The 72089-nt window shown below is 36.1% G+C and overlaps 1 protein-coding gene across 1 annotated transcript; it reads right to left on the bottom strand.

Moving 5' to 3' along the window:
- Positions 1-36324: 36324 nt before the first annotated feature.
- Positions 36325-66332, bottom strand: Tbx18 (T-box transcription factor 18). Its single transcript, XM_046431947.2, has 8 exons — positions 65592-66332; positions 64303-64507; positions 62034-62135; positions 58496-58667; positions 50597-50764; positions 47580-47644; positions 41211-41305; positions 36325-39248 (listed from the first exon to the last, which is right to left on the bottom strand). The coding sequence occupies exons 1-8, from the start codon at positions 65896-65898 to the stop codon at positions 38524-38526; spliced, it is 1839 nt and encodes a 612-aa protein (XP_046287903.1). The 5' UTR covers positions 65899-66332; the 3' UTR covers positions 36325-38523.
- Between the last annotated feature and the right edge of the window lie 5757 nt (positions 66333-72089).

The raw sequence follows: 72089 nt of genomic DNA, 5'->3' as shown, positions 1-72089 counted from the left end.
TTCTTTTTAAAATCTAGCCGATTGTTGCAAATTGACTGCAGGAATAGTTTTGGGAGGAGCAAACTTCTCCAGAACATAAGTAAACTCATATTTTAATTCCTGTATTCAACAAATACTTATAAGACACTAAAAAAACACAAGATTCTAGAACTTAAAGAACAATTTCAGTGGTAACAAAGTTTTAAAAGATTAAAGAGTATATTATAGACTGGTGTGACAAAGGATTCAAGTTAAACTGTGAAACACCTAGCATGTAACATTCAGTTATTGAATTAAAAAATGTTACAATATAATTAATGTTTGCTCTGTGTGCACATTTATCAGCACCTTGATTAAATCCATATGTATTACAACAAGATTCCAGTTCCTGAGAGAAGAATTTAGCCTAACATATGTCTCACAAAGATCAATTGTCTGATTGTGTTAAAGTGCTGACAATTTGTTGGGCCAGTTTGAGTAACTATTGCTAAAGATAGTGGCCCTCAACAACAACAAAAAAAAAAGTAAAGGAAGAAAAATACATGTTCTGATGAACAATTTAATACAGGATGAACATTATTCATTTTTTCTTGGATACTACTCAACTTCACCACTCCTCAGGGAAGGAAAAACTAAATTTCATTTTATTTTGCAACAGCGTAATCTAAAACACTGTAACCTGTGAATTGAAATGCCTCCCTTAAAACCTGTTGAAAACTATGCCTTTGCTGACTACTTCAAAACAGTTGCAAATGCATAGTCTATAATTTAGGGCCTGAGCAAATTAAAACTATTTCCTGGCCTGCCCAAGGCCACAGAAGTTGCTGTAATAGACTCTAGAGCTAGGTTGCAAGGGAACTAGTGGATGCATGAAAGTCTTTAAAATAGTCATTGTCTTTTATTTGTGTCTATATCACTCATGGAGACTGAATGAGCCAAGAGCCCATGGGTAGTAAGTACTTCATCTCTTAATGAAAATACAAACGCTTTGTTCAGAAATGCTTTTCTCTCTTCGGACCCAACTCTGGTCTTGAAATAAAGTCACTGATGTACATACATCCTGTATAACTTACCTCCTGACTTAGGAAATACTATGGCTACACCAGAAATCTACTGTCCAAGCTGTCAACTTCAACACCCTCTGGCAAACCCACCCATTACAAACAGCTCAAGGTATCAAAAAGATTTAAATCCATATCAATCCATTCAGGATTTGTTATTTTTTATTCAAAGACTATTAAGCATACACCAGGTACCAAGTCCTTTGCTCTGTTCTTGGGATTCAATGAAGTTAATAATTGCATTCAAACAGCTTCCAGTTTAGTGGCCTACAGCTTACCATTTATTCTTTCTTTTTCCCTATCATTTACTCTTGCTGAGTTGATGAATGCTGTCTTCAGATCCTTCCAGATCTGCCCTATGAATCACACCTTATAAGTGATAATTTTCTTAGCTTCCAAAGGATACATAAAAATAAAGCCTTTCAACAATGGGAGAAGCTTGCTCTGGGGAAAGATTTCATTCATCCCATTCTATGTCTCCCTTTCTCTCTAGAACAAGAAAGAAGGAGGAGGTGTAAGGAAGGAAGCCTGTTGACACCTAAGTAGGCAATGACAGGGAAAACTACTCTCGTCAAGGGGTACAGAAAGGCTTGTTTTATTTGTTTTCCCAAGGCACAGTGATCTCGCTTTCAGACAAATTGCTTTCAGTACAACACTCAGGAATTTGTAATGTTAATTCCTATGCTCTATCTTTTAATTTCATTAAATACATTTAGGAGAGGTGAAAAAAAAACTTTAATAGTTATTTTTAGGAATTGCACATTGGTCTCTCAACTTCCTCTGGAACTTCCTTCTGCATATTATGCTTCCTATTCATTACTTAATATTTTTGTTTCTTCTAACAAAACAGAAAAGAAACTTGATTAGCAGAGCAAAGAAACTCTTACAAAAGGGCCAAACAACCCAGGAACTTGACTTTGGAAACTCCCATATCTTTTGCCTACCCTGGGCCTGAAGTTAACTATCATTTTGGCCCAATTACCTAGGCAGTGAATAAGGACTGAAGAAATCAGGGTTGGCAAGAAAAAAATGTCTCTCCTCCGAAGTTTCCCACTGTATGCTCAGTAAAGACGGGATATTTGAAGTAAAGGCGTAATTGACCTGTCAGAAACATTTTGATTTTGCTTAAATACCAGGATAACTGACAACCACTTTTCCCACAACTGAGAAGAATCTCCTAACATGAGAGGCACTTGAAGACGTGTTAAGATTTTCGTAGCTATTAACACATTCCTAAGAAAAATACTGCTGGAGACACAAGAAAGCCAAGGATAACAATCTTCTCTTTCCAATGAAAACGTTTAGTCTGTTTGATTAAAGGAAGATGAATGAAGGGGCAAGGGCAAAATCACCTCACATTCTGTGCTACAGTTTGGTTTGCCTTGAGACTAAATTGCCTGGCTTAGGAAAAATGCAGCCTGTCTTGAAGTCCCTGCATTCCTGGAAGGCGATCTCAACAGGCTCTGAAGGGCCTCATTCTCTGGCAACTTTGTTCAGGGGCAGGCAAGAAAAAGAAGGCAGGACAGAGCCACATGTATAGTCTGTGTGTCCTTCCCATGACTCCTATTCCAAGAGATTCAAACAGAGGTATAAATCACCCCAAGAGAAGAACAAAACCCTCTGTATCAGGAGACCTGAGTCCTACTCCTGGTTCTGAAATAACTGTGACTTTGGCCAATTCATTTTGTGTCTCTGAACTTCAGTTTTCACTTTCAGTAAATAAGGAAGATGGTTTAAAACTTTTTTTTTCAAATTGTGAGTGGTATCCACTAGTAAAAAGTAAAGTCCATTTAATGTGTCAAAATAGATAATTTTTAGAAAGATAGGACATGCAATGACACTGTAGAAAATGATACTGAATCATATACTGTTTCTCTGAGACCTTAAAAACTTTTTAAATTTTTCTTGAAAAATGAAATTATGCCATTTGCAGAAAAATGGATGGAACTTGAGATCGTTATGTTAAGCAAAATAAACCCAACTCAGAAGGTCAAGGATCAATGTTTTCCTCTTATATGTAGAAGCTACAGAGAAAAAAGGGGGAAAAAAATTGGGGGGTGATCACAGAAAAGCAAAAAGTGATCAGTAGAATAGAGGAAGGGGACGAGGGTAGGAAGAGAGGAAGGAGGGGGAAGTGCTGAGGTAGGATATTGGTCTAATAAAATTATTACATTGTATGCATATATTAATATTAAACAGCAAATCCCATCATTGTGTGCAACTATAATGCACCAATAAAAAAATCTAGAAATGACCTTTAATTTACACATAATAATGGTACATATATATGGGATACAGTGTGATATTTCCATACATGTAATATATAACATATAGTATATTATATACTGGGCACTACTTTATATACTCTGTATATAATATATAATAATCATAGTAATTGGCATCCATTACCTCAAACATCTATCATTTATTTGTGTTAGAAACATTCAAATCTTCTTTGTAGTTATTTTTAAATATACCTTTGAATGGGGTCAACCACAGTTTCCCTACTCTGCTATAAAACATTTGATGTTACTCATGAGACTTGTTTCAGTTATTTGGGTATATGCGTATTTCTATAGGTGTACAAGTGTATGCTGTGAAATATAATCTTGTTTTTTGAATTTAAAAACAGAAGTATGGTAATCTCTGGGTTAAATAATGTCTTAAGCTTTCTCTGGTTTTAGTCATCTGGATTTTGATAAAATATATGGACACCATCTTAGTCAATCTATACTGTAGTAACACAAGTACAACTGATAGCCTTTAACCTTAGAGATTCCCATTTTCAGAGGAGCATCTTGGATACCTTGGGCTGTTTGCCTGATGCACAGAAGGACAAGGGGATGAGTTATAGTCTAGTGACCACCAGGAATATTCCTTGGGGAATATGCCACCATATTGTGAAAGTAGCTGTTTATGGAACAGAGCTTGTGGCTCAAACACACTTGAAATAAGAATATAATCTTAAGAAATCATTAAAATTCCTAGTTGCTTCACTGTCTAATTCCTTTTATACAGCACTGTTTAATTCCTTGTATGCCGCACTATGCCCAGGACAACATGAATACTAAATAGGTATTTATTAAAGCCTTATAGGCTTTTGCTTGCCTGAGGGAATCCTCTATGTCAGTGACTTGGTCATTTCTCCCTCCTAATGAATTCAGGATATGAACAAGTCCACTAGCCAGAATTTAGTCATTACAGCCCCAATTTAACACTGGGAGGCTTAAAATGAGCATGGATATTTAGTGAGTATTAACATTCTCTGCTAACATGATCACTCTCTCCTTTACTTTATTAGCTTGGCTTTCAGAACATAACACTCTTTTGATTCTCCTTCCATCTCAGTGGTTTATCTTTTAGATATCCTTTATAATTCCTTTTTCCATGAGTATGAATTTGTAGATAGTATATAGCTCAATTTTTAATGTATATTATTATCATCGTCATCACATTAATTGTACAAATTAATGTTCCATGTGACATTTCCATACATGAATATATTGAGCTTTGATCATGTCCACCCTCCCTTCTACCTGCTTCTTTTCCTACTTCCCCCAACACCCTCTAAATCCCTAATCATCCTCCTTCTATTTTCAGGTCATCTTTCTTTGTTTGTTTCCACATATAACAGAAAAAAATATAATACTTGCCTGTGTCCAGATTATTTTCTTAATATGATTCCCAGTTTCATCCATTTTCCTGAAGAGGACAGAATTTCATTCTTCTTTATGGCAGATACTTCATTGGATATTTTCTTTACCCAGTCATCTGTTGACAAGCACCAAGGCTGATTCCATATCTTGGCTACTGTGTGTGAATAGTGCCAAAATAAACATGAACATGCTGACTTCATTTCCTTTGGCTAAATACACAGGAGTGGTATAGCTGGATTATATGGTAGTACCATTTTTAGTTTTTTGAGGAACTTCCGTACTATTTTATACAGTGGCTGTACTAATTTATATCTCCACTGGTAGTGAATAAGTGATCCTTTTTTCACTACAAACTCATCAGCATGTGTTATTTTATTTATTTATTTAGATAATGGCCATTCTAACTGGGGTGAGATGGAATCTCATGTAGTTTTCATTTATATTTCCTAATGACTAATGTTATGGTTTACATGTGGGGTCCCCCCAAATGTTCACACATGAGACAATGCAAGAAGGTTCAGAGGAGAAATGATTGGGTTGTGAGAGCCTTAACTAAATCAGTGAAATAATCTCCTGATAGAGATTAACTGAGTGGTAACTCAAGTGGTAGGGTGTGGCTGGAGTAGGTGGGAATCAGTGGGGGTGTGATTTTGGGGTATATATTTGTATTTGGCAAGTGGAGACCTTTCTCTCTGTGCTTTCTGAACATCATGTGTGCCTCTTCCCTCCTTCACATTCTTCCACTATGATGTTCTGCCTCACCTCAAGCCCAGAGCCTTCTATGGACTAAGACCTCTGAAACCAGGAGCCACCGAATAAACGTTTTCTTCTCTACAATTGTTCTGGTCAGATCCTTTAGTCACAACAGTGAAAAAGCTGACTAAAACAACTAAAGATATTGAACATTTTTTCACACATTTTTTGGCCATTCATACTTACTCTTTTGTGAAGTAGCTATTCAGATTCATTTATTAATTGAGGGTTTTTGTTGTTAGTTAGTTATATGTTTATATTAATCCTCAGTTAGATGAATAGCTATAAAATTTTCTCCCAGTCCATAAACATGGAAGATCTTCCCACCTACTCCTGCCTTCTTCAATTTCTTTCCTCAGTATTTTGTAATTTTCATTATAGAGGTTTTTATATCATTAGGTTTATTCCCAGGTATCTGTGTGTGTGTGTGTGTGTGTGTGTGTGTATGTGTTGTGAATGGAATTGCTTTCCTGATTTCTCAGCAAATTCATTATTGACATGTATAAAAGACACTGTTTTGTATATTGATTTTGTATATTAATACTTACTGCATTTGTCATTTCTAAGCCTTTCAGTGGAGTCTTCAGGATTTTCTATGTATAGAATCATATAATCTGCAAATAGGATAATTTGACTTCCTCCTTTCCTAATTATATGCTTTTTTTTTTCTTTTGCCTGATTACACTAGCTAACATTTCTAGTACTAACATTGAATAGGAGTGGTGAGAGTGGACACCTGATCTTAGAGAAAATTATTTCAGTTTTTCATCATTCAGTATAATGTTGAATGTGAGTTTTTCATATATTACCTTTCTAGGTTGAGGTATGATCCTTCCATATATCTTATTTATTCAAGACTTTTATCATGAAGGGGATGTTGAATTTTACCTTTGGTAAAATGTAAAAACTTCTATAATGAAAATTACAAAGTACTGAGGAAAGAAATTAAAGAAGACAGTAGTAGGTGGGAAGATCTTCCATGTTTATGGATTGGGAGAAAATTTTACAGCTATTCATCTAAGATTAATATAAATATATAACTTTAAACTTTGCATCTATTGAGATGATCACATAATTTTTATCCTTTATTTATGTGCTATATACATTTGCTTATTGCATATATTAAACTGATGAGGGCCACAACCAAGTTAAGATGGCGCCTGGCAGTATACTAGGAGGAGCGGTTTCTGAAGTAACGCCAGCGAGCCATTAAGATGATGGAGATTCCTTAATGACTGACTGCTGTGTCTAGATTATGTCAATTAAGTTAAGCTGTGTGTAATTATTAAGATGATGAGGATTCCTTAATGACTAATTGATGTATCTAGATGATAATGGAAACTAGCTGTGTATAATGAGTTAGGTATAAATACTCCTGCTGTCCTACAATAAAGCGGCTCCCGCTGTATCAACTTTCACAAGTTGCTTGTTACCCCCCCCCCCCCGCCCCCGTTACTTTGCCCAGCCAGACTGCGGCATTAAACTATTTTTGCATCCCTGGAATAAAACCAATTTGATCATGGTGTATGATCTTGTTAATATGCTATTGAATTCTATTTGCAAAAGTTTGTTAAGAATTTTTTCGCATTTATATTCATCAGGAATATTGGTCTCTGTATTTGTGTGTGTGCATGTATGTCCTTGTTATGTTTTGGTTGCAGGGTAACACTGACTTCATAGAATTACCTTGAAAGGGCTCCTTCCCTTTCTATTTTATGGAATAGTTTGATGTTATGTAAAATTCAGTAGTTAATTCTTTCAGTAGTGAATTCATTCAATCTTATGCTGTTTTTTGTTGGGATACTTATTTTCTACTGCTTCAATTTCATTATTTGTTTTGATCTATTTAGTTTTTTTTTAATATCTTCTTGGTTTAACTTTGGTAGGGCATATGCATTCAGAAATTTGTTCATTTCTTCTGAATGTTCCAATCGTTGACACAAAAATTTTCTAAATATTTCCTGATAAGCCTTTGAATTTCAGTAGTAATGTTTCCTTTTTCACCTTTAATTTCATTTGTTTGGATGTTCTCTTATTTTTTTTTCCTTTGTTCTTTTATGTGTATTGGATGGGGGTACTGGGAACTAAACCTAAGGGTGCTTAAATGCAGCACTACACCCCACCCCACCCCCTTTTTTAAAGTATTTGTTTGTTTGTTTGTTTAAGACAAAATCTCACTAAATTGCCCAGGCTGGCCTTGAATTTGTGATCCTCCTGCCTCAGCCTCCTGAGTCACAAGTGTGGGCCACTGTACTCAATTACTCTCTTGTCTCTCTCTTTTGGTTAGTTTAGCTAAAAATTTGACAATTTTATTTATCGTTTTAAAAAAACAATTCTTAGGTTTCATTGATACCTCATATTATTATTTTAATCTCTATTTTATTTATTTCTGCTCTGGTCTTTATTATGTTTCTTTCCTTCTACTGTTTTGGGGTCTTGTTTGTTCTTGTTTTTCCAAGACCTTGAGATGCATCATTAACTTATTTATTTGAGGTATCTGTATTTTTTAAGTGTAGGTTCTCATTGCTACATACATAGAGTTTCCTCTTAGTAATGCTTTCCTCTATCCCACAGATTTTGGTATGATGTGTTTTCATTTGATTGAAGGAATTTTTAAATTTCCCCTTTTGACTTTTTTTATGACCTACTGTTTGTTCAGTAGTGTGTTTGTTGTTCTATATTCATATGCTTGGATAATTTCTGCAGTTTCTTTTGCTATTGATTTTGAGTTTCACTCCATTGTGATCCAAAAAAGGGAAAAAAACTTTCATTTTTTTTTTTAATTCCTTAAGACTTACTTTGCAGCCTACATGGTTTATTTTGGGGAAAGTTCCATATGCTGATGAAAAGACAGTATATTCTACAGCTCTTGGATGGAAAATTCTGTAGATGTTTGTAAGTCCATTTGATCAATAGTATAGTTTAACTCTGTTTCTTTGTTGAAGTTTTGATGAGCTTGTCTATCTATTGGTGAGTGAGGTAGTAAAGTCACCCACTATAATTGTATGAGGTCCTGTATCTCCCTTTATGTCTAATAGTGATTATTTTATGAAACTGAGTGCTCTGGTGTTTGATGTATATATATTTATATTCATATTTTCTTGCTGTATTATTCCCTTTATCTTTTTAAAAATATTTTTTAGTTGTTGATAGACCTTTATTTTATTTATTTATATGTGGTGCTGAGAATCAAACCCAGTGCCTCACACATGCCAGGCAAGTGCACTACCACTGAGTCATAGCCCCAGCATATGACATTTATCTTGTCAGCTGATTTTGTCTTAAAGTCTGTTTTGCTGAATATAAGTATAGCTACTCCTGCTTACTTTTGGACTCAACTTGCCTGAAATATATTCTTCCATCCTTTTACTATCAGTCTGTGTATATTTTTGCAGGTAAAGTGAGGTGAGGTTTCTTACAGGCAGCATATTGTTAGGTCTTGTTTTTTCAATTCTTTTGGCCAATCTATGTTTTTTAATTGGAGAATTAATACTATTTATATTCAGTTATTGTTTAAATATTTGTGCTTATTTCTGTCGTTTTATTTTTCTGGTTGTTTTGAATATTGTATGTACATTTATTTCTTCCTCTCTACTTATCTTTGAAGTTTGATGATTTACTGTATTAATAATACTTTATTCTTTTGTATTTCTTATTTCATGTCTACTCTTCTAGTGGGCTTTATTCTTTCATGTGCTCTTACGATTGCACCTTTATCTTTTTTCCTATTTGGGGTGTAGGATTTTATTAAGCATCTTCTGTAATGCTGGTCTAGTATTCATGAGTTCCCTTTGTTTATACTTACCTTGGAAGGTCTTCACTGCTTCTTAAATTCTGAAGGATAACCTTGCTGGATATAGAAATATTTTATTGATGATTATTTTCTCTTAGGATTTGAAACACATTATTCAGTCCCCTCCTAGTCTTTAGTGTTTCTTTTAAGAAACTTCTGGTTAGTCTAATGGGTTTGCTTTAAATGTGACTTGGCAATTCTCTCTTGTAGCTTCTAATATTCTTTCTTTTTTCTGTATTGTGCTATAAAATGTCAAGGATAGATTCTTTTCTGGTCATGTCTATTTGAAATCCTAAATGTTTCCTGTACCTGGATATGCATGTCTTCCCCAAGATTTAAGAAATTTTTGGCTATTAATTCACTGAAAACATTTTCTATGCTCTTAACATATAGCTCCAGTGAGCTACATGCAGAAGTTTGATCTTTTAATTGTGTCTTGGAGATTTTCTGTTCTCTTTGTTCTTTCTTACCTTCTTCCTTTTAGATTTTTGAATATAATGTTATGGTAGAGTTTTCTTCAAGTTTTCATAATCTCTCTTGAGTTCAACTTAGTCTGTTGCTGAGACTTTCAACTGAGTTTTATTTAATTTTTTATATGATTTATTAAACTTCTCATTTTCAAGATTTCTGTTTGGTTCTTTTTCAAGATCTCTGTTTATGGGCGTGTTCATGCATATCCTGCATTGTCTTCTTCAATTTATTCAACTGTTTATTTGTATTCTATTGAATTTCACTAAACTTTAAAAAGAACATTATTCTTTTAATTTTTAATTTATTTGTCCAGTATTTCATCCACTTCACAATGTTTGGAATCTTATACTAAGTGACATATTACCTAGTTTTTACACATTTCTTCTGTTTCTGTGTTAAGGTTTGTGCATCTGTTTGCAGTAACGTCTTTTCCACTTTCAAGTGGTGTCTGTCTCAGTTTGTGAATTTCTTCTGCCAATGTGAATTGGTGTATCAGTTTTTCATGTAATGGTAACTTCATTTCCAATTGATTCCATAGTGTAATCTCACTGTAGCTTCTTTAGTTGTGATCTGTGTATTTGGGCACACAGTATACCATATCAGAGTCAGACCCACTGTCTGTACAAATCTTGTAAGAGTGGAGACACTCTGGTACTTCCAGCACCTGTGGTGTAGGCATGAAGGTATGTGTGATATGTATGCCCTCTGTGTTTAGTCCTAATGTGGGGGTGGTAACACACATTAGGAATTGGGGATTTACACAGGCTGTTGATAGTAGCCTTGAAAAGTTACTTGAAAGCAATTTTGATGCTAGTTGTATCAATGGGCCTTAAACACTTATCCTCTGATTGGAGACAAGCAAAGGTCTATATGCATCATGTGGAGAGGTAGAAACTGAAATCACAGATCCCCTTTTGTGGAACTTTCAGTCAGTTTTATCAATTCTACTTGTCAGACCAAGTGCAGCTACAAATGAAGTAGAGGACCACATATGTGAGCTGATAGCAATCAATTCAGGATGTCTGCCCAGGAACTGTCCCCAGAGCTATACCTGCCTGAAGGCAGGTTGACATCTGAAAGCTTAAGCCCCCCACTTTAAGTGGAGGTGTCCACCAGAGTTTTAATGGAACTGTTGTGGCCAGAGTTGGGCTTAATTCCCCTCAGCTTAGCTGAGGGAGTAAACCAGAGGCTATGCAACTGCTCAGTATGTACAAGGTCCTGAGCTCAATCCCTAGAACTGGAAAAAATAAAAGAGAAATAATAATAATAATAATAATAATAATAATAATAATAATAAATATTTTTAAAAAGAGAATGAAAGTAAAATAAAAATAGAAATTAAAAAAGTGAGAAAGAATCAAATTTTAAAAATTTCAGTGAAATAAAATACAACAAAATAAATGAAAAAAAATAATACAAGGAATAATAATAATAATAATAATAGAATAGCTAAAGTGCTCAGAAACATAGCAAGAGGACTGGGTTTGTGTCTCAGTGGTAGAACACTTACCTAGCATGTGTGAAGCACTGAGTTCTATCCCCAGCACCACATGAAAATAAATTTTAAAAAATAAAGGTATTGTGTCTATTTACAACTAATAATTAAATTAAATTAAAAGGGAACACAAGCAAGAGTGGGTGATTGTAGACTACATCCAGCTAATATTGTCTCCAGGTCTTCTAAGGTCAGAATCTATTAGGTATGTGGGGTAAGGGGAGTGGTTTGGGGGCACAATGAGATGTGGCTGCAGCTTGTTGAAAATCCTCTCAACTCTCATCAAACCAGTCAAGACAGAATTCAGGCTGTAACAGCATTTCTTACCGAGCAGGTGAAGGTGGAACATTGACTATTTAAGGGGTATATTCTCTCCAGAACTTATTAGTCTGTGCAACCAGGGGTTGTGGCAGTTACACACATCTGTTTTATTTCTATCCTGTGGAGGAGCAAACTAGTATTAGATACCTCTATTCCACCATCTTCACAACTTTCACAAAGTCCAATTTTGTAACCCATTCATTTATACTTATTGTGATCATTAAAACATTGGAAGATATTTATTATCCTACTTTTGGTTTACAATTATCTCACATTTTTTGTTATCTTTATTCTTTTCCTTCTCTTGATAGTTTTCACTTGGACTATTTGTTAATTTTTTTTGCATGTTCCATTTTTCTTTCTCTAAAACATTGGGATTTATATACATTAGTCAGTGGTGTGCTGCTGCTGGTTTGTAGCAGCTTATGAGAGTCAATTGTTCATATTTCTTCCTAACTTCAATTTCAGGAACTTCACATGGTGGCTTGGAATTGCTTATGATAGGAATATTTACTTGACAGAAACTGTCAATTGCCAAATAAGTGGTTTGTTTTCAGTGAACCAAACGATACCACATTTACTAACTCCTCACTGACCCTATTTCTATTCTTTTAGTGGTTATGCTTAAAATTTTGCTATGCATATGTAAATTAACATCTAAAATTAATAATATCTTGAGCTGCTTTTGAACAATACAAAATCTTGGACTAACTAGCCTTCTCCCACTAAATTTATACTATAGTTATCCAATATTTTGACCCTTTTATAACATGTTTATCATTTTAATGCTATTATTTCTTCTAGTATCTTAATCATCCATCTGAAATCAATCTTCTTTCTGTTGAAATGTAACCTTCTGAGTTACTTTGAAGTAATTCCTTGATAGTATATACTTTTGAATTTTTGTTTATCTATAAAAAGACTTTATTTTTACCTGCATTCTTAAATATGGAGAAAAGAAAAGGCAGAATTATGGTTTGGTAGTTGTTATTAATCAGAATTTTAAAAACTTTATTCCAGTATTCTGGTTCCCATTGTTGGTTTTGAGAACACTTCTATGATTCTCTTAGTCCTGTGTAGGTGATCTGCCCTTTCTCTGGCTGCTTCCTGCATTTGCTCATTGTCTTAGTGTTCCCAAATTTTATTATGATGCATTTAGGGTGGGTTTATTTTCTTTATCCTGCTTCAGCTCTTGTGTTCCTTGGAAATATATAATCATAATTTTTAGTAATTTCGTAAAATTCACCATAATTTTGCAATAAATTACCTCTCCTCCATTCTATTTCCATATTCTGTACCTCTCAAACTTGCTAATATATCACTGTCTCTGCTGTATTCTAGATAGATTGATCAGATACTTCTTCCAGTTCACTTATTCTTCATTTGTGTTTAATATGTTATTTTTTACCCATTCATTGAGGAATTTTTTTAAAAAATTACAACACATTTTGTATTTATTTCTAGAAGTTTGGTTTTTAAAATTTTTATTTTTACTTTTTGTTGTTTGTTCCATGCTCATCTCTATAGTTGTGTTCTTAATTTAATTAAATGTTTCAAATTTAGGAGTTCATGGGAATTTCAAATATGTTTTCTTTTTCTTTCTAGTGACTATCCTTCATAGTAGTCTAACTATCCCTGTGTTGGTAATCTTTGCATGTGAACTCACATCTGGACATATTCTGTGAAGGTCTACAGTCTTACCTCAGGGAAATATTCTTATAGAGAAAGTTTGCCTCTTCCCCAAGTTTGCCTCTACCACTGCTAGTGATGAATGGGTACCTATAACCCAGAACTACTTCAGTCTTCTTAAAGAGTTTAATCTCAGAACTAGAGACCCAGACTCAACCTTTTCTCACTGCTATTCCAGGGTTTAGTGTCATCATAACATTGTTTTTATAGTAACACAACTGCAAAACTGCAGAAGTTCATCCTTTCATGGTACCTGCAGGATCTGGTAAACTATCTACTGCTCTGACACCTCTCCTGTTGTTTTGGCCTCCACTTCTGTAGTGTTGATCTTAGCCAGTCATGCTCATATCAACCCCACTGAAGCTATTGGTTGCCCTGAATTAATGCCAGTGATACTCAGGCCATGTCCCAGGAAAGGCAAAAGAAAAAAGAAAAAGAAAAAGCAGCCCACTAATCAAAATGCATTAAACTGGACAAAGAATAACTTCCTTTGCACTAAATATTCTTCCACCTCTACTCCATCCTTAACTGTCATCTACCTCGAAAGTACCAAACTATCTTTTAAAACTCCACTTAAACATCACATCTAGTAGGCCTAGATAACATGTCATACTTGAACCTTTTCTTTCTGCAACAGGATTTAGGACTGACTCCCTCCTTACATCGAACTGATTTTTCTTTTCTTTTTTTCTTTCTGATTCTTGGATATGGAAAAAAAATACCTAAAGAATGACAAATTTTAAAAAAAGGTTCTGTTCAATAAAATTGCCACTACATTAAAAAGTAGTAATTGGGAATATGCATTTTAGACCAACTCATTATCTCAAGGAATATGTACTAATTTATTTTCTTTCTTTCCTTTTTATTTTTTTTTCTGCTGTGGTTAAGTTAGGAAGACTGTTGTATTTCTTTCCTGAGCTTTATTGATGCATAATTGACAAATAGAAATTGCATACACTTAAGTTGGTAACTTTACATACTTGTGGCCTGTGAAGTGATCATCACAATCAAGCTAGTTCACATATAATTTATTTTCAACCAAATTGGTTTTGGCCAAATTATCACCGCCTCCTTTATGAACCCACAAGATCCCACATTCTTCATATATTTTTTATCATTGCCTCTTAAAATTCTCCTTTCTGTACTTATTTTCTAGACTGTTAAGTTATAAATGTGCCACTAGCCCCAACACACAATAGAACAATAATGCCTATTACCTATATTCATTTAATATATTATTTATATTCATTTAATATTTAATGAATATAATTCATTCTGAATTTTCTCTTTCTAAATATGCTAACTTCTATGTTTATAAGCAACTAATTGTTACGTGTTGCACATAATACTTTATTGTTTTTTAGAAATGTAAGTGAACATGTTAATGTCAGTTTATTGGTTGTATATTTGCTGTAAAAATGATGATCATGGAATCCAAAATCATGGTCATTTCCATGGATCAGAGTTTTTACTGATCAAGGAATCTATAGGGGAAAGTTGATTTTTATTTCACTCACATCTGCCCTCCCTGAGATCACATTCCACTTAATTATTTATTACAAAAATATGAAAGCCTCCCCAACTACTGGAACTTGGTGAAATGAACCTAAGAGGGACTTGTCTAGTGACTCCCAAAAGATCAAAATTAATCCTGAGGTACAGAATCTACCATATTTCACTTGTTTGCCAAATCTTCCTTCATTCCTTCCTTCATCTTCCTACCCAGCATTCTTTTTAATTTTTTGAAAACCGGGGATTGAACTCAGGGGCAATCAACCCCCGAGCCACATCCTCAGCCCCACTTTGTATTTTATTTAGAGACAGGGTCTCACTGAGTTGCTCAGCACCTCACTTTTTTTTTTTTTTGAGAGGAGGAAGAAGAAATTGCAATGTTTTTAATGTACTTCAATAAATACTTTATAATGTATTTCAATAAACATTTACTCAATTGAATACCAATCATCGTTCATGCTGATTTTGTTGATCTAATTCATGAAATGATTCAATTTTACATTTTATTAAAAACTGAACCTAATAAGTAAGAATCTCCAAATATTGTCTATCATATCCAAAACTGATACTTGGATTTCTGATTCTGCAAAAACTGTATATTTGATGTTAACATCTTAATAAGCATGGCTAGTGACTAAGTTTAGGTATATTTCTTTAAAGCATTTTTAAAAGTTTCTAGACTGAAATGTCAAAATCATTTAAGAGAAGAAACTAAATTTCATTATTATTTATCCCATTTTAAAATAAAAAGCGTTCCACTAAATTTGGTGTCAAAATTGAAACAATCTTAGGTTGCATAACCAATTTAGCAACAATGACAGAACATTCACATCCAAATTCATTTGACACATATCTACCAAAGGTCTTTTAATTCACTGATTTTCTATTTTGATATACAGAATTACTGTATACAAAATAGTTCTGTATATCAGTACTAGTGTGCTTCCCCACTGTAGTATATTGTACACAGCTAGTAAGAAAATAAATGAGATAGATCTGGTGCAAAATAATGAACTTGTTACCTTTTGTAGGGATTCACAACTCCAATTAGTGGGAAGAAGTGGGGAAGGTGGGAAGGTCACCTATCAGATTGATCTATGCACTCTTTTATTCTATAATATACCTTCTGGACTCCAAGAAAGTATGACCATGGGCATGTAAGAAATATTTCTGACTTTTTTTTTTATCTCCCTCTCCCATAGTTTGAGAACTACCCATCTTTAGAATCTAAGCTATCCCAGGTATTAAGTGTAATCCGTATTATAAGGGCCCAAATGAAAATTGATAGGCAAATGAATACTCCTTTTAAAATGAAGAAGATACAATGGTTTCGTATATAATGGTTTGAGTTCTATATTCTGTATATTTGGTATAATTGGTAGATTATTAGTATAATCTACCAAATAGCTTACAAAATTTCACCAGCATTTTCTTATGTCTAATACCACCCAAATTTCTTCAGCATATATAACCTGTACTTAATGTAGTGATGGTGTGATTTCAGATTGATTATATGCCAGCTTGGTAAACAATGTTTTATATGTATGAGAAGATTTAACCTCACAACTCTCTGTGAAATAGAAGATATTATTATCCTCCTTTTACAGATTAGGGAACTGAATCTTAAAAGAACTATGGGTCCACATAATGTTTTACCCTTACAAAGTATAAGAACCTAGACTTGCAAATTTGACACAGTTCTTATAAGGAGATCATATAGAAACCAAATGAGTTTTTCTGTGCCTATGAAATAAAAACAAAACTGTTTCAGAATGTCAGATAAAAAACATGTTAATTCAGGGCATGTAAGAAAATCAAAACTCATGTGAATTAAGTCCTATGGACTATCAACTTTCCTTGATTTTACTTCTTATAGAATAGGAAATCTGGGAGAAGTCATATAAAGTTAAAAACAAAGTTCCTACCACCTGTTGAAATTAAGTATTATATATGTTTTCATTATCAGAGCTCTTTCAGTATGAGTCTTAATTAATTCCTCTCAGTTTCCCCTCATGAGTAATGAATTGGGATATTCAACCCCCACATCCCAATTTAAATTATTTCTCTTCATAAAGAAAAGAAATTTACAAGACATGTGCTATGATTTGAGTCTGCCCAGCAGCTGTCTATGGGCTAAACATGTGATTTCCTTGCTAATTTCCTCTTGTTAGTATTTTTATTGCATCAGTAGTAGTTTTGTTGTATAATGCAAGTACAATTAGCATAATTTTAAATATATTTTAGTATTTTCAGGGATGTATCACTCTATTCCCATTCTGATGGATAATACCTTCCCCATAATGGAAAAACTGTTTCATGGTAGTTTTGTGTGAGAGAAAAGAGACAGAATAAGGATGGTTAGGAACAACTCTGATATATTCAAATTATAGATAGTATGTATGAGGATTTATAATGAATTTTCACACTGGCCAAAATTTATATTCAAGATGAGGAATATTGAAAGAAGAAATATTTATAGATCTTAATTGTAGATGGAGCATGACAGAAGGAGGAAGGACAAATACTCTTTAAACAAGACAAAAAGGAATGGAAAAACATTTCTAGCCCAACAATATTTGTGGGGTGTTGGGCTTGAGAAGCAGATTTCTGATGGATTGGCATTTAGGTCAGCCAGACAATCAACAAGGGGTAGTCTGGGGAGACCATTTCACCGTTTGTTCTACTGCAGGCAAAACCATGTTGATGTAAATGTACCTCCTGGTTTCCAATTGTTCTCACTCAGCAATGAGGCATGAAGCCTGGGAAACCACAGATACTTGGATAGAAGAAGGCATTTTATTTCCCCTTTCAGGGCTAGAGAGTGGAAAACACATAAGGGCACTCAATTTTGGTCATGTGAGTTCTCACAGGCCTATAGCCTCCTTCCTCTGAGCTTCAAGCTCATTAACTTGATCCGTACATAATTTGATTATCAAAAAGTGCTCCCTGACATACATACCATAGGCCAGGGGGATGATGGGGGCGGACATCTTCCCTCCCACAGGCTGTACACCCTGTGCTTCTAGCCTTTCAGTTGTGAATAATAGACTATTTTAAGGTGAAGCAACAACCATCTATCCAGTTATACTTTAGTCTGCATATGTTTTAAGTTACTTGTTGAAAAGAGAAAGTATCTCTCCCCCTTGCCTACACACACACACACACACACACACACACACATATTCACACTCCCCACCCCACCCCACCCCCGAAATGTCCATATCATCTTAATTCCTTCAGGATTGGATCAATCCCAGTCTTTTCTATCGGGGAAAACAGGAGACAGAACGATGACTACAGGGTTCCCCAGCATGGTTTTTACTTTCACAAATCCTTAGAGACCTTACTCCACAACTTTTTTCCCAGCTGTACTTGGAAGCTGTAACAGATCCAGAGACAATTTTAGAACCTCATTTGTATTGTCCTGACACTTAGGAATCCAGTTTCGGTTAGAGGGATGTTGTCAAAGTTGGTGGGCTCAAAACATGACCTACTTTTTAAAACCCATCTGTTAGAAGCCTATAGATTTTCTTGGTTTGTTTGTTTCTGACTGTCTACTGAAAGGGCAATAGCAACAGTCCCACTTTCCAAACCCACCCCCAAAACAGCAATAAACTGAATGCCATCAGTAAGGCGCTGAATTCTTGCAAATATGTGACACACACACACACACACATACACACACACACATACACATACTGAAATCTCCCGAAGGTACTTAATCTCCTGGATTAGAATAAAGTTACTGGTAGGGAAGTTAGAAAGGAAAGAGAGAGGATGACAGGGATGGATGAAAGAAGGGAAGGAGAAACAAGAAGAAGGAGAACAGAAAAAACAGGAAGGAAAAAGTAGAACATTCATATGTATTGACTATTCAGCTAAATCATTTATTTACCTAAAAGTAAGATTCCAGACTTTATCAACATTTAATTTCACATCGTGTTGACCCCAACCCACTCTTAGTTACTGATTCAGCATATTGCAATATGGTTTAAGGTTCTGTTTTAGTTTTTTAAATAAAGCCCAGCCTCCTTACATCAATGCTTCCGATCTCCAATCCTGTAAAGAACCTCCTCTCCTACGAGAGACTCTCCACTCCTGCCACTCTTATGACTAACAGCTGTCAGGGCTCTGCTTGGCCCTCTGGAAAAGTCAGAATCTATGAAATAAGAAGTGGCATATGTACTAGGAAAGCAAAAGTTTTTCAAGAAATATCTAAAGCACATCTAGCCCAAAGTATTGACATAGTCACCAGTAGCTATAAGGGAGTGTGGGAAGGCAAGTAATTCCCAAAAGAAAACTGGGTTTCTGATAGTAAGGAAGACAGAAATAATGGTTATTAGGTAAGCAACTTATAGTGAGCTCTAAACCAACAGTGGAAGAAAGAGGTTACATGATATTCTGGTAACAGAAATGAGACAAATACACTAGCTATGCAGGGCACATCTTTACACATTAGCCTATGAACTTACAGAGAGTTTTGATATAACAAGTCAACTGTAAGCACATAAGACATAAAATACACCAAATCATTACCTTCTTATAGAAATATTTTTATAATCCTTTTGCTTTTCTTTCTGAATTCTAAGATCAACTCATGAATGGCCAACAAACAGGTAATATAATATATGGCTAAGTCACCATAACATTAACAACTCAACTATTCTTTCTAACTGAAATATCTTCATCTAGGGATAAAAATAAATAAATACTGAAATTATCCAGTATTTTGGCAAACAGTCTGAGGGCAGGCACATTAAGGTGAATCAAGGAAAAATTACATAAATATTTACACAGCATCTTAGTCTAAAGGAAAAGAATTGTTATTAAAAGGGATTCTACATGAAAATTTGCATTAAAATTGAAAATAAATGCAAGTATGTCATATAAATCAGGGTACATATGTATTCTCTCAACACTTTCAGATAGGTCAATGCTAGATGTGAAGTGGGAGTGAGGAATTGTCTTTGTGGTCCAGTCTGCCAGCCTGTAGTAAGTCACATTCTTTATATCTAAGAACTCTGATTAGCAGAATATGTTGAACTATTGCCAGGAAAATGAAATGGAGTTTTTTTCATAACCACATTGAACTATGATTGAAGCACTCCTTAAGGGAACCAAGAAGTTACTGCTAGGCTTTGCACCAGAAAACTTCATGTCCTTGTTTTACGTTGTCACCAGTGCTTTGGGGCCAGTCTTCTCACCTTTTGGCTTCTGTACTATCTTGACCTTAAAATGTATGCTCCAAGAGTTCTGTGTTTTTGTTTGTTTGATTTTTAGCCAGTGTCTAAGCCAACAAAAAAGGTAAGTGTCCTGGGCCTATATCTGAAGAAACCCAGACACAGTCCAGGAACTCAACCTTCCAGGCTGCATTTTGCAATGGACTCACCATGTTAGCTTCAGGAAATTCATCTTTCTCCTTCCATGAATTCATTTTTGAATGGGAATAATAGCAGCTGTCCTCACTTACAGCACTGTTTCCTTTGTCATTAAATATTTATTAAGCATCCACATGCATGACACAAAGTTGAAGCTATACAGACTAACTACACAGACGCTATCCCTAACTTCAGAGAACTTTCATAATTTTACATTTTACAGACAGACAGAATCTGGGCCCGTAAGTACAGGGTAAGAGTGTGCAAACTTGTATGTGTGCAAGCTCTAAAGAACAAAGACTGTAACCATATCCCACTTGCTGTTATTCTGACCGTGTGTCATGGCCATGAATAAATGGAAAAGCATTTGAAATTTTAAAATGTTGGATTTCATACCAGAAAATAACCAGATTCTGTCTTCTTTCCAATTTGTACAAAGAACATGCTCTAGCATATGCCCAGGACTGTTCACATAGCAGGTACACAAGATAAACCCCACAGAAGAATAATGAGCAAGCCAAAATTCACAGCACCACTGAGATTATCATGTGTTGGTGTTACCTAAGTGAATAACACCACTATGGCGCTCATTTTTTATGGAGGTCAACATGGGACTGAATTACAATAGTATTTCTGCTAAGAAAATACTTTCTCTAGACAGAAGAGTGCTTTTAGAGAAGTGGTAACCAGGAGGGTGTAGAATGGAAATTATGCTATGTTAATATGTCTCCAGCTATGAAGCCTCGCCTTTCCCATTGACCTGGTGTCAATTTTATAATAAAAAGACAGTCAATTATGCTAGGTACATTATAATCTTTTTTGTGTGTGTGAGCAATAGTTGAAAGTTTTTATCTGGGCCCTAGCTGTGTTTCCCTTGTTTGCTTAATCTAGGCTTTCGGTCTTCCTGAAAGATGAAAGTCTGCCATTTTAGCCTCAGTGCCTCATAATGTATGTGTTAAACTCACCACTGCCTCATTATTTATTAATGTCAAGTTATTACACTTAGGTGGAGGATGGGGGCGGGAGCCACACAGTGACAGATGTTCCAACAGATCAGCGTATATTATGAGAAGTTGGACCAAATCTGTCGAAAAGGGTGTTTTTTTAAAAAACACACTGACTTCAAAGAAATGAGTTGTGGCATCTGCACCATCTACGAGCAGTGCCAGTGGAGGCGAGAGGGTCTGCAGACAAGCGGCTGAAGTCATGCGATGATTGGAGCTTGCAGCACAGTAACTGGAACAACATCTGGGCTGCAGCAAACTGGCCGGGACATTTTAAAAGAGCTCCTGTGGTGTCTCAAACTTTGATTTTACAAAGCTGTGGGGAAAGACACAGGCTGTACTCAAGGGTTCATGTGTTTTGACTTGTGTATTTTATCCTTGGTCACTGTGGAGGGCCCCACTCAGCTGGGGAATTGGAAGACACTCATGGACAGTCATTTTCTGTCCTCTCTGCTAGCTCTACAGGGTTGTGCCAGGATCTGAACAGGCCATCCCTGCAGAGGATGTAAAATAAGAAACACATCCCATCAATCTATGAAAATTACCCTGATTATTTCCACCAAGGGACTCTCAAGGGATGCAGTTATTTTTTGGGTAATACACCAGTTTGAAAGTAAATTGTGAGTGAATGTGTATATGTGTATGTGTGTGCATGCATGTGTTTATGTGTGTGTGTGTGTGTGTGTGTGTGTATTGGGAGGAAGTGAAGAGATTATGTCTTATAACTGAGAATTAGGAATATCCATTGCTGATATCCATTCTTAACATCAGTGTTCAAAAATACTTGTTCCCTATTCCCTTTCTAGAACATTTCTTCACTGAACACATATTACTGTGAAACTACTGTGTATGTGATATACACCTGAAAGACTCTCAGACAAAGAGAAGATCTGCAAATCTCAGCTGGCAGAACACCAGCTCCAGGGTCCCCAATTACTACTGAAATGCTTTGGAACCCTGAAGGTCCACAACACAGTGCAGGAGGTAGGACTGCAAGGTGATAAGAAGCCTGCCTTCTGGAGCCAGAACTCTTGGATGTGAATCTTGACTTTGTTACATATGACCTTGGGTGTGTTATTTAATATCTGTTACCCAGTGCCTACATCTATAAGATGGGAGTAAGAATAATAGAATCTTATACAGAGACTTGTTAAAAGTAAATGTACTAATGCACATGATTCATTTAGAATTGTACTTGACACAGAGAAAGCACTCTATCAGTATTTGCTGTTAAAATTCTCTTTCCCATCCTCCACTTTTCTGAAATGACAGGTGATATTTCAGAACTGAAGACATCAGATAAGAAGACCAAAATTTCCTCTTTCATTTCTTCATCCTTCTCTTCACCTTCACTTGGCCAAGCTCTGTTCTGGATTTTCTGATTCCCTTCTTTCTCCAACTTTGTTTGTGTGTATTTTAATCAATTAAAGGTCCTTTTTTCCTTTCAAGTGTTTTACATATTACAGGGCTTGGACAGTTCCACTCCCAAAACACAATGAGGAGCAGAATTCAACAGCATGTGTTACATGCAAATTAAGAAAAGGGAAAAGAAGCACAGGAGTCTGGCTGAGACGAAGCAGAGGAAGGTGCCAAGCAGAGGAAAGGCCCAGGGCCAGGGGATGGGATTTTCAAACTCTCACTGATTATGGCCTAACATTTACACACCTTCAATAAAGCAGGCTTCAGTGAGTCAGACCCAGTATGAGAGACTTGGCTTGAAAATTCATAAGCTATGTGACTTTGGAAAATTATTTAATCTTATTGGATCTTAGTTTCCTCAAGTGTAAAATGAGGGTAATATTACCTACCTCCTAGCACTGGAATGCGGATAATATGACATAAAATTACAGGGGGGAGTTTAAGGGTTCCTGAAGATAGTAAATTCTCAATAAGAGCAGTTGTAGTTATCATTGCTGCCCTGTTTTCAAGTGGTACCACCTACCTGGATCATTCTCTCCCCAATCCCCTGTCTTCTCTCTTTCTCTCTCCCTCCCTCTCTCTCTCTTCCCTCCCATATCTGCAACTCCACAGAGGCACATGTAAAAGAGCCCTTTTATAGTCAAGCTCTCAGTCAAGTCACAACCTAAGACCAGATTTAAGGAACAGTATGAAGGAAAATCACTAGCCCAAGACAGTGAGGAGAAGAGAGAGAAACTTTCCAGATCTTTTCCTTTCTTGATTTCAAGTCCCATATACTCAACAGCATCTAAAATTGCATAGTCCTCATTTCTGATAGGAAATAAGTGGGCTGATAAAAAAAAAAAACAGTCTGTTTTTTTCTTTAAGAACACTGACTTGCACATATTGGAGTTAAAATGAAGACCAAATTCCAAAGTGTTTGAGGAATAAAAATTTGTTTTCACAATGTCAATAACCAAAGTTCTGTGTGCCCGAAAAAAAAATAAGCCAACAGAGCAAAAGAAATTAAAAATAACTTTTATATGATCATAATCTTCATGAGATATTGCATTTGATTTGGTCTCTAAAAGTGACAATTATTTGGTGGGACAGTTTATATTCATGCTTTATGAACTTAGAGAACCATCCCAATATGGAAGCCCATAAATGAGTCACTTTGGGAATAGCAGTGTTCTTTTTATACACTCAGTAATAACAGAAACAGATCATGGTCTCTAGAATCTGCAGTGATAATCCTCTCTATCCAACCTATTTTCACTTCAGGATGAAAGATGGTGTTGGGACCCAGCAGATTTTTCTTGAAGTTTATGGTAGGTCAACTAAACAAACAAGTTCAACCTCCTCTTTGATATTTTCCTTTTTCTCCTTATCTAAGCCAACTCAACTTTACTTTTTATTGGATTTCCATTACTTCAATGTTCTCCATGGAGCCACAGTTCCTATAACTGCTACAGCTGATGATAGTTTAGTACTTTGAACACCAGTAATTAAACCATTGCATCACAGGCCAGGCATATTTCCACCCAAAGTTGCTATCTTGTCCCCCAGCCTAGAAGACTTGGCAAGAAAGCCTGGATTGCATCTAAAACCATGTGACAGAGGGAGAAACCAAAGACAGGACATCCTGAGAAGACTCAGACTGGGAACAAAGCTCTAGTCTCCAGGGACCAAGCAATAGCGATCTAGCCACACTAGGAACTGCTCCACTAGTCAGCCTACAAGTTCCCACAGAGTTCTGAGGGATTTTACTTGTTTCCACACCATCTGTCCCACTCCACTTCTCCAACACCTCTATTCTTTGGTAAATAAATCCTAAACCAGTCTCAACTATGTCTTCTTTACAAAATATATGTAACTCTAGCATATTAGGTAGATCTAATACATATTATAAGCCAAAAATAATTTTATAGAATATGAAAAAAATTCTCTATTCTTCAAAAATGATCCAAAGGATGTTTTTATAGGAGAACCCTATTGAGTTACCACCATTAGCTACCTATAAAGATAAGTAGGCTTGTTTCGTTTTCATTTTTGTTTTACTGGTTAAGTACTCTTTGGCTACTATGATAGATATAGTGAAAGAAGTAAAGGAAGGTAATACTTACAAAAGACCTAGTACTGTCAGTCCTATTCTATGACTTTAAGAATTTCACATTCATATGTTAACATAAGGCTAACACATTCATAACAATGTCTACCACTTTTACAGGAAGCCCAAGGATAACATATTCCACTTCTATGTGTTTCTCTTTTCAGTCCTTATATTCTAAACAAAAGAACTAAAAGTTCTAAGATACATAAAGACTCTTGGGATCCCAGTGTTCACACCTCTCAATTTTCTAATAATATAGGAATAAGACTGCATATGATAAAAATGTTTAATAGAATGAGATTAAGTTCCCAAATTATAGAACCATTTTTCACACTGATACTTGAGAACTATGCTATCCAATATGGTAGCCACTAAATACATGTGGCTACTGTAATTACACTTGAAATGTGGCTAGTGTAATGACAGATTACAGTCTTAATTTTACATAGTTTTCAATAAAGTTAAATTTTAAAAACAGAAATAATGTAAAATATTTTTCTACTTGACATAACTTTATTGTTTTGGAAAGGCTATAGAAAATTCAGTATCCAAAATGAAATGTTCTATTAGTATAAAGTAGACACTGGAGTTCAAAGACTTAGTACAGAAAGCAAAAGCATGTAAAATCTCTCATTAATAAGTTTTATATTAATTACATGTTGGAACCATTTGAGGATACACTGGGTTAGATTATTAAAATTAATTTTATCTGTCTCTTTTTTAATGTGGCTACTAGAAAATTTTAAATTACATATGTGGCTTATTTTATATTTCTGTTGGGCAACTATAATGTAGAAAGAAAATTATAAGGCAAATAGAAAGAGTGTTTTCTATACTAAAATGCAGATGATGAAGAATAGAAAAGAAATGAGAAAGTACTTATTTAGACCAGTTGGCTACATGAAAGAAAATTGATCTTATCTGAGACTAACTATGGGCTCATAATTATCCATAGGTTTAATTTTATATTTCATGTTCCTAATCAAATCTGAACTTCAGGAACCCTACACTAACAAACTTCCAGTGATGAGATTGCTCTGCATCACTGACTACTCAATGCCTGGATAAGAAATGTTCCCCTCCCCTTATCAAAGTGCTTAACATGGTATAATAAACACATGGCTAACAGCCATAGCATTAAATGTCCCCCTCCATGGTACTAGTGTGGAGCTTAACAAAATGGAAGGATTACAGGAAAAGTTTGTGTCAAAATGATTCTTTAAAGTGAGACCATAGATCAAAGTTCACCACTGCCAAATATACAACTTGAGAACAAACTCAAGTGCTGCTATTAATCATGGTTTCTGGGGATTTGATGACACAGATTAAACTGCTGTAAAGAATACTGCTGTGCATCGTGTTCTTGCAACTGTCATCAATGCTTCTGCCAAGTGTCCAGAGATCAGGAAAAAATGCTGCTCAGCATTTACTGGAGATGTCTCTCACTGAGTTAGTCAAGATTCAGGACAACAGGTTTAAGTATGTGACAACACCTCAAAGGTATTTGCAAGAGCACCGCTTTCTTAGGAAAGAAAAGTCTTGAAGAAATTGGGAGACAGAGGAGGGAGAGTATGAGATCGGATGCCATATTAATTTCATTTCCATTTAACTTTCAATCATACATACATTTCCATGAGTATTCTATAAAATATGTTAAATAATCTATAATCTACTATATTTCAAAGGTCTGAGGGTATGTGACTAATTTTTTTCCATTTAAAAATCTTCCAAACAGAAATGCATCTTAAGAGTTGATGGCATCTCACAATTACTATAGAACAGGCAGCATACTGGTTCGATTCTAACTGAGTTCTTTGCACTATTTTTATAACATGAGTCGAGTTTGTCAAATAAAATGTCCTTAAGAAGGTTACATTAGGATATAGTGTTGAGAATCAAAGGTTATTGTGCACATAAAAAGGAATAGAAAGAGAAATACGGGGCACTGATTTAACATTAGTAGAGCAAATAGTTATCATTGAAGGAATCACATCAATTCCACATTTTCTCACAAAACAACAACCAAATACTTTCTGAGATCAAACAAGAAAAAAAAAGACAATTTATAGATTGTTTGAGTAATGTGTAAAAGGATATGCAAATACTTCCACGGAAGACAGAAGGATTTCAAAGCAAAAAGAGACAGGTGTGACTGATTATGTGTTGAATGGGAATATGGATAAAACTTTGTATCAAGTTTAATTGGCATATATTTTCTTTATAAGCAGTTTAAAAAACGATGACACATCTTATATTCCAAAAAAAATCAATATGTAAGTAAATGCCTAGATGTATGATAAGTGCTAGCTTGTCCCCTCAGTTTATTTTGGGCCACAGTGATAGATTCATACAGGACTTCTTTATCTTTTTGTGAGTATAAGTTGTCCCCCATTCTATCTTCTAACACAGGGGATGCTTGGATAAAATTTTTGTACCTCCTCTTTCATTTTTTCAAATGATTGTTTTAAATCTGAATAAGCCTAATGATGCAGCTCAGTGGTAGAATGCTTGCCTAGCATGCACAAAGTCCTGGATTCACTGTTCAGCACCACAATAAATAAATAAGAATCATTGGATGTTTTATAGGTGAACAACATTCAATTAAAGAAATGATAAAATTTTCAAAAATAAAATCAAATTATCTATCCTCCTTCATTTCTTAACATCTAAAAGAAACAACTGCAGAGATTTACAAATAATGTTGATAGACTGTTTTGACTGACAGGAGAATCAAATGTTTAATAGTTAGATGAAAAATCAAACACATACCAGTTGTCTGTATATTGAGCTCATTTGTATATCAGGCTTGTGTTTTCAATGACATACTTTGGTAATCACATAGGAAATTTCTCATCCTTTGTTGGTAAAACAGTATCATAAGTATACTTGGCTTGCAGAAATGTGGGGCTTGGGAACTACTGACACTCATACTGTGTTAGGGGCAGCAGTACGGTTGTCCAATACCCAAGTGTACACATTCAAGAGTCTGTTTAGAATCAAGATAGTGCCCATCCTTCAATCACATCCTCCTATCAATTGCTCTCATAGCACCGCTGAAGCCCTTTCCATGGGGAAAACTCACTCTGAGACAATTTTATACCTATTTATTATATGATTGATGTATGTTTTCTCTAATAGATTTTACATTTTATTTGATTCAGAGAAGTTCTGAGCCTTGATTACCACTATATTACGAAGTCCAGAATCATGCCTGATTCATAATGGAGATTCAATAAATATTTGTTAAAGATTGAGAGAATTGCCAGGCATGGTGGCACATACCTGTAATCCCAAGAGGCTCAGAAGACTAAGGCAGGTTTGCAGGTTTGATGCCAAACACAGCAATTTAGAGAGGTTTTGTAAGCAACCTAGTGAGACTATGTATCTAAATAAAAAAAATAATAAATGGGCTGGGGATCTCACTCAGTGGTTAAGCACCCTTAAGTTCAATCCCTGGTACAAATAATAATAATTATTATTATTTATTATTATCCATCTTTTCTTTTTTTTCATATATATATATATATATATATATATATATATATATATATATATATATATAAAGAATGAATGGGCAAATGACCAAGCTATTTATTTTCTGAAAACCATGAGAATTATGTTAAGTTTCTCTTTCTAGGATTAGTATAGTAATATGAACATATTGGCATTATGTTTTTAAAAATTTTTGCTGGCACAATATATATCACATAAAATTCAATTTTAAACCATTTCAAGAGTACAGTCCTATGGAATCCCATACATTCAACATTGATATGTAAACATCACCATCATCCATCTCCAGAACTTTCTCCTCTTCCCAAACTGAAAGTCTGTACCTATAAATGCTTAATGCCCATTCCCTCTCCTTCCAGCCCCTGGCAACCACCATTCTACTTTCTGTCTCTATGAATTTGACAACTTTAGGTACCTCCTGTAAGTGTCATGATAGAGTCATTTGTCCTTTTGTGTCTGGCTTATGTTAACAGGTATAATATTTTCAAGGTTCATCCATATTGTAACATATACCAGAATCTTATTCATTTTTTAAAGCTGAATAACATTTCAATATATATATATATATATATATATAACTTTTTGATTATCCATTCATCCAGTGAAGGACTTTTGAGTTGTTTGCTTCCATTTTTTTTTTTTTGGCTATTTTTGATCAATGCTGCTATGAATACAAATATCTGTTTGAATCTCTGCTTTCAATTCCTTTGGGTATATACTCAGAAATGAAACTGCTAGATGACATGGGAATTCTATTTTCATTTTTCAAGGAATCACCAAACTGTTTTCCATAGTGACCATTTAACATGACTATAGCAATGCACATGGTTTAAATTTCTCCACATCCTTGTAATCCTTGTTATTTTTTTTTATAATAGCCATTCTAGTGGGTGTGAAATGGCACCTTATTGTTACTTTGATCTGCAATTTCCTCATTATTAGTGCTGTGAGCATCTATTCATGGGCTTATTGGTCATTGGTATATCTTCTTTGGAGAAATATCTATTCTGTTGTTTAAACATTTTATTGTTATTGAGCTATATGAGTTCTTCATATATTCTGGGTATTAATCCCATATTAGATATATAACTTATAAACATTTTCTCCCATTCTTTGGTGTGCTTTTCCACTCTATTGGTATTATCCACTGAAGTGCAAAAGGTTTTTAATTTAATGAAGTCCAATTTATCCATCTTTTCTTTTGTTATGTAGAATAGTGTTTTGGAATACTGTGATGTTTGTGAAAACAATTGTGGGATCAGATGGACTTGAGTTCAAATACTGACTTTGCTCTTTTACAGCTGGATAGCTTTGGATCTGTCCATTTACTTATTTATAAAATTGAACTGAGTAATATCTTCCTTGTTTGGTAATTAAAATATGTAAAGTTGCCTGTGGAGTCATAATTCATGTTATCAGAATATTAGTCAATGTTGTCAATAATCATAAGATTTTAATTTCAAGCTAGTGGGACTTTCCTTGAGCCAATTCAGCTATAAGATCAACGAACTTTGGCATGAGGTAAATTTTATGTTTAAGAAATAAGTTTGTTATTTTTCTCTTTCTTGGTCATTTGCTCCCCTTTTAAAAAGATTGGAGGTGGGGGGAGTCTATTCTCACTATTGGAAATAACTTCCCAGGGCATTTTGAAGTTTTGCACATATATCTCCAGGGGAACCAGTTTCATCACAAGATAAAGTGAGCAGTGTCACTTCTCCCTTTCCATTCCCTAATAGTAAATTTTTAATATCACCAAGACTGCCCACTGGTCTGTCCCAGCTCTGAATTCCTCAGTTGCCCATTCATGTTGGATGATGTTCACCTCAAATATGTGGCAAAAAGAGAAATTGTGATGACTGTTACTATCAGCCAACTGCTGTCCCCAACATAAACTTCACCCCTAAGAGGAAACCAGCTGCTAGGTCAATAGTTGTCTGCATGATTTTTCTCAGAGCAAAGAAGGTTTCCTCCAATGTATCTTGGATCTTCACCAAAGGAAAAAAAAGTCAGCAAAGATCCTCTCCATCCCTCTTTTCTTTTCTCTTCTCTTCTTTTTCTCTCCTTTGTCCGTCAGAATCATTTAATTAATCAGCACCAGTGTTCTAATTTCCTCCCTTTCATGTTGTTGGACGTCATATTGGGCACGACAAGCACCTCAGCTTGTCACTAGGTTGCTGAGTGATTGGGTGCAGTCTTGTGCTTCTCCAATCCTCAACTTCCTCATTCATAAAGTGTGGACAAAAATGTCTCACAGGATAATTGGAAAGACTAAATGATATGATGTCTGCAAATATGTGCTCTGTGCTATAAAATGCTATTTCAACTCTATTTGTTTTTTATACCTCACATGAGGAAAATTCTGCATTAACTTTTTTTCCATCTTTCCTTGGGAGGAATTGTCTTCTTAATGTACTCCATGAGGGTAAAGCAAGTGAAAAAAAAATCACATTCACAAGTAAATGATTGGTTTGGCTTGACAAGGGAAGAGGATTTAGTGACAGCAGACAAGCTTCTCTCTAGTGAATTGACAGTGGGAGCTGTTAGCAGAGAGAGAGAGAAGAAGATGAGAAGAAAGGGGAAGGGACGGCATGAGCATCTCCTCACCAGAAGGGAATCACAAACCCTATCAACAGTTTCCCAGTTCAGAATTAATAGCTGCTCTTCCCAAAACAAACCCTGTCAAAGGAGATTACAAAATATAATGCCCAGAAGGGATGTTTCTAGCCTCCGTCTGATAGAAAGGAAAAATACGAGACCTGGTCATTTGTTGTTGGGTGACAAGACCAACTGCGTGGAGGAAAGAACTGCAAAGGTGCTCAGTAAACTTATTTATTATGAAGGATCAGCCTGGCAGAATCATGTAATATTCTTCAGTTTTACTAGAGTCACAGAGTTACCGCCTACTTAGAATCACCCTGTGGAAGTATCAGCCACTTAGTGGGTGAATTGTGCATCAAGGGAGCTAATATCCCCACTGCCCATTGTCCATACTTTTCTCAGAACATCTGCTATTTTCTTCCTTGCAGAATTTCTAGAGCTTCACTGTCCAACCTGGTTGCCACTATCTACATGTAGTAAAATTTTAATTAATTAGCATTAAATAAAATTTAAAACTCAGATCCTCAAGCTAGTTACATTTCAAGTGCTCAATAGCTAGTTGGACTAGTGGTTATTGTACTGGCCAGTGTGGAGAGACTATTTACACCATGCAGAAAGTTCTATTAGATGGTGATTTTCTGCAATACTCTCCACTCCCTTTCCCTGGCCTTCATCAGATGATCTTTCATCTCCACAACCCTCCTTAATCCTTTCTATCTCTCACACAACCCAAGGTACATTCTCTGATGTCACCACCACTCTTGGCAACCTTACTTTGAACACTTACCACATCGACCATTATGAATTACATAGGTCATCCTCTGATGAGGCCCTGAGTTCCTCCAAAGGAGCATTTTGTTTCTCATCATCACATCTCCAACAATGGAATCTGCCACATGGGAAGTGCTCAACAAATGCTAATTGCAAGATGACTGAATGACTGGATTTCATGTAAATAAACTAACATATGTAATTAAGGAACCCAGGATGTCACTCACACCCCTTCCCCTGAAGTTATGACAGTTGCATCGTTCATACAGAGGAAGAGTTTATTTCTCCTGTGGAAAGGTTAATGAGGGGAATAGAAATTGGGAAAGACTTCACTGAGGAAACAAATCCTTGAGTAAGTCCTTGAAAATAACAAAGTAGGTGGGGAAGGACATTGAGGATTGAGGGAGAAGTGTGGAAACACAAGGATGCTTGAAAATGCTTCATGGGGACTCTCAAGGGGACTGTTACTTAATTTGCTGAATATCTTCTTCTAAGCTTACAGACGAATCAAAATGGCTACCTCTGGAGGTCATATGCATGTGCATACTTTTCTTTCCTATCTGATCGCTAAGGACCTTCAAGACGAAATTTTTATGTTTTTGTCTTCCTGCCATTTCAGTATCCCCAAGGTAAAACTGAGTAGACTGCAAATATTTACACATAGATAATTTTTAGTTCCTCTCCTTCCAATACATCAAGATCATCAAGCTCAGAAAAATAACACAGAAGTATATAAGGGGTTTGCCAGCCTTCCCTAAGGCAGTGACTATTGGCTTTGTAACATTCTTTGATAGAAATGCCTCTTAAGATTGTCTTTATTGTTGTAAAGTGAAAGCTTCGTACATATGGTTCAACTAATTTCGCCTTGAAATTAGACAAGACAAATTAAGACAAAAGAATCTGCAATCTGTTTCATCAATCCATTTCATCAAATACCTTTAAGAAAACAGAGAGGGGGAGGTGTCCAATACTATAAACAAGCAAGGTTTTCTTTACTGCTAATGATACATAAACATCTTTTTATAGTTCTGTAAATAGATCTAAATTGGAAAAAAATTTAAATTATATTAGGCTTTCCAAAGAAAATCACACACACACAAAATACTCAGAATAAGGGGATTATGTATCCTTGTTGCTCCTTAACACACAAGCAACCACTGCCTGGGATATGTAATATCCCAATAAGGTGGAAGACATCAACTCATAGAAAAGCCAAAAGGCAACATTTTTTCCTAGCCAACTGTGATATATTGCAAATGAAGGTTTATTTTTTCTTCAGCAAACAGCATTTCAACTTTTGAAGGCATTTGGAAACACCAGCAGTGTTGTTTTCTGCTATATCCCAAGTGTCTAAAATAATGTCAGGCAAATAGTCAATCCTTAACAAATATAAAACTGATTGAATAAATATTAAAAGTACTAACTATTTTCTACAGTAATAAAAAGTTCATGAAGACCTAAGATCCTTTTATCTTCTCCTTAAGACAGTGAAAAAATAACTATTTCCCCAGGAGTATTTCAGGTGTTTTGGGAGGAAGGATAATTTATCCAATAGTAGTGAATTTATATAAAAAGCACTTTAAATGCATTTCTGTCACTAACACTACCACAAATAGGAAATGACAGATTAAAAGAGTTCATCCAAATATCTGGGCTCTCACATCAAAAGCACAAGCAACAAAAAAAATAGATAAATTGGACCTCCTCAAAAATTAAGACATTTTGTGCTGCAGAGGACATCATCAGGAAAGCTAAAAGTCCACAGAATGAGAGATGATATTTTCAATTATATATGATAAGAGACAAGTATTTAGAATACACAAAAGAAATCTTAAATATCAAAAATAAGCAAACAACCAAATTTTAAAAAGTATAAAAGATCTGAATAGACATTTCTGCAAAGACAAACAAATGCCAATAAAGCACACACACAAAAAAAGATTCAACATTATAAATCAGGGAAATGCAAATCAAGGCTTTGGTAAAATATTACTACATGACCACTAGGCTGACTGTAATAATAAAAAAAAAAAACTGGTAATAACAACTTTCAATGAGAATATGGGGAAATCAGAAACCTCCATTGCTGGTAAGAATGTGAAATGATGTACCTTCTTTGGAAGACAACCTGCAGTCCCTCAAAAGATTATCTGAGCACCCTACAATTCCACCCCTAGGTATACACCCAAGAGAAATGAAAGGACATATCCACACAATAGCATGTGCATAAATGTTATAGCAGCATTATTCATAATAGCTAAAAAGTAGAAACAATTCATATGTCCTTCAAATGGTAAATAAATAATTTGTGATGTACTATGGATATACTCAGCATTAAAATAAAATTAAATATTGATATATGCCACAAGATGGAAAAACCTTGAAAACATTATGCTCAGTGGAAGAAGATCATCACAAAAGGGCCACATATTGTATAAATCATTTTACATGACATGTCCAGAATAATCAACTATATAAAGACAGTGGATTAGTGCTTGCCTGGGACTTGGGGGTAAGAAAGTAGGGGAAGGCAAAAGGCATGACTGTCAATGGGCACAAAGTTTTCTGAAGGGTAATGAAAATGTTCTAAAATTATGGTGATGGCTGTACAACTGCGGATGTACTAAAAACCTTAAAATTGTTCACTTGAAGTATGTGAATTGTATGATACTATGATATGTCAATTATATCACAATAAAGCTGTTATCTAGAAAAACATATTGGCCTTATTATTGACTTATTCTAGTAACCAGAGTATGATGATTCAAAACTTGGATGTAGAATGTTTATGTTGATCTAGTCTTGTATAAACTTAGTGAATCACACATTAATAAACTGTTTCATATTACTGTATCTGAGTCTCAGCATGAGTAAAGCCCTTCAAAAATACATGCTGAAGTGTTTTTTCAAGGATTTAAATGTGTTTTGAATGGACTTGGAATGATCTCTAGATATTTTACTAGATTGTCGTACTTATTGCATAATGATATAATTTACTTCATGCAATTAACAGCATCATGACAAGGAAATTTTATCAATCTTTTTGTGTTCACTATAAAGTAGCAAACACATTACTAACTATAGCTTCCTTCAAATATAAAAGTACTAAAATTTATCCTATACATTATAACTGAATAAATATAATTCTAAATAATTCCAAGTAATCCGATAAATTGAAAATAATCCTGGTATTGTTTCATTCTTTGTAAATATGTGTGTGTGAGTGTGTGTGTATCCAAAGATAAATAGGTTTATATTCTGACATATGAAGTTCATATGAATTTGAAACTAGAAGGAATAGTAAAGATTCTCCTCTGAGCCACTCCTTTCATACATAAGAAAACTGAGACTAAAAATGCTAATGTTCTAAAAATGATAATGTTTGCCCAAAACCATGATTGAGAAATCCATGGTTTCAAATCAGTTTCCATATTCCCAAGGCAAAATTCCCACACCAAAAAGAAACTTATCTGAAAACTTATCAGCATGCAGAAAGATACTAAGTTTAACACCTGTCAGATGCTTAATATTTGAATGTACATTATTTGTTTATTCCTATACTGACACTAATTTTTAAACTTTGAGCTCCTGGAATGCTATAATCTGGTCCATCTGCTTAACTGCTCACATATTTAACCTCACTCTCAACTTCTCTGAGCACTTATTTTTGAAAAAAGATGATCAATGAGATTAAAACATTTGGTAATAATTTAATAAAATTATTTAATTTCTAACAGATCGCTTAGGAAAATATCCATGTAGATAAGCCAATAAATTCCCTATGAGGAAACCCAACACTACTCCACTTTGGAATAAAGAATTCTTTACAATCCTCTCTAACTGGACAGAGCATCAGTGTAGCATTTACCAAGTTCACCATGGTTATTTTTGATGGCTCTGCACTAGAAACCTACAGTTTAGTTAGTGATCCTCTTCTTGCACCTTCTCCTTCCCTTCCAAATCTCCCCAAAATTGGTTTGCTACAAAACCTACTCTTCTTTTTCTCCTAATTAAATCTCCAGCTATCTCCAAAGCTGCTGGTTATTTCACACTAAGGTTGTGAGTACTGATAGGTTTAAATCTTGGTAGCAATGAAGAGCTCTTTACATTTTAAAAGTGAGGTTTCTTTTTCTCAAAATTTCATTAATTAATGTAAAGAGTGAGTGTAATCCTTCCATATATATAGGCTACACGGTGTCTTCTCTGGGAACCAAAGGTCTCCTGACCCCCTACATTCCAGAAATCAAGGGTCAGCAACTGGGTGCCCCACTTGTGAAAAGCTGTTGACCTCAGGGAAGGAGCCTGTATGGAAACAAGTGTTAATTTTCAGAATGTGACTGGTCTTGATAGCAGCAACCTCATCCCATCATGATGTCCCTTGGAATGTTTTCCAGTCAAGGGGCCCAGAAGTCATCTGTCATCACCAGTCAGTCGTGCAGGCAGCCCATTCTTGAATCCTGGCCTTTTTTTCCTGGACCTGAAACAAAACATACCGCTCCAACCTCCTCCACTCATGTCCAAATTTTCATGTGTTCAACATTTGTCAGGGCCTTCACCTTCAATGACATGGTCAACACACCAAGAAATTATATTTAACACATGAAAAATGAGCAGCAGACCACTTCCCCCTGCTTTGTAATTGAGAATTACAGACTCTGTGTTTGCGATATACACATGTGTGCTTATTCTTGAGAAAATATTCATAGAGACTTAAAATGACTGTCCTCCAAAATCATAAAAGGATTTAATAACACACTTTAATATAATTTCTTAAGCATTTTTTAATAAAATACAGATATGTACTTATAATTATCAATGTATGTATTTCATTTAATATAACAATAAAAGGTTAGTCTTTGACATAACATGGTAATTAATATTTACAGTAAAATCTAATGGAAATAGCATTTGTACAAAATCGATAAATTTTACCAAAAATTATTTAAAAATTCTACTCATATTGTGGTGTCATCTCAAATTACCAATAGAAAAAAGGAAAATGCTCTACTTCCTAATACATATGGGTATAAAGCATTACTTTCTATGTTTTTCAAGATGGAAAAATATTCTCCTTGAATTACACAAAGCACTAAGGCTGGGATAAACTCATTCTTAAAGCCTTTTTCCAAGTATTTGTCCTGATATTACTATTGTACACAGGAAAAGCTTATTGTATAGGTCTACTTATTACAAATAGTTCATGCCCTTTAATGCTAATTTGAAATTTAAAATCAATATTAATTTGATGAACTGTTTACAGAATCCATGAAGAAATTTGTCAGTATCTATAAACAGAGTCAAACCCTGTGCAAATTCTGTTCAAACACTAAGTTCCCCTAAATATCTAACAATGGTACTATTTTAAAGAAGCAAATCAGGAGTTATATCCCCTCCACACATTAAACTAAAGATGAGTTACAGCCATTTGATTAAGCAATGAAAGGAAACACTCTTTTTGCTTGTCATATATGATGTGTAATGAATAAGTCAGTCAGATACATCATTTTAGTTTCTCAACAGAAGGTTAATGCATTTTATCATGCATTCTTAGCCTTTTCTATTTACCTCATAAATATTTTTTATCCCAAGAAACTGTTCAAAAAATGTTGTTTTGAACTCTTAAACCATGTATACATTATTTAGGGGCTTTAAAAAAAAGTACTGCTGCTTTCATTTGTTTACTTCCAAGGCTAAAAATGCTATTGAGGTTAAAAGTTTTATAGTTCCTTTATCATAATTAGTATCTTCCTCCTTAGTCCTTCAAGAGGGCCTTTATAGTAATGGGCTTTAGCTTTTGACTACAACACCCACAAGACAGATTGTCAGAGATAACCCTCTGAAAATTCCTTGCAGCTTTAACACCATAAAGGCATAAGACCTGCCTGTTTTGAAAAACTCAAGACAGAGGGATATGGTTAAGGAAGGAAAGGGGGAGTTCCAATTTGCAGGAGTTGTAAGACATAAATAAGTAGCATAAATGTCTTTTCCTTACTCATAAACCATGGGTCAGGATGTTCAAAGCAAGATAGAAAAAAATATCTTAAATGAAAAACCAAGCAAAAACAACAAAAAAAAAAATCTAAGGGACAGTTGATAAAATTATTCCTCAAGATTTAGAAATATAAACGTTTCTCATTGGAATCAAAGAATGTGAGGTGGATTAATTTTCTTTTTGCCGCCACTCATATCATATATTCTTTCCCTGGTGAATACTGGAATTTAAAAATGTTTACAGAACAGTTGTCAATGGACTATTTGATAACTAAACACGATGATCAAAAAATCTTAAATACTAGAAATTTATTCTCTGCAGATGAGTAAATACCTCTTGTATGACCAATGGAAAGTGAAAAACAAATCACAATCCTCCTCCACCTTCCATCAAAAAATAAAAATTATGAGTTATAAATTTTATAGACCTGAGGTCATATAATATCTGTGGCAAATAAGAATAAGCAGGAATGTAAAAGCTAATCCTTCATAATTACAAATACCTCAGAATTAATACTAACACTTCAACTGGCTTTTGCATTTTAGATTCTCCCACTATGTTTAAGAATAACCGAAATCATAAGACTCTATATAATGGTTACTGCTGGTTATCAACACTCAATTTTGAAATTGTTCAGAACATTTTTCTGATACATTAAGTTACAAGTCTCCATCTGGTTAGTATCACTGCCAAGTTTTAAGTTTACCATTTTGTTTTTTTAAAAAGTCTGAGAATTTTCATTAAACATACTGTCTGAATGCCACTACTCAGCAACTGGGTGAACAGGAGGATATAAAAGAGGCTTAAATATGCCACATGCTATGTATATACAGTATCCACATACACTATAGATAATTACAGTCTCACCATGAGAAAGTGAAAAACCTCAGGGAAACTTAATATTCTATTATATGCATATTTTACAAGTTACAGATAGTTACTTTCCATATTGCTTTTAAAAAGAAAAGAAAAAGAAGATAAAAAATACATTAGACAGATTCAAATGGGTTTAACTTAAAGGCTTCATCAGACCATATGTGCAGACACTTGAGATGATGACAGAGTTAAGCTTCCTAGGGTCCTAGAGTCAAAGAAACTCTGCTGACCCCCACTGCTAAGCAGGTGCACTCCTTCCACAGGGGGCAACATCTGTCGATCAGTCATGGTCCCACTTGGTGAGGACCCCAAGAAACTTCCTTGGGAAGAAACAATTTTCTCAGGACTGGCAGCCAGTTTGGGGGATGTGGAGAAGTTATATCCATATAAGGCACAGGGACTGTGTAACCTGAAAGTGTTATATGAACCCTGGTGGGTCTGGTTAGTAGCAAAGGCATTGCTGGAGGGTGAAGGCATGATGTACTGGAGCTGAGGGGACATTCCTGAAATCTGCATGGACAAGCTGGTCTGTGGGCAGCTGAAGGTGTCTCCATCAGTGCCTCCCATGGACATGTTCACTGAGGTGCTGCTGCTCACACCTACATAGGAAGGAGTCCTGGGCGAGGCGAATGTCTCGCTGGTTTGGTTGGTGAGCCTGTTGTAGGTCTCGGCCAGGGATGTGCTGTATCGGTTGAGGGTGAGGCCTGAGCGGGCACAGGCAGAATAGTCAGCTGGGGCCAGACTACATAGCTGGCTGGTGTTGGGCCCCAGATGGAAGGCAGGAGAGGAACAAGAGGAGCCAGACAAAAGGTGAGGGTGGGTGGCAGGAACACCATTCCCAGTACTTTGCAGTAAGGAGGAGGAACTTGCATTGCCTATAAAAGAAGTTGAAATATAAAGAATGATGCTGTAGCCATCTTTTTCTTTTAATTTGTTAAATACATGATAGAAATGGCTTGTTATAAGGGGTGGTAAGGGCTAAAGAGATGAGAAGGAACTTATGATTTATCATCTTTCAAGGAATTTAGAACCTCATTGAATTCATAGTGAAACAATCTGCACACAAACCCTCTCAATGTGTTCTCCACCCCCCCAGTAGTGGGGACTGAACCCAAGGGTATTCTACCAATGAGTTATATCCCCAAGTCTTTTATTTTGAGACAGGGTATTCACTAAATTACTGAGTCTGGTTTTGAATTTGAAACCCTTCTGCCTTAGCCTCTTGAGTCACTGGATTACAGGTGCACACCACCATGTCCAGTATCTCTCAATATTTTTCTTTCTTTTTTTTTTCTTTTTTTTTTTTTTCGGTCCTGAGGATTGAACTCAAGGGCACTCACCCACTCAACCACATTCACAGTCCTTTTTTCTATTTTATTTACAGGGTCTCATTGAGTTCCTTAGGGCCCTACTAAGTTGCTGAGGCTGGCTTTGAACTCATGATCCTCCTGACTCAGCCTCCCAAGCCGCTGGGATTACAGACGTGCATCATGGCACCCGGTATCTCAATATTTTTAAGACAAATTATCTCCCTAGGGAAAGATGTGTTTTTTTATTGCAGAAAGAGAAGGATACTGCCATACAGAATTTTCATAATTTGTCCCTTAATAAGCTTTCTCAAAATATTTCTTAGTATAATAAATATTACAAATAACTGAATTTATCAGCAACTTTATACAGTATCAATCTGTATCATGTATCTTGTTCCAACAGTGTAACACCACCACATTTTACCTACATTTCAGCCTTTCTTTCAGCAAAGTTTGCTTTGGATCAATACATTTCCTTACAAAGAAACAGCCATGACTCAAAGCAAAGAGCTGAACCAAGTCCACACCCTGCTCAAGCATATCTGTAGCTTCTCACTGAAAGCCTATGTGCATCAATGACTATATAAGGCAAGTCTTGGCCATGTCGTAAAGCAATAGTCTAGCCCCTCAAAAACTTCACTTCCAACCAGAAAATAGGTTGGTGAATCACATCTTAACACAAGCATAGAAGTCCAACAAATAAACAATCCTGTGAAACTTAGAGAGGGTAGTTATCCTGCATTCAGTGGTGGTGATGGTGGCTGACCCTCCCTCTCTGGATGTGGTGGTAAACCTGATGTTTGCAAATTTGACAGAATTTAAAGGGAGAAGAAAATCCGAAGGACTAGACAGGTTGTAAAACCTTCATTGTTATAGTGCCAGTGTCTTACATAGCTTCCCAAAATAATCTAAAAGCCCAATATGTTTAGTAATAATTTAAAACCCAGCAGGTGAAATTCTCACTGGAAGGTGGTTAAAAGCCTGCCTACAGCAGTGAGGGGATAGTCCTGCCTAGTGAACAGACCAAAGAGAAAGTGTCATCTTCTCAAAGAAAGTGCAAGCCCCAGACTTGTGGGAAATATTCAGCGATGAGCCCAAGGAAATTTTCCTGAATGTACCCAACTTTCTCATCATCAACTCAATAAGAGAACCCTTCCTAGAGTCACTTACACTAAAGGAAGAAAGAAGCTGGCAAAAAAAGGTGGACTGGAAACAGCATCAGCAATTTCTTGTGAAGAGTAACTGGCCTCAGAACCCACAAGTCCACCTCCAACATTAATACAACATTTAAGAGTCAGATAAAGGTAATAACATAAATAAACAGCCTAAAAATCCAAGATTTAATCTATAACCACAACAACCATTTTTTCTGACCCATCCCCATACCATATGGAAAAAAGATATGAACTCTAGACCTGTTGGTGATGAGGTCACCATCATATTTGAAATAATTGTGCATTTTTTTAGCACCTGAGCTTTGAGACAGGAAATGGCTGCAGCTATAACCCAGGAAACTTTGTGAGTTACCTTGCTTGGGAATTCCAGGAATATCTTCAAAGGTGAGGGTCCGCAGTGAGGGTCTCCAGAATGCATACGATTCCACCAAGGCTTCCAAACCCATTCTAAACAGCAGGATCAGGATTAGGGTGGGATGGGGGGACAAATGAAGTCTAGTTAGGAGAAGTTGGAGCTTTCATCAGTAATGAGTATTTTGGAAAATAAGACCAGAATTGATAGAACACCCCATACTCGCAGGTTAGGAGCTTGCCATGGTCAGAAAGAAATACTTGGGAGAGGGAAAATCACCCAAAATGTTGTTAACATTCCTGGGAACCAAAGCCAAGCCAATGTGGGGGAAGAAAAGCTACCCCTTTGGGCCAAGGGGCTGAGGTGAAGAGAGTCCATCCTTACTGTTTTGAATCCAAGGCATGGCTGCAATCTGGAATACACCTTCTCCCAGTGATGGGGCTTTTCCCTCTATGAAAAGGGTGTTTCCACAAAAGAATGTTCCGGTAAAAACAAAACAAAACAAACCAAAACAAAAAACCCTTTTCTAAAGAGGCATTTTGTCCATCATTCAGTGCCTCAGCAGCCATCTCAAAGGAGTGTTCTTCCAAAGAAAACCAACTTCGGCCAGGGGCACCATCTCCACCATGAGCCGGGCTGGACTCTCCTTTCAGAAACGGAACCGCCAGAAGAGGGCAGCACTGACTTCTCCCGTCCTCACCCAGCAAGGTGTAGGAGAGCAGCAAGATGATCTCAAAGAGATATCCACTATATGAAGTTAGTACCACTATCACAGAATACTTTAAAGCCTCAATACCCATATTTAATGAACAAACACTTAAAGAGACAGGAAAAGTTGGTTATGGACTATTTACATGACATGAATGTATTTTAAAACACCAACAATTAAATACGTGCGTAAACTGCCTCCTTCCATAAGTGATTCAGTTTTTCCTTCCTTACATCAGGTGGGATTGAGGCCTTTCACTCAATTAGCCATTTTCAAAAGAGCTAAGACCTTATAACTTGTCCCTCAACCTCCTCAGTCCTAAAGCAATTTGTTAATCAAGATAACATTGTTCCGGGCACAGTGGCACACACTTGTAATCAGCAGCTTAGGAGGCTGATGCAGCGGGATCCTTGAGTTTGAAGCCTGCCTCAGCAAAAGCGAGATGCTAAGCAACTCAGTGAGACTCTGTCTCTGAATAAAATACAAAATAGGGTTGGAGATGTGGTTCAGTGGTCAAGTGCCCTTGAGTTCAAACCCCAATGCCACCAGCCCACCAAAAAGATAATAGTGTGCTTTTATGAAACCTATACCTCTATTGTAGGAAATTCCTGCTTCCTGAGGTATCAAATACTACTCAGACATCTCTTGTGATTGTCAGATATGCTTGATAACTACAACTCAGGTGCTACCTCCTCTGGATTCCCTGTACCCACAAATCATGAACTATGGACTAAGACGAGAGGAAAAGACCACCAAGAGTCACATTACCTTTACCTATAGGGTAAAACCTCTCCAATCACCAAAAGTGATTTGTGAAGATAAAACCATTTCACACTACTACTCCTTCTGGACCAATGTTTTACATGCAGAATTTGCTTCCTTAGAATGTGCAGATAAAGTCTCCATTGATCTATTTATTTCTGTCCCAGCTCAGTGAAAAGCACACCTATCCCATCTTAGTAACAAAAGAAGAGTTATGCATGGGTGGAGGGGCAGCATATGTGCATGCATGAACACATCTCCTGAGTATACTCAGGAACCTGACTCATCTTTTCAGTTGTAGGCTCAGGGGAATACTGTTCTCAGAGCACCTCAAAAAGGCATCTCCAGCCCTACAGATATAATATGAATGGGCTACCAAAGGAAGAGCAGGACACAGAGGGAACTGCACTTGTTCTATCTGAGCTACCTGGGAAAGAAGAACAGAATCTGGCTTCTAACATAATAATGTGCCACAGAAACTATCATTTAATGGTAAGAACACTAAATTGGAATCAGAAAAAAATGGGCTTGACTGCAAGTCACTAAAACTAATTGTGTGACCTTAAGTCAATTTCTTAACCTCTCTGGATTTCAGCTTCCTACAAAGTGAGAATTAGGTTATGAAAGCTCTGAAACCCTTTTCTAGCTCTAAAGTTGTGTTATTCTAAGTTATTTTTTTCCAAATCAAACATCACATTTGTGGCCAAAATACAAGTAAAATTTAAGATCATGCAACTCAGTAGCACTTTTTTGTCCATTAAAGTATTCATTTCTGGGCAGTTTTGCAAGCCTACTCAATCTCAGACCCCCAAGTAATGACTTGTATTAATACTGGAGTAACAAATACTGGGTGCTATTTAGCTGATTACTCTATATTTAGAGCAAACCAATACTAAATTTTTTATGATGTTCCAGAAAAAAAGATTGTTTAAATGCAAATGAACATTAGGACACAGCTTTATTTTAAAATTGCCTTTTATTATCACATAGATGAATTTTGATAATGGTGGTTTTCAATATTAAAGATACCAAAGCGTTACAAAACAGTCTTGTGGGAGTTTACTTAAGATAATAAAGTAGCATTCACTGGACTTAGAAATTTATTCACTATAGAGATGTGTATTACTGCATTATTTGCTTTAACAGTATAAAGCCAACTATGCTTCAAATATATAAACCAAATTTTTGGCAAAAGTTATTAAGTATCATAAATATATAACCCCAAGCTTTAAAGAGATGCTCTGAAGGTGATATGTCTACAAGTGATCTGATTTGGAGCTATTGATATTTTTCCTGAGGCTGCTGTTTCACACTGCAAGTTCCAGAAAGGATTTCAGATATTTTGCAGGAAACAGTTATAAAATATTTATTAGCTGAATCTGGACTTTTGTTAAAAAGCCTTCATTTTCTCCAGTAATGGAGACTTTTCCCATCTAGTTAAAGAAAAGATGAAAGGCACCTCCTGCAGGAGAGTAGCCAAGGCGATAATTTATACAAGGTGCCTTTGAACAACTTCCACATTTTATCACTGCCCTAATTTATGCTATCAAATGGCCAAGTTTATTTAGTAAAATGGTTATGTTTTTCCTGAGGTATTTAAAGAGAAGAAATTTTTGTACCTTCCTGAGTAAAAAATTTTATAGGGTCAAACCTAAGGCCTAACTGAAGAATGAAACTATTCTCAGCACATAAATTCACTCTCACATAGCAAATGTCTTGCAGGAGAGCTTTTAAGGGCCAAAGCTACTGATTCCTATAAAATAGGCTGTGGAGTCATAAATAGCCAGGAAAGGATAATTTTTAATTAAAGAAAATTGTTTTATAAAGTTTAAACAATCATAATTTCACGTTTATTTCTTGTTCTGCTCAATTTGTTTGTTTTATGTATGTGAAAAAATTAAAATAGAAATGTGTTTTCTTAAAAAAACAACTGTACAATAGTACCCGGGTAATAAAGGACTATTTTGAATTTTTTTCTCTTGAACTTTCTTCTCAATCAACAAATTTAAAAATTATGTCAAAATGGACCCCACTACTATATAAATTATAATACACTAATAAAAACTTTTTGAAATAAATTTTAAAATATTGCAGTCCTCCATACCCCTTAAAAATCACTATACTTTCCTACATATAACTTAGGTTCTTTTTTCTAAAGGAAAATAATACATAAGTTATAAGTATTTAAAGCTGACAAAATTCTCTTTAATATTTGCATCTTTGGTACTTATGACTCAAATATGTTAATATCAAATTTTTAAATGTAGAATATTGATTTATAGATATTTAATATTAGGAAGTTACCCATGAAGAGCTCAGCTTTGATAAAAGAGATAATTTCAAGAGAAAAAAAGTTGCAACCTTATTTCACTAGCAAAAACTCAGAGATAATATACTTCACCTATAAAAAATACTGTTAAAACATTTGAAGCAAAAAAGGAATTTTAATTTAAAAAAATTTTAAAAACAGTTCAAGTATAATTCATTGTTTTCTGTATGTCCATTAAAAACATTAAAAGTTTTATTACAGTCAGGAAAAAATAATAGCAAGCACCATTGGATGCCATGCCTACACATTCCCGAAATAGCCAAAGGGAAGGAAATATCAAAACCTAGCATTTTGACCTCACCATACCAAACAGCTTAGTAGTTTATTTTCCCCAGTACTACGAATTTTTTACTGATTACATTTAAATAAACAAATGTCTTTTCATTATGTTGGCATATCTAGTATATTTCCTGAAAAGTTGTCGTATACATCATCTCACTTCTACTTGTAAAAGGTTCATTCATTGTTATCATCTATATAAAATATACTTTAAGAATATTGTTTAATTTGGCCTCATAAGTGAACTGACAGGGTATAAGCAAGTGAAATCTCCAGTGTTGGTAGCAAGTGAGGTCTTCACTGGAACAATCAATAGCTTGGACATGGTTTCTGGCATATACACATTTAAAGCCTCTTCTACTTAAAAAAAAATCTCTGAAACCGGTGCAAGATTCTGAAGTGAGTAAATACTAATCTGATATAAACACAGTCGCAAGAAGATTCCATCAAAGCATTTATTAAGGTAGAGGAGTTAGTTTACCCCAAAGGTTCCCTTTGGCCACCTCACTACATGATCTTAGATTACTAAATTATGGTTGAATTTGCATTCAGTTTTCAGAAATTCATCTGAAAAGCAAGTTAATCAGAAGCTATTATAACCTAGCAAAAGCCAAGCAAACATTTTCTCCACATTGAAACAGACATCTAAAAAGACACAAAGTCAAATAATCCCAGTGACTCAGAAGGCTGAGGCAGAAGGATCACAAGTTTGAGACTAGCCCAGGCAATTTAGTAAAACTCAAACTAAAAAATAAAAAGGACTGAGGTTGTAGCTCACTGGTAAAGTACCCTTGGGTTCAAACCCCACTACCACAAAAACATTTTTTAAATAAAAATAAATTTTTTAAAAAGACATAATTTCAATATAGGAGACAACTTGTTGTGCATTAGGTATAGCTGCAAACCTTCCCACAAGGTGATGAATTTCAGAGGGAAGCCTCCTATTGGTCAGTCCTATTGATCCACCTGCAGAAAGTTATTCTACTATTGCTGAATTTTAATTGTATTTTAGTCCTTACATTGCATAGTATTTAAATGATGCCATTACATATGAAGATGACACCAAGTCACCGTAAGCAACTTAGTGTATTCTGAGAAAAGGTCTCTGTTGCCTACCTTGCCCAATCAATCAAATGAAAGAACTAAAAATCTCGATTGTTACCTAATGGTTTTCTTTCTAAAACTTCAAATAAAATTGTCTCCAAAATAACTGAGGATTTTGACTTTGTGTAGACAGACCAAATTAATACTAAGTTTTCAAGTAGTATTAGAATGTTTTAGGAAATAAAGTGATTTTAAAAAATGTTCATATATTTCTTTTTAAAAACAAGATACTTTGGCGGGGAGGGATACTGGGGTTTGAACTCAGGGGCACTCGACCACTGAGCCATATCCCTAACCCTATTTTGTGTATTTTATATAGAGACAGGGTCTCACTGAGTTGCTCAGCATCTTGCTGTTGCTGAGGCTGGCTCTGAACTCCTCCTGCTTCAGCCTCCTGAGCCATTGGGATTACAGGTGTGTGCTACTGTGCCCAGTTAAAAACAAGAGACTTTTGAAAACATGTAAGTCAAAGTCTTACCCGGAAAAGGGCTTTGTAGAACATTAGTCTACTATTACTCTCTGTAACTAAAAGTTATCTTAGAAAATGTTGCACTGAACTGTATTGGAATAGAATCATATCAATAAATTTTAAAACTCTTGGCATACAAGCTAGATAATCTGCTTTTTCATAAAAGTACCAGAATGGAATTCATTATTGTAGCTCTCTCACTTAGTATAAACACCATAAACACAACACAGAAAAAATAAACTATGTGACTGTTAGTAGAACCAAGACAAATTTGGGAGCTAAAGAACATCAGCTCTCTTGGCAACAGGAAGGAGTTTCATATTCCAGTTTTAAATCTGAGATAATAAGAGACCCAATCATACTCACTAGACAGAATCAACAAACAGTTGTGTCATCACTAAGGAAATTCTAAACCAATAGCAGAGGCAGAAAGGGCATTTACTTGGGATATCAAGGGCCCTGGCCTATAAGGGTAGACTTCTTCAAGGCCTCTTAAGAAGCAACATTCAATGAACCACTTAGAGCTTTCACCTTCACACCAGAATCATGCATGAAAGTTCACCTTAAGGCAGCCCACACCATCACACTCCAAAGGTGCATCCAACGTACAACAGTATTGATCAGTTTAAATTATCATCGGAAATTATTTCAATACCCTATCAGCAAATTTAAATATTTAGTTTGTCACAACCAGAATGGTTTTTCACTAGCACTTACCTGTTTCTCCCAGAGTCTCGGAAGCCTTTGGCAAATGGATTCCTATCTATCTTAAGGCGAGTAATCTGCAGAGTGAAAAAAAAAATCACATTAAATCTTACACATACATCAAATAAAGTTATAAAACACATAAATAATTGCAGAACTGCAAATTTTTCAAAGGTTAACTTGATAGAGAATTCTACTGTGCTCCTCTTTCCATTCACCACATATTTTAATATTTTAGCAGTAAAGTTAAAAGAAAATTTCGGAAATCACCCAGAACATTCATATGCTATAAAGAAGATACTTTCTCACTCCTTTTCAAACTCCATAGATTAAAGTTTGCTTTGCTTTTAATATTCTTAGGAAAGGAGATCTTGAGTCATCTGGTGATAATTTGCCCTTTGTTTGAAAATCCTCTAGAAACTGAAGCTATTCCCTTGAACTTTGTGATGTGGTTTAATTGTTTCTCTTACAATAGAGGTAATGGGAAATAATATCTAACATCCACTTATCAACCATTCATATTCTTAAATGTTATAAAGCTCTTCCACAGTATTCTTCAGAATTAGGTAATACCCACACTCCTTTAATGTTCTGCCTCTGTATTTTTCTTTGTCTCTCCTTTCCTTTCTGGCACTCATCTGAACATTTTATTCTTTTTTTATTTTATTTTTAGAATCCTAACTTGACCTCAGCACTACAGTGAACCAGAGGTAACCCACTCCCTGAAGATTCTAATGAGATTAAATCTTATACATGTAGTAGAAATAAATGAAAATGTAATTTTACCTAGAGTTCCAATTTGTTATCTTATAATCTTGCCCACTAATACCACAAGATTTAGGAGGAAGGGGGATTTACAAATGTTCTAATCATCTCAATTAAATTTATTTTTATTTTACTTTTGCCATCCTAAACTTGACCCTAATAAATAACATCCCATCTATTTCTTACCATATCTGTACTTTGCCCAAAGGAATTTATAGTCTATCTTTTAGAAGTACACCATGCTTTGCACTCTAAATTCATTGGCTTAAGAAATCTACAAAGTTAAATAATATATTTCTGATTGTATCCATCTTGGCTGAGGATGAACTTTGCTGGATAACACTACAGCAAAAAAAGGCCTCTATAGTTCTCCTAGACTGCCCGTGAATTCTCTCAGCCATCCTCTAATCAGCCATGCAACACTTAAGACACATGTGCTCCATATGACATTGTCTTGATATGTGGATAGAACTATATTATAATGGACATATGAAAGAGTTGGTTAATTAATTCACCATGTCTTCCAATCTATCAGTGAAGGGTATTTGTCTTCACAGATCATTACAGTTCAATTCTCTGTTCATTTCAATAATGTTTAAATAACACTAAATAATTTAAACATTTAAAATATTATTACTAAAAGAGTACATGTTTATATAATTGTGTTTGTCTAAATAGAAATATGTCACAATTACTATTATTTTTATTACTAACATTACCACATTTATTGAATGCAGACTATGTATGGGTATATGAAGTTTTATTCATACCAATCATTTAATTATCATAACAGCTTATGCACAGCTATTATCCCAATTTTGTTCTCTTTTGAAGTGACATTTTACAAGTAACTTTCCCAGAATCATATAGTTATTAGCCAGTAGAAATGGATTAGGAAACCAAAATGCAGAGCTCATGCTGTTAACAACTGGGTGAATCTGCTCACCAATTTTGCACAGGTTCTTTGCTTTATTTTTATTAGTTCTAATAAGTTAAACCAATTTCCATAAGTTCTTAAAACTAGTAGCTGGGACATTTAAAAGTGAATGTTATTGTTACCAATTTCCCTTCTAATTTTTCCACTCTCCTAATCAACTTGTCAATGTTTGCTAGTTAGTATTAGTCACTAACATGTGCCTAAAGCCTACTACATTAAACTTACTGTACCAGAGAGTGGGAGAAAATAACATATAAAGCACAGGTAATTTGTTTGTAAGAGAGAGACAGAGATAGGGACCATGAATCAGAGTAGTTAAAAGTATACTAAAGCTTTGCTATTTTCTCCTCATGCACTGACTTCCCCTGAGAAAACATAATTTCCCAACCCTAAAATTTTGAGGAGATCATCCTAATTTTCTCTAGACCTTCTAAAGGTTACATTTCATGTTTCTATGTAAAGGGGTATATGACAGAATGGAAATGTGAGTGTGAGAAACAGGCCAGCTTTGGCTGAGGGACTAGTGTTGCCACAGGATAAGAGTGTTTAGCCCCTCAGTTCTGAAGAACACATGGGGGGACTTACATCTCCTAAGAAGTTTTAAAACAGTGGTTACTACAACAAAATTTGAAAATCCTTAAATGTTTACTGAAATATATACATAGGTAAGGAGAAGTGAAGACCCAAAACAATTTGGCTGACCGCTGAAATTTAAAAGAAAAAAAATATCTACCTCCAGGCCATATCAGCTATTACATAATCATTTCTTATGTGAACTAGCTGGAATTACATGTACTAAGCATTTGCCTTTGATTTAATTCTACTTTCTTGACACAAGCAAACACAGCCTCATGTTTACTAATATAGAAAAGAAATATTTTACTTCTCAAATTATTTCAAACTTTATGAAAAGACTACCTCATAATGGCTAATCTTTCAGACTATTATACTTAAATCACTCTTATCACTCTTTATCACCCATAAAACATAGTTTGAAAGGAAAAAGCCCTTTTTGTAAATACACAAAAATGAATGTACAGGATAAATGCTTCTGAAATATTTTCATGGCCAGCAGTTTAAAAACCAAATCCAGTGCTTTACAATACAATTCTCTGTTCATATTTTACATGTTCATCTCCTATCATTTAAAGAAGTCCTCATGGGAGAAGCCCATGAAATCATGGATAAAGTATTGTTGTTATAAATATGCATACATATGCTTTGCATGTTATATATGGCAAAAGTTGTATGATGATTCATGACATTTAGATATACCAATATACCACCTATTGAAACATTCTAAAAAGATACCAGCTAAAAACAATACCTGCTGATTCTGATAGGCAGTGACAGTTGTGAAGACTGTCTCTGGAAAGGAGAAAGCCTTCACTCCCTCCCCAGATGGAACAGGCTTGATGGGAGAAAGATCATCTCCACAATCTTTGCGAATCACGTGCACTCGTGGCTGGTATTTGTGCATAGAATGAAGAATAATCTACACCAAGGAAAGAAAATCCAAATATAATCAGAAACCTCTGAAACATCTTGACGCCAACATTCGATATTTAATACATATAATAAAGTCTTGCTGGAAATTAACATTTCCAAGGATGCAGAAATGACTTTAATAAAATACGTCAAATAGAAGAGGGAGGGTTAGGAAGTTATTTGTAAAATGTTCATAAAAATACAAAACAAAATCATTATTTTAGTGAAACCCTAAGAACAATCATGGGAAATCAACATCAAATTTACTGTTGCTTAAAATACAAATATAAACTCATAAGAATTATATTTATAATGATACAAATTATAAATAAGACCAATAAACCAATAAAACTAAAAAATGAGATTGAAATGATTATTTAAATTGCATGAACCATAAAAAAAAAAAAACTAAAAATAAGTATTTATACAAAGAGTCTTCTTCAAAGTAAACTTTTCCTTCATCTGTGACTGCACATGTTTGCTCAAGAGCTAAGCAACTTTAAAGACATCTTAGCATCTGCTTTGTGTGTAGCTCACAAAGTCTCTGGATTGCCAGAAGAACCTGTATCTCTATCATAAGGCTTCTTCAAAACTCAGACTCTTGAGAATGGAAAGCTGGCCCTCTCAGACTCTGTTGTAGGAATCCACAATGTGGTTCAATTACCTTCTAACCAATCATTCCACTCTGAGAATTTATGCTAAGGATGTATTCCAAATTCAGAAAAATTTTACATGTACAAAGATGTGCATTACATAATTTGTAACAGTGGAAAAACTATAAACCACTTATATTCCCAACATAAGTAAGTTAGTTAGGGAAACGAAAATTCACACCATGGAATCCAGTAGTATTCAGCTGTTACTAATACTGTTTAGGAAATATTTAATCACATAATGAGATATTTCTTGTTAATCTTAAAATGATAATAGTACCACAATCGGTTACAAACTTGTCACAACCAAATCAAAATACAGTAACAATGACCCATACAAAGATATGAATAGTGATCACCTCTGGATGATGACATTGTGGGTGATTTCTTTCTCCTTTATACGTTTTATGCTTTGAAGGCTGGAGGAGGATTGAGTGAGAAAAAAATTCTCATCAAGTGGGAATTTCTATTTGCTGCTGGGATTCTATATTCAGATACTCATACATGAGTTTAGTTAACAATCTATTATATCTTTCCTGACCTGAAGATTTGAATTTAGGTTTGGGGATATTTACAAATTTGGAGGAGAAAAAAAATCTTATGGGAACACAGCAATTGACCTGCATGTTTTTCAGGATGTGGGCAAAATTCAAAATTTAATAAGCCAAATTCAAAATCTTTGATCAGCTCAAACAAAACTACACCTATACCTCAAGAGTGTGTTTGCAATTGCAAAAGGATGTCTTTAACCTTCTGGTAGTAACTAACACTGTAGTCAGAGGTTTGCTGTTGTTTTATTTTGTTTTACTCTAAAGTTTTTCTGCTAGTGGAAGAAATGCCCAGATAGCAGCTCTAACTATCTTGCTGATTAGGTATGCCTCTTAGAGAGGCAGATTGAATAAAAGGAAAAGGTATAGGGGACAACAGCTCTCATCATCATCTGGGGACACACAGGAGTGCATAACTTCTGAAAATTCTTTCCAGGTCTAAGAAAAGGGCAGAATTTCATGACCTATTAGGGGCTCGTGTAATCAATTGAAAGGGTTACGACCAGAAATTTTTTTAAATAAATAAAATTATAAAATACAGTAAAAAATAAAGTGTGTTGCTTATAGTAAGGATAAGTACAGAAAAACAGTTTCCACTGACTATATATATATCTGTACTAGATAATAAAATAAAAGGTATGTCTTGCTATAAGTCAGGTAAGAAGCTTGAAAACCACAGAAACAACATTGAATTCTGATGATTCCAATGATCAGTATATCCTAAACAGATTTTCAGTAAAAATGAATTTTTTTCTCATTCCCTCAGTATATTATTCCTAGCAGTTTATGATCAACAATTTTAATTTTAAAAGTTATAACTGAAATCTAAGTTTATATCCTGGGAAGCTCAATATCTCAGAAGGGATGAAAGGTATCTTACATTTAGTATTTTTTTCAAAAATGCTGGGAGAGAAAAGCAGATGACAGGTAAACTGAGGTCTGCTTTCTGTCCTCTAATTAGGGCCATGGCCCTTCCCTTCTTTAAATGTAGGGTTCTATGCGACATTACATTTAACATTTCAAAGTCTGAAAAAAAATTACCATTAATACTCCAGCTTATAGATGATGATGCTAAGGCCTACAGAAGCAAGAGACTTCTGAATCCTCAGGGCTGAATCTGGAAGCCACTCCCTTGACCCACACACAGCTTGATCTCACCACTATGTCTGCCTGCATTCTTTATGAATTTACACTGTGTGGGCAGGCATCAGGACTGGGCCAGGCCCAACAAGGGAAGCACAACGATGGTTCAGCCTACAGAGGTAGTAAATTCAGCCCTAACAGGTCATCACCTGAAAAATTAATGATATAACTGTCCTGGTCCTTTGCCCAAATTATCTATTATAAGTTTTTACCTTAAAATACACTTTCAAATATGAACATAAAACCAAATGGTCAATTTTACAATAATAAATATTAACATAAATTCTGCTTCTCCTCCTTCTCTACTTCTTAACTAGTTTCTCTCTTTAGGAAATAGATACATATTTGACATCTTGGGGAATACAAGAGTTTGAGGGAAAATTCTTCCTTTTCTCCAAGCTAAGAAACAAAATGTAAGCAAAGAATAGCTCTGATAAAAACCCAGAGAGAATTAGCACAGCTTTTAGAAACAAATCACAGATCAAAAGAAAAACTACTTCGCATTAATTGAACAGAAACAAATGAACAATTTCAGAAGATTTAAATGAACTGACTTTGAATGAAGGAAACAAAAGTTTATTTAGGTTTTCTGTTCACCAGAAAATGAAAAGTATTTTCCTGTTTTATGAGGGCCTCCGACAGCTCAAGAAAATTTCTCCAAGTAGGTATATACGTTTAATTAATTAATTTATGTTCTTACCAATTCAAAAATGACTTGAGGTACAGTATATTGGGGTAAGGTAAACAAATGACCAATATATGCCTCTGTCTACATGTTAAGGAGCAATTGTCAATAGCAATGTGAAGATTATTCAAGCAAAATAATATAATTTCATCATTATCTATAAGAATTTAGCGTATTTCTGAAATTATTTTAGAGAATGCCAAACAAGTTTCAGTTCTTCTTTATAAGATAGCATTATTTTCTTTTTAATGAGCTATCAAAATTATAATGATGAGTGGTCAATCTCAGTTTGCTTATAAAGTAGAACAAGCAAAACCAGGAGAACCACTAGCCTTATAAAAAAGGAAACTGCAATGATAATGTCCATCACTGAAACCCAAATAATTACATCTGATGTGCATGTTCTAAGCTCTCTGTTCTGTTTAGACAGAGGATTTGGGGCTTACCTATAGCACAGTCACACAAACCTATGTCCATAAATACAGAACACTTCTGCCTATACAGGCTAATACATGCCTTCTACTTTAAAGACTGAACTTGAGTCAAAATAAGTATGATATTATTTATTTCTGATCTGATGAGTTGAAAGTGCCTGGAGTTTGACAGACAGGCAGCTGCGTCTAGTCTTACAGAACAGCTGAATAGGGAAACTCCCTGCTGACTAGAAATTTTCCAGATGACTTAAATTCCCATGTTAGAATAAGTCAAGCAAAAGACCAAGAAGGAACAGATAATAAAAACCTGGCTCCCTGCATTTTTGGTGATACCAAGTACCAACTCACTTTAAATGATAGGGGACAAAGCTATAACAACTGACTCACAAACTTATAGCAAGAATGCCTAACTTTTGTTTTATATGTAACAAAATAAAATAAGTGATTTTTAAGTACCTTAAAAATAAGTACTTTCATGTACATCAGCTCACCTGATTCACTCAAAGTTATCTGATTCCAATATAACCCATGAGAAAACCAAGCCTCAAAGGGTGAAGTAACTTTCCCATGATCACAACAAAAGTGCTGTACCACTCTAGGTCACTACAAATTCCTCCCACCAACTTTGTAAACTCCCCTGGAATATCTTGCTTTACTACCCAATTCTCAAGGAGGAACAGGAAGATAGTGAGTGAGGGAACCTGTATCTCTGAGTCCTCAGCAGGTGGTAACGTAAGTCCTCCTACAGGCCCCTGAAGATGACTGCCTGGTCTTGCCATGCTACTTTTCCAAAGCATCCCAGCACGATGGGTACAAATTCTGCCGAGGTTTAAGTTGCACCATTTCCTGTTAAATGTCTTCTAATTTTTCAGGTAGATGCTTATCTAAATGTTTTCCTTCAGATGGCAAGATTCATGTGGACAGGGAAACATGCACATAGTTAGAATTTAACCAACCCAAGCATACTAACAATCTGCACCTGGGTAGCCCAAGGACGAATTTTGCTTTGTATAAAAGTCAGTATAAAACTTAAAGAATCTCCAAGAAATCAGATAGGGATCAATGACCCAAAATGAGTATAGATTAGAGATTAGAAATTTATTTCTAGTTCTTTTGGTGAATGTGACTCAGGGTCTACCAAGACGGCCATACCATTCAGGTGAAACTTTCTAATTCAATAGTCCCTTTCCTGGCAGAGAGGAGGCACTTAGCTTCTGCCTTCCCCAGCACCCACTTCTAATTCTAAAGGAAGGTACCACAACTTCTAGTAAAATTGTGGACTCAAATGAGCAGTGACTAGCTAAATTACTTTCCTACATTTTTTGTCCTCCCAGTTCCCAGTTCTACTCTGCTAAGGATGCGCAAGCGTACAGCATTGTGACTTGAGAAGTCCATGTAAGTCTGGAATTTTTATTAATTTAATGCAATGCCATTGCAGGAATTAGATTCTCACAGGCTGTAACTAGACCTAGGACCACATGAGATATGACATTATTGTGGTTTTCCCAAAGTGACTTTTCAGCTTTCTAAATACCAGGGAGTATTTATAAAGAAACTTTAGTGAGAATCCAAAATGGAAATATACTCCATGCCAAAGTAAATTTTTTAATGTTGTGTACACTTTAAGTAAACATAACAGACACCTTTCTACACCCAATTTCTCTTGGCCAGATCAAGGTGGCATCTTTACTTCTCTGAGCTGGCAGGATTGATAAACTATATAAAAGATCCCTTCCTTCCCCATTTAGGCTAGAAACTCACCAAAGGCAGAGACAATATCTTTGTATCTTTTACTACATTTTACAAAGTTTTCAATGTTTTTAAAATGATTAATGGAAAAGAGCACTTTCCCTTACACACTCTCCTCTGGTGTAACTGACAGGTAAATACATTTTTACAAAGGCAGTTTCTTTGCTTCCAAATTGCATAGAAACAGCTCTCTTCCTACTCTCCACACACATTAAGTACCTTCTTTTATTAAACTAGTACATCCTGCCACAGTCTTAAAAAAATTTCCCAAATAAATTATACACTTCTCTAAATTTTACCTGTTTCTGCTGTGTTTTATTTTTGTAATAGTGAAATATTTTAATTATTTAGATTTACAGAGCTGAATTTCAATTTGTAACCTGTCCTTTTATGTTTTAAATAAATGATATTGATAGTTAACTTTCGTATCAACTTATCTAGCCACAGTACCCAAATATTTGATCAAACACCAGTCTACATGTTTCTGTGGAAGTATTTTTTAAGGAACATTAACATTTAAATTGGTAGACTTAGAGTATAACAGATTATCCTCCATAATGTGGGTGGGCCTTATACAATCAGTTGAAGGCCTTAAAAGAAAACAGACTGAGGTCCCCAGAGGAAAAGGAAATTCTGATAGAAGACTACCTTCAGATTCAAGGTGAAATACCAACTCACCCTGGCTCTTTAGCCTGCCAGCCTACCCTACAGATTTCAGACTTGCTAGCTCCCCAACAATCACATGACCCAATTATTTAAATCTCTCTCTTTAGCTATATGTATATGTGTAGCACTCTTTGTATGCATACACACACACACACACACACACACACACACATATACATATACACATATATACATTGTATTTTCTGAAGAATGATGTTTTAACTCAAGTTGGGTCCTTTCTGTCCAATACAAAATTACAACATTAAAAATCATAATAAATCACTAAATCTACATCTAATATTAAACACATTCGATATTGCATATAAAGCCAGTAATTTGGACTGAAAGAATCAGAACTATAAAAGGATTTATTGACTTTAGAAGTTTTGTACTTTATATATGACAGTAAATAGTTTTTGGATCCAATAATCACTTCAGAAGATATATTCTTATACTAGGAAAACTCAAAAAGGGTAAGGTACTTTTAAGTTTCCAAAATAGTTAATGCTAAGTGACATTTTTTTCTAAAATTTCCTGTACAACGAAAAATTTAAAAAGGAACTCTCAATGAATATGCTACCAACATACCAACATTTCACAGACAGCTCCCACAATGAGAAAGAAGAAACCAATGTGTTTTTTTTTAACTGAAATGAAGAATATCATTACAACTTGACTATATTAAATTGTAGAAATAAGCACAAAGAATAAAAAGAAGGAAAATGAAATAATGCACTAAAATGTAGGGCATGAAGTTAGATTCAGAAAAGAAATTTATATTATTTTTCTGATCCTGTTTGAAATCATAAAAGGCAATAATTAATAAACAAAAGCACTACCAATGTGAGGTTTTACTAGATGTGTCCTGAAAATCTAGACACTGCAAATGTACTATAATGAAATTAGTTCTCAAAGGTTTTCATTAAGGTAAAGTGTTTAAGACACTGTCTAGCAACTTGCAAACCATATCCTTTCATCACTGTATTATAATTCATGAGTTTGTATTTTTGTTTTAAAAGGTTTGCTCATAAATATGCGATCTTTATGTCACCCCTTTGAGAAATGAACACGTTTTTGTTCCTTTTATGTATGATGTGTTCTTTAAGGCATTTCAGTTCTGCATCAATCAAAACATTCTCAAATAATGGAAACCTAATAGAAATATTAGCTTTGAACAGAAATCAGCTTATATCCAGGGTTACTTATTTATTAAAATAATAAAATAGAATTCCTGCATAAGAACAATGCTGCATAAAATTAATAAGGTGTTAAAAATGACTGTATTATTGAAATGGCTGAACTTTAATTTACATATCATGTTTAACCAGTTTTAAGAACAAAAGGAATTATTGTTATAACATATTTTGACATATTAGATGTCATTATAAAACAACTGGGAGCTTGCAGATGAGACACACAAATAGCATAAGCCTGGGCTAGTACTGAGAAGCAATGAGCCTCAGTTGAGAAAAGAAGTGACTGCAGGCAGGATACAATAAATCATTATCCTCATTTACCCGATTCCCAAGTAGTATTTATATTTAGAACATAATAACTACACCTCTTGAGAGTCACACAAATGTTTTGGCTAAAATAAAAGTCTCTGCCTTGGGTTTTTTTCTCGCCAATACAAATGCAGTATCTAGTTTTAACCTATTATATGTTTCATAATATACTTCAAAACCAAAAGCATAGTCTCTGATGCAAATATAATCTTGATTTTTGGACAGATTATGCACATGCTGATCAACCAGGAAAGTAATATTGTGATCTTAGAAGTGTCCATTTCCTTCAGTCAGACACAGCACAGATTTGGCTATGCCATCCAATGGTGGTGTATTACAGAGGCCATCTACTCACATGGCCTTGGTCATCCAGTTCATTGTTGGTGAGCTTCAGCTTGTCGAAGCTGATCACTTGTCTCATCCAAGTCTCCCCGGAGGCAGGTGAGTCTGGATGAATATACACCCGGGGTGGCACAGGGGAGTCAGCATTACCCGCTACCATCCATTTAGAGCTGTGGTAAACATACCTACAAGGCAAAGACAGGATTTTCAGGTTACGGACTATTTATTTCTTGGAATTTCCAGCTCAATAGTATCAGATCAAATATGCACACTTAATGTCTAAAATAAATGTATTTCTACTTTATACCCAGAATAAGCCTTCAAGCACTTTTCAAAAACTTTCTGAAGTTTCAGGGGCCTACTGACAACTCAAAGTAAGTAGGACATTAAGAACTTAGCGAAAAATATGCACACTATCACCCCCATAAACTCAAGTAACTTAATTTTAATGAATCCCACTTACATTAGAAATTCTATCTATAGTGTGATATTTTCCATTGTTCACCTGACATGAAGAAACTATGACGTTGTCAACATCATCTTTAAGTAATTCTCAAAATACTTGACAGATATCTTAAAGTATCATACTTCCTTAAAGATCATTTCCCATTTTAGGCTATGTACAATCGGGTGGGATAGATAATAGAAAGGTGAGAGGAAATTATCATATTTTGATAGGAAAATAGTCTTATCTGTTATTTAGAATTTTTTTCTAATGTTATGACATTATAAGTTTAGGATAAAATATTCAGTTTAATTTTAAAAATTTAAATAATATTAAATGTAAGCCTTGATTCACCTCTGATATTTCTCTTTCTTGTAAGAAAATTATTTCAAGTAGTTTCCAAATACCACTAATCAAGATATAAATAATACTTTGAAAATGATGGTATATCCAATAAATGTTACTTTTCTAATAGACAAAATATCCTATGCTGTTTAATTATACATACCAAATATATAGGATTCAGTAAGAATACATTTAAATAACAATGTTTCAAGTTAAACATAAGATCTTAAAATTTAAACCTATATTCAGACAGTAATTTATTAATATTAATTTAAAATTTAAAAATTAGAAACTTGTGTGTCAGTGATGAAAAGAGTATAAAATGAAATTGTCCTAGATGTTTTTGTTACCTTTGAGTATTAAAATATGGTATATAATTTATAGCAATAATTCCTGAAACTAAATAGTTTCAGAAATTTCTACCTGTGTAATGTACAAATTTCTTTTTAAAACAGCATGAAACATTTTCATCACATCTCTGGTGAGACTCTTTGTTTTAAGTAGGGTGACATTTCATTCCCTTTTGAGCTCAATGCCTTCTATTATTTAATTCCTTTTCTTGGGAAAATGCATCAGCACAAAATTATGAGTAATTTTTAAAACATTTCTTTAGTTGGTACATTATTTTAATAAATAAGTTTCTGATTCTGGTATTTTGTGATTACTTGTTCTACATTGTGATAAGGGGCAATCATTTTTAACTTGACCAAACACCACCAGTCTTTGACATCAAAGAATAAGTGAAAAAAAATTTAGTATTACTGAAAAAGTTTGAAAGCAAAAAGGAAATCTTAGAAATGCAAGCAAGCACTGAACTGTAGATATGACTACATTACTACCAAAATAGAGTTATATGCTCTATCAAAATATTGCAAAATTATACATATCACATACTTTAAGACTTCATAGTCACTAAGAGGATAAATGCTACATGTTATACATTCTTCATAAAAAGAGCCTAAATATGTATGCTAAATACAACTTTCTTTTTAGGGAGCAACAAAAGTGAAAGCAAATTTATGTTTTACAGTTGGATCTTTTAAAATCTAACATCATCATAATAATATGTAAATTTTTCATACTTTCTGTGAGAGACTAGATAAGAATGAAGTAAAATAAAACATCTAAAATATATGGAAGAGATGCAAGGAAGAAATAGGACACAAACTTAGAAGAGAAAGGAATAATTTCCTAGCTCATTAAGAATTAGATTATCTCCCTCTGCACAAAGCACAAATTAGCATATGAGTTTTTTTTAATTAGTTGTTCAAAACATTACAAAGCTCTTGACATATCATATTTCATACATTTGATTCAAGTGGGTTATGAACTCCTTAGCATATGAGTTTTAAATCAAGCACATTTAAAGAATAAACTTTAATGCTTTCTAGCTTCTGTTATGCAACAATTTAAGCAAAACTTCCTAATGACCTATTTTAATTAAAATCAATTAAAATTAAAATAAGTTAAAATTAAATAATTAAAATTAAGTCATTAATTAAATCAATAAATGTATAAAATACAAATTATACACAAAACTGAAATAAAACTTCCTATTATCCATTTTTGTAGTATTTCATATATGCCATTATATAAATTGAAATCTATATACTTCTTAAAAAATTTTTGTTTTAGTTCAAAATGAACACAATACTTTTGTTTTACTTATTTATTTTTTTAATGTGGTGCTGAGAATTGAACTCAGTGCCTCACATGTGCAAGCTAAACACTCTACCACTGAGCCACAACCCCAAACCCCAGAAATCTATATACTTTTGACATCATAAAGCTATTCTGCCAAAACAACTCCCTAAATTTTTAAGTGAGAAAAACCAAATCTGATTTCACTTTAAAACTTACTAAACACTCTATTTAAAAAGAAACAAAGAGGAGTAAAATTTAAACAGCATCCATCATCTAATCTTCCAATGCTCAAAACTTCCTTTTTGAAATGTTAGTTAAAACTTCCTTTTTGAAATGTTAACTCTTCAGAAAAACAAAAAGCATTGCCATTAAAAACAGCTGATTTACTTTCTTACAAAAGAAAAAAAGAACAAAATTTGGTTTGAAACTGAAGAACACATATCTTTTCAAAGTTTACCTAATGTCTAGATAAATGTACTCTTTCAAAATGAAAGTATTATAAATGTTTTTAAAAATTGTTAACGACCAACCAAAAAAGTCCAAAAGGTAACAATTCATTGCCAGTTTAGAGATGCCTTAATATAAATGAATTATAAAATTTTATTTTTCATATTTATAGAAAATTTTAGATAATTTTCTCAAATTAAATGGAAAAGGCCTATAAACATTTATAATTTTGAATATAAAAAGATAAAGGAAATTAATGTGAATTTTTTAAAAAATCAAGAAAATTTATAATGTGTATCTATAAACTTTACCTAACATTTCCTCTCAGAATCCTAACTAAAACATGAATCAATGTAAAAAATACATTTAGTTTATCAACTGTTTTATAAAAAAATATTTTGTTTAGCAATACCATATGGGCCCCTATTAAAAGTCTTCAATGTTTGAAGACATTTCTGTATCTATTAAAAACAAAACAAAAATTCAGTTTCCACACTTTCCTGAAAGAGAAGACATCGTCTGGGCTGTTGAAAATCCATGGACACTGGACTATGGATCTAGAAATTCTACAGGCTTCTGGAAACAAAGATCATAGTAGTCACAAATGAAACAGGCACTAGTCTACAAAGCCCTACAATTTTTCTTATTGTCATGTATCCAATCACTGTACCTGTATCTCTTGTTGTCCACTGGAACAATATCCATGGCAATATAGTATTGTTGGTGAGGATCTAATCCAGAGATCTTCACTCTCATTGCTGGAAACATGCGCCTATTTAAAAGGGAGAGGAGAAAGTAGATTTGGGTTTTGTTTTTGTTTGTGATTGAGAATGGAGAAATGATTAAAGCAAAATATCTTCTCTAATCTCTATTTTTAGTGCAAATTCATAACTTTCCTTACAGTGATGCAATTCAAAGTGTCAGAACATAGAACATATTTAAACTAAGGTTTCAAAATGTAATTTTTGCACCCTGTGTGCATGTGCTCCATGTTTATTAAAATGTCAACAGAGCTAAAAATAAAAGAACTACTCCTACATTGAGGGAGTGATGGCACTAAAGAAAGCAAGCACTTCACTTCTTAAAACAAAAACAGTAAGCATATTTACTTTAATAATACAAATAATAAAATGGACCAAATGGTAGAAATAGAAATTCCAAATTTCTGAAAGTGATAAAATATATTATAATGTGAAATTTTAAAGGGGGTTATAAAAAACCACAAGGAGCCAATGTGCCATGCTATAACCAAACAATATGTTCTTTATTGAGACAGGACTTCCTGTCTGCAGCATGGTAGAGGTGAAGTGCAAAAGTTACTCTAAATTTGAAAGCTATAGTAAAACTTCTTTATTGAAAGCAGAAACTAAACACAATGTATATTTACCAAATAATTCCTTCCCCCATCACACCTCAAAAATGCTTTCTATTTTAACCAATCTTACTCAAACCTTCACTAATTAAAACAAATGAAATCCCTATTTCTCTTGGCTTCCCAGAGATATATATTAAAAGGTACCTATCCTTTGAAAAGGGCACAGCAGCAAAAAATAGAACAGCAAATTTTATTTTACATTTTTTAGAAAAATAATGGAAATTCCTTTTTTAAAAAAATTAATCTTTGATTTGCATCTAAGACTTCCAATTAATCTAATTTTGGCTAATTTAGCTTTATAACACAAATTTTAGTAGTTATTTACCATTTTTTTCTAAAACAATAATGCTAGTAAAGACCACTTTCAGAGAAAGGAAAGTCCATTATTCCTAACTAAGCATGAGAACAGTTTAATATGCAGACTGTTTTAGTGTTATTTCAGTGCACCTGTAAGATAAAGAGTAAAGGTCTTTAACTACATCCTTTATAAGACAACTGTTGCTTTGTGTTGTTGAAAACTGAATTTGGATCATTAATAAAAGCTCTGTGAAAATGTAGAAGGTAGCATATGGATTCAATAAAATATGTTTTTGTAATTTCTAATAAGTTCGGATACTTTTATGCTATCCAGGTTTTTACCATGTGTACTCCCTGAAAGAGTTGTGTGTGCTTTTTAAAGTTCCTTTTAAGGAACATATTATTAATAGATTTCATTGCACTAAATGAACTGAAAATTTTAAATGTGAATATCAAATATCTCTGTGTCCGCCTCAAAATAATACGATCTAGCCAACAAATCCATTTATTTTACTGATGGATGTGAAAATTTCATACTTAAAAAAAAGATAATTTCTTACAGTAGTTTTTTTTTTTTTAATTTTTCTTCTGAAAATTAAGGCTATGTGTTGGACTTTATTTAGGAAAAAATATTTAACCACATATCTGTAGATTTACAAAAAGGATTTTTAAAAATCAGGGTAATTATTCTTACAGCTATACATGATTGAATATATATTACTGGATAATTTCAGGGATTTTTCATCCTATTCTAATAACAAAAGAGCACAATACATCATGTTCTCAGTGCCAGGAAATCTGAGAAAGAACCAACCTGGAAGTTTCAAATCTGAAAAGGCAGATCATAGTCTGCTAAAGAGCAAACGGTTTTAAAAACTTTAAGAGGAAGGAGAAGAATGTACCCCCTGTTTCCAGAACTGTTAACTGGAGCCTAAATAAATACCTGGTTCGACGTAAATATGACCTCGAATCTCTAATGGCCCTGCGTGAGGAACATCAGCCGCGATAGTTGAGGCATTAGCGGCGACAACACTTTTCTCCTGGCACTAACAAGGGGGCGGCCAGGCTGGGCCCTTCACCGATTGCTTTTGGTGATAAATAGGAAAGTCAGCCTCAAAAGTGAACTATGGTTGGGCCTTGTCGCATCTGTCTGAAAAGGCGACCCAGAGCTCCCGCCGCGCTGCAGACCCTTCTCCATACCCTGGCGAGGACTAGGTGAAGCCACCGTCCGGGTCGGTGGGGGCGTCCGCTGCAGCTCGCCCCTTACCTGCCCGCCTTGGTGATGATCATCTCGGTGCCAATCTCGTGAAAGCGCTTCCAGAGTTCTGCTCCTTGCAGATCTACCCTCGGCGCCTGGGGAGAGGGCAGCGGGGTCCCTGGCCGGGCCAGGACAGGCGCAGGGGACCCTTTCGGAGAGCCTCCCGGGGACGCCAGCGGGGAAGCGCCCGGCAGGAAGCCGTCCTCACAGCCGCCTGGACAGCAAAGGGCAGAGAAAGGACCGGTGAGGGCTCCCGAGGGGAAGCCGCTCGGAAAGAGGGACCCCCTCGGCGGGCGGTTGAGAGGAAAAGTACTGAGGGAAAGGGGGAAGCTTCAAGAGCCTTCGGGGACACCAAGCGAACTGTCCCATCGATAGACGTGCCTCTCAGCCCCAACGGGGCGCTCGGCCCTCCAGACCCACAAATCCAGAACCCCGGGGAGGGGCTTTGCCAGGCCAAGGCCCCAAAAGTTTTCGCGCTGCCGCAGGGTGTAGGACACACGCCCGACGGTCTGACACAAGTCCCGGGGTACAGTCCGAAGGCAGACTCCTAAGGAACCCGCCAAAGCGCCAGGCGCCCCCGCCCCAAGTCGCAAATGCGGGGGCCTCCCTCCGCGACAGGCTTCTGAGGCGTCTCGCTTTGGGCTCGGCCTGAGGCATCTTCCAGGAACCTTTTCAGACCCCGCTCCCGGACGCTAGCGCTTCAAGCCCAGCAGCAAAGCGGCGAGAAGAGCGCAAAAAGCAATCGAGCGGTCGCCGTCGGCCTTGGCAAGAGAATCCAGAAGGACAGGGAAGGGAACCGCTCAGCTACCCCCGGGGAAACCACTTTTGCAAATACGCCGCCCTCTTCCTGGTTTAAACCAACGGTTTAGGGCATTCTTTCCGGTTTCGGGGGGGTTATGCCGTCGCTCTACCCTCCCCCCGCCCCAGGCTTTTAAAAGTTAGGAAAGAAAAAGGAGCACCCATTGGCTGGAACCCCAAGGGAGGCAGCTGAGAAAAGCACGAATTGGCACCTCCGCGCTCGGCAAACAGCGGCGGCTGTCGGTGCTGGACGCCGAGTGGGCGGCGGCAGCTTGCTGGGCGAGGCTGGAAGCTGCATTTTAACCGTATCTAGGGTGGCCAGGTTGTGAAGCGAGCCTTGTGTCTGACACCCAAGGCCAAGGCGCTCCAGGCTGAATTAAGGACCCCGCGCGCACGCACACCTACAGACTCTCAGTTCAGGTTCGCCGCCGCCGTGTGGGCGGGCGGGACCTGGGAAGAGTCGCGCCGGAAAGAAGTTGGGCTGGAAGGGGCCGACTCACCAGCAGCTCCTCGGGACCCACAGCTCGGCTCCAAGTCTGTGCAGCTCCGGGCTGGCCCGGACGCCGCTCCAGCTGGCGGTGGGTGCGCAGCGCTTTCATCTCCCTCTGAGGAGCTCTTTTCGCCCGCGCCACCTCCACGGCTGCAGCCTCCGTCGTCCGCGGGCCCTGCCGCCTCTTCCGCGCCCAGCCTTCGCCGCTTCTTTTGAAGCTGTTGCTGCTTCTCGGCGCCGATCAGCGCCTCCACAGAGAAGGCGTGCGCCTTGAGACTTAGCATACTGCACGGCGAGCCCCTTCGCTTCTCGGCCATCCCCTCCGCCCGGTGCCCACCCGCCCCTCTCTCATATACACTCACGCGGGCACACGCACACACTCGCTCTCCTTGCCCCACCAAAAACGGAACAGTTCTTGGGGGGGGGGGGGTCTTCCGTATCTGTCCCTTTCCCTGCCGCGGGCAAAAAGAAATTTGTCGTTTCCTCTTTCTCGCCGGTGTTGGGATCCGAGGAACCAGCGACGAGACCGCCAAGTTTCCTTCCCTCAGTCTTTCTCGCGCTCTCTCACTGATGCACTCCTTCGCTCCCACCCCCTCCACCTCCTCCTGCTGCTCCAAGATCTGCCTCGACTGATGCGCCAGAAAGGGCTAACATGGGTAAAAAACACTCTGCGGACACAAATTAGGGATTGTAATTGAAATTTGTTGCCTTGATCTGTCAGCACTTCCAGGCAGGAGAGCGGTGGGAAGAACTTGCTCATTAGTGTCAATAAAGCAGTGGAGGCGGAGCCTAGGAACCTGTCAATCCCCGAGACAGATAGCCAATCAGGAGGCACCGACTCCGCTCTGCCCGCGCCCACTTCCTTACAAGGTAGCAAAAAACGTGGAGTGAAAAGCGCCGCCATCTGGCTTGGATGTGCCAGCCTAGCGTTGGCTGAACCCTATCGTTCTGGCTGCCTCCCACAAGCCTTGTCCAGGCCCCGTAATCTCCAGATTTTCTCGCCAGGGCCTGGAAAGGCGGAGTCTTCTGTCTTTAAACTGAGAAAACCACCAAGTTAGCATATCTAGAATCTTTACAGGAGTCTTAATTCCCGGTCCCACATTCTTATCACTTTATGTTGCTACAACTCGGAATATTTGGGGAGGTAGGGAGAATTCACAGCCACCGGTCGGTCGTTTCTCATTCGAACATTCCCGCGTTTAGTAGCTCCCGCTCCATGCAGAGCATAGCATTAGGTTCAAATTTTACTCCGTGGATTTTTCTTATTGGTGACAGGTTCAAAAATATTTAAATCACCTACATTTAGGAATACAATGTTACATTATCTATCACTCAGTCGCCCATATAAATTACCAGGAAAATCATCCCCCTTTTTTTGTAGACCCCTTGTTCTTTTGATAGTTATTTTAAAATAGGTCATTGAATTTTAATTCTGCATGTGTTTAATAATATACATTTAACCTTAAAACCCTTTAAAACTTCACAAATACAATAAATTTTAAAACTCGATTGCCGCTTTAAAAACTTTCTCTGTGACATAACTTTATATTCTTCCTGATCTAAAAAGTGCCACTTTTCTTAATTTTTTAAGGGTCAACTTGTTTCCTTAAAATAAACGCAAGAGAAAATAGGACTTTTCAGTTGAATGACAAACATGTATGTACCTTTTGTTTTGTAGTTTCAACTCAACTTTTAAGATCAACAAAAAACGTGTTTTGTGTAAACATAAATCGTAGAATAAAATTTAATATATATATATTACCCTTTGGTATAAAACACACAATTAATAATAGTTTTGTTTTTTTTTTCTCTCTTGTCCAATTAAACCCCCGCAACCATTAACTGCCCTATTTTTTTCTGATTTCTCTATAAGCGATCAGGAGAGTAGCTTTTGGAAATAGCTTCGACATTGGGACCAATCTTTTTGCTGCCAGTAGCTCGGTAACTAGGGGTTCCTTCAAGACTGGACAGCAGGGGAGGAGCAGAAACCTAGCAGGCGGTGCCCGGAGGCACGTGCAGGCCGCCCTGGAGAGCCTAGCTGTCTCAAGATCATAAAGGACTCCCTAATATCCTTGGGGACGAGGCCACTTCAAATGCTTAAGAAACGTCATCAACGGGAAGGGTCTGTTTTGCATTTCAAAGGAAAATCTTGGTCACTGGTTTGGAGACGAAGGGGGACCCAAACTCAAGCCCTGTCCCAGGACAATATTATGTCCTTAAAAAATTAAGTGCAAACACTGTTTCTGAAGTTTGGTGGAGGGCAAGAAGTGATGAAAGAGAGCTAAGAGGCAGCTGGGAGAGCTTGGACGGGGAAGGGGGGAAGGGTGGCAGATGTGGCCTGAGGTTACTCTTTAGGCATCTGGGGGCTAGGGAGCCTGAAGTCAGTTTCAGTTGACAGTGAGAACAGGAGCCCCCTCCAGAACCAGGCTCTCTGTGACCCTGAGGAAGAGCTACTGCTACAAGTCGAGCTTGGGGGCATTGAGGTCCAGAGGTGGAGTTGCTGAAACCTAAGGGCCTACTCCGGTCCAGCAGCTGGAGGAGGAGGAGCTGCTGGTTCCGAGAAACCGCCAGGGACAAACGCGGTTTCCAGACGCGATTCCCTATGCCCCGCAGTTTAAACTGATGTAAGAAGTTTACATGGGGCCTGCACGGCGCTCTCCAGATAAAAAAATCCTCTTTTCCTCCTCCACTTCTCTCTCTTTTTCTCCTGGAGCAACTAGAGGGGCAAATCTCAAACCTCGCAGAAATCTGGTACTTAAAGTCCACAGAACAAACAAGCTGGAAAGCCTTGCTCACCGAAACTGCGTCCAAGCACTTAGAAATACTCCTAGGGTGCGAGGGTCGCCCTGGAAGGACAAAAATTCTAGCTCCCTTAATCCCACCCACGCATGGCTTGGGGAACCTTAGCAATAGGGCCTCACCACCGCTGGCTTCCTGGGACTTAAGTGAATCCAGGCTCAAATTCCCAAACTGAGCTGGACCAGCTGCCCCCGACCGGGCGGAGCCCTGAGTGGCAGACTGCAGCGCACCTTTACCTCGGTTCCTAAAGAAGGGGCAAAGAACCTCTCCTGGGCACAGGAAGAAAGCACCCCAAATTGGCTGGGGGGAGTTATGGTGGTGCTAACAAGGCCTTTTCCCAACCTTAGGGCGTGCTCCAGCTGGGACAGAACTAGACCCTGGCGCTTTTCAAGTAATGAAAGTGGGAGCAGAACGCATACTGGTGGGAGGAAACGTTCGCTTTTGAATGTGAATGTGCCAGTGTGCGTGTGAGTGCGCCTGTGTGCACGTGTCCGTGTATGCATGTGTACGTGCGCATGTGCACCTGCACATATATAAAGGTGGGAGAGGATCTATGTTTGCGGGAAGGTGTCCGCCTGACACTTTGGGGAAAAAAATGTCTTTTTCAAGTGGGAGCTACGTTAAAGAAAGTTTTAAAACTGAAACAGGCCTCTTGCAGGAAAGACCAGCGGGATTCTGTTAAAAAAAAAAAAAAAAGTCACCTCAGAAATGGGTCGATCTCAGGGACCTGGAGAGAAAGGGAGGGGCAAAGATCCTTGTGTGTCCATATACAGTACATCCGTTCTATTTTTCTTGGTGCAGTTTAAAATTGGACAGTTAAGAAAGATTCTTAAAAAAAATCAGATCCCTCAGTACACACTATACACAGCTTTGTATACTTGATATATGCGTGTGTAGTTTGCTACTTCATCTTACCTGATTTATAAGATACTGTATTTATAAACAAGTGTTTATTTTTAAGTTCCATAGGTAAAAACCCCACACAGCAGAACTTCATTCTCTAGATAGATTTTTTTTTCTTTTTCTTCTTCTTTTTTCTCTTATATTTGACAATCGCTGTTGAGAGGTTTTACCCTTACGTTTGATTTCCCCTGCACGGAGACCTCATACAGGGAGACGACCAGTCCTGTCATTAGGAAAGTATGTTCTTGGCCTCTGAACTCGGGGTGCAACTGGTGGTCCCAGAGTTTCCAAACTGAATCCAGACTTCCTTCCCACACATAAAAAGACTTTTATTATTAGCTAAAAGACTAACCGAACTGAACAAGAGAAATACAGAAATAGGAGGGGGAGTTGGTGAGTAATGGCTGAATCCAACCACCAACAGGGGTATTTGGCTGTGTTACTTTGTAATTTGGGAATGAGACATATCTTAATTGGGGACCTAAATAACAGATACCACTGTGATCATAATGCTGCTTACCTGAACTAGGTCTCCCTCTCTCAGCCCTCGCTGCCCCTACCTTTCTTCCTTCCTTGTACCTATTCTTCTTGCTCCTCCCTCTAATCCGAGTTAATGAAAATAATAAATTACAACCAGTATAAGTTTACAAGGGCTACGGGAGTAAATTCAGGAGGCCGGGATTTGATGACTGCGCCCTCGCGAACCTCCTCCTTGCCTGGTCTGGAGCTGCAGCTGTAAATCCAGGATTGGAGGAGAAAGAGATCCAGAGCCGCAATTCCTCTCTGCTCTGTGAGGTCGCGGACTCGCATGCAGACGTCGTCTTCTCACAGGTCGTCCACAGTCGCCTTCTCTGCCAACAATCCACGGAGACTGAGGCCCGCTAATCAAAGAACCCGCGCAGACAGTGAAAGAACTCTATCAGGGCTCCTCAAACTCAGACTCGGTCCGGGGGGCCATAGAGTTTCTCTTCCAATGATTTTTCAAATCATTTATCATTTCTGGCTGGATCTCAGGGGAAGTGAGTCATTTCGGGAGAACAAATGAGAGTGTACTCCTCCTCGGAGGGTAAGCTGGACTTCACTCCTCCTCGTCTCATCCCAGGTTCTCCAGTTTGCAGAAAGGAAAGATAAAGGGAGGAAGGAGGCTTCTAACTGATCGCATCAAGGGAAGTGAGGAAGTAATGAACCTGCAATGTGTGCGGAAGAAAATTCCATGCGCTGGATGAGTGAGCTTCCCTTCGTGTTCAATTTCCAACAATATCTGTTCTACCTCCAAAACATACTGAAAGAATCGCCGCCTTCTCTTCCATGTTCGTTGACTCACACTCTTCCCACAACATCACAGGTTAAGGGGTCAATAACAGAAATGTTCCAGAAGGCCACACTTTTATCTATCTCAAATCTGATCCAAATGTAAGATGGCTTGTAGGAAGTAATGAAATTAACACAGAGGTGTGAATGAATACCTGAAGATGGGTGATTGGACATTGCTAATATCAATGTTGCAACAAATAGATTTGGACATAAACTGAGACAATGAAGGAAAAACTAAATAATATTCTCTAATTAATGAGTATTCAAATAATCTATGTAAAATCACGTTTAAAGTAATGTTTAAAATATGCAGCTTCATATTCTTTGAATTAGATATGTAATGCTATTTTCCCTATAAACAAAGATTACCTTGAGTTTGCCAGTTTAGCAAAACGAATTGAAAATGGCCCTGCTCAAGAGTCACTGTCTTTGGTATTTATGTCTCACTATGTTTCCCTTGAACTCCTGAGGTCAAGCTTTCCTCCTGCCTCAGTCCTCCACCTGAGCCTCCCAATTACCTAGGATGACAGGCTTATGTCACCCTGTTGGGCTTTGGTGTTTAACTATTCATAAAAATTAGCCCACCTTCAATTGGTTGTAAATTGGGCCCTGTTTCTGGATTTTACATTGGTAGTTACTACAGTTCTTAAGCAATGAAAATTTTGTGCGCATTCATATCATCTGTTAAAACTATAAACAATGAAGAATGTGTCTGAAATTTATTCATATTTTTGTTCTGACAGATGAGGCATTTTGATTTCAGCTGAATGACAGGACTTTAAACAAAGTAATTTAAAGCTAGCAATAGAATTGTGCAAAAAGAAGTAAGCTATTGAGAACTAGTATTAGCATAGGCAATGGATTCTGGATTTAAACCCATGGCAAAAATTTGAATAGAAGCCATCAATATCTTTTCTACATAACTTGTTTTTGTTTTCACTTTCAATTGTGCATACTCTTCCGTCCTTTAAGAAGTGGATTATGAACAATTCAGGTAGCTAAAAATTGGAAGAGAATAAGGTTTTTGCCTTTTCAATATAAAACCTTAAATTTTGTCTCAAATAAAGCATCGCATTAGAAAATATTTCCAAACTGGGATTTCAGCAAAAAGCCATGAGTCTCTTTGAACAAAAGTCTAAAGAGTGGTAGTAACAAGATGAACTCTATCAAAAACTGTATATGTTCTGGAAACATTGCTTGAAAAGAATCTCAGCATACACAAAACTGTACTTCCAAATTATGTCACACAAAGGAAAGGGGAGGAAAAAACTACTTCAAGCCAAGTAAATTTAGTATAACTAGCATTTCTAGAAAAACGTTAACGTTTTCACGTTCACCTTTAGTCTTTGGTGCGGTTCCTTCTCAAATTACATAAAATGTACTTTAAGAAGCACTCACTACCTGCTACAGATGTCCAGGAAAACTGAATTATGGAAGTCGGAAACATATGGCAGTTGCCTATTGTACAGGGAAGGTACATATGAAAGTTATA

Source organism: Marmota monax, unplaced genomic scaffold (assembly GCF_021218885.2).
Source record: "Marmota monax isolate L192 unplaced genomic scaffold, Marmota_monax_Labrador192_F-V1.1 WCK01_AAM20220418_F8-fsc00013, whole genome shotgun sequence".
Lineage (NCBI taxonomy): Eukaryota > Metazoa > Chordata > Mammalia > Rodentia > Sciuridae > Marmota > Marmota monax.
Note: the sequence above shows the minus strand (reverse complement) of the source record. Positions and strands in the feature narration are given on the sequence as shown.

What these genes read in the sequence shown, in the direction of transcription:
- Tbx18 (XM_046431947.2), bottom strand. Translation starts at nt 65,898, where the DNA reads ATGGCCGAGAAGCGAAGGGGCTCGCCGTGCAGTATGCTAAGTCTCAAG. An exon ending in TGGGTCCCGAGGAGCTGCTG is followed by an intron (nt 64,508 to 65,591) that starts GTGAGTCGGCCC and finishes TTTGCTGTCCAG; the next exon opens with GCGGCTGTGAGGACGGCTTC. An exon ending in TCCTGGAATTCCCAAGCAAG is followed by an intron (nt 39,249 to 41,210) that starts GTAACTCACAAA and finishes CTTCTTTTATAG; the next exon opens with GCAATGCAAGTTCCTCCTCC.